Source organism: Mastacembelus armatus, chromosome 1 (assembly GCF_900324485.2).
Source record: "Mastacembelus armatus chromosome 1, fMasArm1.2, whole genome shotgun sequence".
Classification (NCBI taxonomy): domain Eukaryota; kingdom Metazoa; phylum Chordata; class Actinopteri; order Synbranchiformes; family Mastacembelidae; genus Mastacembelus; species Mastacembelus armatus.
In genome coordinates this window covers 12135776-12207864 of record NC_046633.1, presented here as the reverse complement: position 1 = coordinate 12207864, position 72089 = coordinate 12135776, and the positions used below count along the sequence as shown (strand labels likewise).

At 38.7% G+C, this 72089-nt stretch overlaps 1 protein-coding gene across 3 annotated transcripts; it reads right to left on the bottom strand.

The window, feature by feature from the left end:
- Positions 1–22930: 22930 nt before the first annotated feature.
- Positions 22931–69918, bottom strand: vegfc (vascular endothelial growth factor c). 3 transcript variants are annotated; one of them, XM_026302404.1, is made up of 7 exons: positions 69599–69918; positions 51411–51651; positions 50293–50483; positions 39108–39247; positions 33367–33509; positions 26289–26613; positions 22931–23479 (listed from the first exon to the last, which is right to left on the bottom strand). In XM_026302404.1, exons 1-7 carry the CDS (start codon positions 69713–69715, stop codon positions 23371–23373), a joined length of 1266 nt encoding a protein of 421 aa, XP_026158189.1. In that variant the 5' UTR covers positions 69716–69918; the 3' UTR covers positions 22931–23370. The 3 variants fall into 3 exon arrangements, with proteins under 3 accessions (XP_026158189.1, XP_026158190.1, XP_026158191.1); XM_026302405.1 differs by lacking the exons at positions 22931–23479; positions 26289–26613 and adding an exon at positions 27107–27753; XM_026302406.1 differs by lacking the exons at positions 22931–23479; positions 26289–26613 and adding an exon at positions 28399–28462.
- Positions 69919–72089: the final 2171 nt, after the last annotated feature.

Genomic DNA, 72089 nt, shown 5'->3' with positions numbered 1-72089 from the left:
CACAACACCTTGTAGGCCACCATTTTATAAACCCTCCTTTTGTTGCTTGTAATCATGTGATACCTATAGACCACCATCTTCGCTAACATTGTTGGCCTCACTTTGTTAGTTCACCTTTAGCTTAGCGCTCACACAGACACGCACGCACACACGCGCCTCTCAAACACACACCCATCTTGATTTACTTGTAGTAGTAGCTGGATTTTGAAAGCAGGTGGTCAGATTCAACCCTTCACTGCTCACTTAATTACACTGACTGTATTGAGACTGCATTTTTAGTTTGGTTACTGGTTCTGGTAACTAGGTGGTGTCTAATATTTAACAAAGTTTTATAACTATTAGTAATTACCTTCGATAGTCAATAATGATTAGTTAATCAAATGTGCCCCTACTTGTGCACCTTACTTCTTTTATTAACGTTTAACATTTGTATTCCAAGGAATAAATGAGAAACTCCACGGTTGGACAAAGAATGCCTATAGAAACACTGTAATCTAGAGAATGTTATTCAGTATAAAAAGAACAATACAGTGTGTGTGTGTGTGAATCTCCACATTCACAATGTGTGATTCCCTGTGTGTGGCCTGCTTTTTATTCACGGTGACATTTTAAGCCTGTTAACTGTCACTCAGCAGCGCAGTGCCATGGTGTTGATGACCATCCCCCGATGGGGGTTTTGGTACGACCCACTGGAGCTTTGCCTGTTAATAAGGGTCCTGCCATGTCCACTGGGTAGGGGGGGGTTGACAGGATAAGTGGCTATCCTAGCAGGAGTGACACAGCTGAATAAGTCAGGAGTCTCTGATGTGATGTCTAATAAGCAGTCTGGAGGCAGAATGCCAGTTAACTGCAAGGCATTTGAAGCTCCTTTCAAAGTTTTTTGTAGTGACACAGAATCAGTCACTCCTCAGAACTTCCTCAGCTTGAGAACAAGTTTAGTCTGTTTTGTGGGGAGCTGATGATGACAGATGAAAAAATACTACCGCTGTCTACAGTGCAAAGCAAAGGCCATTCAGAGTCTCAACTGAAGGTTCTCTATAATGTTCAACAAGAAAACAGATTTCAAGCCTGAAGACCCAAACAATTTCCCCCAAATGTTATTTTCTACATTATTGCTCACTTAGATTGATTGTACTCCTGCCAGATTACTCTACAGTGTGCCTTCTACCTCTGCCACAGAAATATAAAAAAACTGAAATCACCAGAATAATGTTATAATATCTATAAATGTCAATGTCTGTAAAACAAGCTAATCCATATTTTGTTTGTCATTGTTATACACACACAGTTAAGCATTATGATTATCCAAATCACTCTCTTTTTGGTCCTGAACCTGATGCAAGTCCTTTTAATATTGGATGTCTGCCAATCTGCCATGGTCAGGGGTCACAAAACAGAGCAGCTTTGCAGCAGTAGACAAATACAATACATTTAATGTGGATAATGTTGTCGGTAGCTGTTCTGAGCCTGTTTTATCACCTTCTCCTCTTTCTCCTCTTTTCCTGCTGATCTGAACAAACTCACGTCTGGACAGACACACACTGCTGATGCAGGACACATGTTGGTGTAGAGACAGGATGAAGGGAGAAATTGATCTAGTCTACACGTTTAAGTTATTAACAATTATTTATAGATAGACAGGTGCTTTTAAAATTGACCCACACATTAGTTGTCATTAATGCAACTTGGACAGCACTATTGATCATACTGAAGTATCCCAGGTAGTCCAGCCTACTATTAGTTATTACTGTCAGTTTGATATTAACCTTTTGCAAACCACCTTGTTTCCAAAAAACCTTCAATGTAACCTGATAATATAATTTTTGTGTTTGTTGCTTGTAGAATAGCAGGCGGATTATTCAACTTCAGGTTTACTTCACATCATATCATCAACTGTCACCACCTGTTACAGTCCCCTCATTAGTTCTTGCACTGTGACTTTAAATACACTACTTCAAAATACCAATTTATTATTGTATGGTATTATTATATTGTATTAGTATTTACATGTTACATTTGGAAGCTAATACCGAGACACATTCCCTTTATGCTTGCATACTTGGCTAATAAAACTGATTCAGATCCTAATTTTAAATACAATCCAAGCAAGCTGTTGTGTTTTAGCTTTTTATGCTTTGGTCCAGTGTGCCTTGACAACAGTAGTCTACTATAAATTAAAAAAAAAACTTGATTAAACCTCTTATTTAGAAAACATTGCTAAGAAAAACATGCGCACATTCACATCAATTTTATTGAAGCAGTTTTTAAATGGGAAAGTGGAGAGTTCAGCGATTGAACTACTAATGTTTTTCATTATTTTACTGATACCAGGTTTAGAAATTGAGCGAAAAAGATTCACTGGATGCTGTAACATGACAAATATAGATAAGTGTGTGCTTTTGGATGCAGTCACACACAAGTTATTGCTGTGTTGGCTGTGGTTATAGGAGTGGACAGCAAAGCAGTTTCTTAGCTTTGATCCCCAGGTTTCTATGTTTAATGCAGATAAACACTCTGATTTCTGTGTCAGTGAGGCTGTGTATGCGCTGCTGGCTGGATGGACATTTGTTTTTGTGCCTGGCAAGCTGTTTGTGTGACTGTCTGTGGGCTTGGCTAGATGACTGAGCAGCCTGCTGGATCACTGAAAAACCAGTCTGTTACTTTAATCCTTGACAAAATTCCAATGTGTCCTTGGTACCAAGACAGTTTAAACTCTGTCATGTACAAACATTTTCATTGACTCAAAGGGTCGAGACCGTGTTTGTTTATTAAAAAAAGTCATTATTTGAATGGTAATATATTGCAAAATATATTATATTCAGCCATCACTCAGCTGAAACTGATAAATACCAGAACAGCAATGACCTAGGTGTATATAGTAGTAATGAGCATTAACATTATATCTATAGTTCACTACAACAGAGGCACACACAAACATATACAACACAAAAACTCTCAAATATGAAATTTCTACAACTGTTCCAAGTCAAACCATACCACATCAGGACAGAGACAGACACTCAAATCATTCCAATTTCGCTTTGGAGGCAGACTTTGGTGGCCAAGTTGGTCCATGTGGTCAAGAAAAATAAATTTGACAGAGACTGAGGAGAATAAAAAAACAAGTGAAACAGGACACAACGAGGAGGGGGGGAAAGAAAAGATCTAGAAATATTCTATTCTAGAAACAGAAATATTACTGCTCAGTTTGTTCTATATAAGGGTTAGATCGGGCTAAAAAACAGTGCTGTTTTGCTAGTATTTTAGTAGATTGAGCCCCCAGGACTGTGGTCTTTTTAACATTTCAAAAAATGTATACAACCCATTTATTAAAGTATTGCATATCTTAATTATTGAAAAATCCATATTTACCATAGGCAGGTCAATAGCTTTCCATGTTAGTGCTAGAAAATTATACATTTGCAATTAATTTGCACAAGGGTGCAAAGTAGATGTACACATTGTAGATTTACCTTGTCTCCATATGTGAATCTACTGTTTGTGCCAAATCTTTTGATTTAAATCGGAAAATTTATATATAGAGAGCAGGACTGGGCTAAAGGTTCCCCATCATTTTGGCCCTTTAAAAAGCGTCTCAGGAGCTGTCCATGACATTTGTTGTAAATACCTTTCAACAACACCAAACACAGACCTCAGAGAAGCAGGATTTCATTTCTTGGCCTTAGAGTTAAAAGTGACAGATTAAGCAGTAGCAGCAATAACTACACAGTGCATGTGTTTTCTGAAGGAAGACATAAAAAGAGCCAGAACAGAAAGGAAGAGGATGCTATGGGGTTTCTTCTATACCTTTAGATGGGTAATAGTCTCTCGCCACACCAATCAGCACCAGCTAATTTGCTGGCTGAAGCAACTGATTCTTGTAAACATTGTCTTGGTGGCTGGCTGGCTACTTTACTGTCTGGCTGCATTACAACAACACAGTAGAAAGCTTGCTGCTGTTTTTTTTTTTTTTTTTTTTTTTTTTTTTTTGCAATGGCAATGTCATCGATAAACAGATTTTACTACTGTTTACTTATTAAAAATCTATTCTGTGATACAACATTTAATGCTGTGTCTCAAAGGAGAGTTTGAACGTTTGAAAGAGTAACCCTGAGGATATCATGAGAGTAATCTTGGGTTGGGCTTGGATATTAAGCTACTTATCTTAATATTCTGCTGGTAGCAGAATTCAGCATGTTCAAAGCTTAGTTGATAAAAGAAAGTAGAAGTTAGGATATCTTAGCCTCTGCTGCTTCAGGTTTTCTGCCATCAATTTCAAAATTACCTCATTTTTTAAAAATGGTGCATGTTCTCAGGTTAAACATCTGATATGTTTTCTATGTTCTATTGTGAATAAAATGTGAGCTTATGAGATATACAAATCACTGCATTCTGATTTTATGTAGATTTTAAACAGTGTCACAACTTTTTCTGGAATCGGGGTTGTATTAAAATCTGCCTTAACAGAGCCCTGTAATGGGAGTAAAGTGCAAAATCACTGGAGTGCCCATTTATGTGACTCATAATGTTATAATCATAACATTTTTAATCTCTTTTACTGGAATACCTTGATCACATTCACACAGTACTGTCCATAAAATACTGACGCAATAAAACAGATTTAAAAATAAAGATTTTGATAGATTTACATAATCAGAACAAGGGCCCCATTGGTCACACCAGCATCCATAATGGTGAAATTTCAAAGCAAAACAAATTGATGTCAGTGAGTGGATTGAAAATCAAACACAATCTGTGTAGTAAATTTCAACCCAGAGGATGAGGAGGATGAACTTGCTGAGTAAATGTTATTCAGCTTTTGAGGAAGTTCCCCTGGCCTGATGGCCTAATGATGCCATTACAGAGAAAAAGTCGGGAGGCTCACCAAAAGCACCAGGATCCATCCTCGGGGGAGTATCCTTATCCAAAGGGATTTCCCGTCTGGCCAGTTCCAGACATGTTGAAGGCCAGTCCCCGAAAAAATTAATTTGATGTATGTATTTGAACATGGTTTGCTGTATGTCAAATACAAGTGTTTTGAAGTATGTTTTCTTAAACATAAAGCAAATTGTTTATGTGATTATATTCTCTCAAATTATTCTGTGTCATAAGGGACCACCAGAGGGCACCAACACTCCAGGAATGTTCTGGATGCATTTGACAACACTGGCCACAGCATCTTATTACTGGAACATGTGATTGGGATTAGTATATAAATTAGTAATAAATTAGTATAAATCTGAGTCTATTGTCTGATGTCTATGAGAAGATCATTGGTGTCTTTAAATCTATAAATCTAAACATTTATCTCTGTGGGATCATTTACCCAAGCCAATACACACACCAACATCACTTAACAGTCAATATTTTTTAATTTTATATTTTATTTTGGTGATAACCAGTTTTTTTGGGCAGTTTTGGATATTTGAATAAATGGATGTAAAAATAAAGACTGATCATTGAGTGAAATCCAATTTAGAGTCACCAGTCAACCTAATTTGCATGTGTGCATGTTTGGACTGTGGGAGAAAGCCAGAGTACCCAGACAAAACCTTCTGTGAGGCAACAGCTATGAGGTAACACTGCATCACCATGCCACCCATGTATGTATATTTCAGGTAAAAGCAGGTCCTACTGTAACTACATGATATCACCATTCTTTAACTTAATATAATGGTTTTTTTTTAAAACTTGATTTTGCTTGATACTCACATATGGATGAGAAATGATATAACCAGTTACTTCTGAAATGTTAGAGTTCCATGTACTCTCAAAGTGGACTGAATTTAAAATACATGACATAGGCGCCTTCTTTCTTTTTAATTTTCAGACCTGGTCAAACTTTCCATCGCTGTTTCGTTACTTGGAGCCATGTTACATCAGCATACCATCATAATTTCAAAACATGATCAGGAGAATGGTGATGAAATTAAAAAAGAAAACTGCTTGTGTTCTTGTCAAAAACCTCACAAATTTGCCAAGAGAGACAAGAAATAAGAAGGATGGGAAAAAAGTAGACCAGTTTGAATGAGCGTCCCTCTGTGTGTGGTTGGTAATGTGGGGGAACTAAATATTCCTGTGGGTATTCTCCCGTGGGGAAAAGCAAGTCTACGAAGTGTGTAAGCTGCTCAGAGAACGTGTGTGCATATTTGTGTGTGTGTTTGGGTGGTGTTTGTGATTGACAGGCCGTGACGAAGTGCCTCTCATTCCCATCTGCACGCTGAGCTTCCAATCCGACAGCACTCCAGATCAATCAAAACTTTACAGGATGGAAATGGAAAGCAGGAAAACACGACTCGCTTCCCTGGTTTTACACAAACTCAGACAGACAGATAGACTGATCTTATCTCCATTGCTGCTTTAAGTAGAATCTGTCCAAATGAACTGCATCCTTGCTAAAACTGAAAATATTTAATTAAAGGATTTAATATTAATTTTAAAACTGTTCTTGCTAAAGACATCCAGAGCTTAAACAAGCTAATGAATAACTTTTTTTATTATTAATTGTTAATAATTATGAATAATATAATATTTTCCATTGAAGCGTACTAGTTAAAATGCAAGTTAGATTACTTGTTCAAAAAAGAATAAACTTCATAAGAGCTATGGCACAGAGTGTCATGAATCAGGCAGTCTGAGGTGGCTGTCCCTCTCTCCCTTTCCTCTATTTGTTTGTGTCTATGTTTGTGTATCTACACGTGCAAAGGAGGAGATCAGCGAGATGAGAGCACTTTATATACCAATGCTGAACAACACCAAGGCGCCAGTCTGTACTTCCGCATTCGCTGGTAGAAGACGTTCCAGCCAACAGCTCCTAAGTTTGTTTCTCAGCGAGTGAATATTATTTAACCTGTTTCTCTTGAATATCTTCCTTCCTAGTTTCTTGATCTCCTCCATAATTCCCAGACAACAGGGAACTTTGTAGTTCGGGTATCTGCAGTTTTATTTGTCCTTCCCGGTGTCGGATTCGTCTTGACAAACTCTGGTTCATTTTCCCTGGATTCCCAAGGATTCTGCACTCCTGATATTCCTCTCCAAGTTTCCCCTGAATTCCCAGCCACCTCTTTGCTTCTAAACTCAACCCGTCTCTGCTCACCTGCGGCAACTCTGTCTTCAGAGAATTCCAGTCAGTCAGACTTTCACAAAGACACCATGACTCTCCTGTAGTCAGGTGACTCACCTGATCCTACGGACTCTCTCTCTCCCCCCAAACCAAGTGGTTCCATTCACCAAAGTGAGCCATCATCTCACAAAGTCACCACTACTTACCTACAGCCCATCTCCCTCCTATTCTTCAAGCCTAGAAAAGCTTTTCCCCCAAGTCCAGTATCCACTCTACTACTCCTGTTCTCAAATAAATGTTCTTAATTATATGGGGTCCAACTGTAATTATTATACACAAACCATGACACAGGGAAAGAAGGGTTTGTTGTATTTGTATGTACAAAAGGTCCCTGTGGACAAACATCTTCACAAAAGCTATTGCCCGATGTAACAGTGACAGTTCATTCAGGTCTATCAATGCAGTCCTTAACACACTCTAATTTATGTGGTGTTTTTCATGTTTTTTTATAAACTGCAAACCACAACAAGGCTCAGTCCGTTCCATAAGTCTGGACCCCCCTCCACCCCTACACCTTTGATGGACACCGGCTGCAGATAGGGTCCGGGCTCCTGAAGGCCACCATAATGGTCTTTGTCTTAGTGATGTTGAGCTGGAGCTGGAGGTTTATGTCACATTGTGCTCAGACCAGTGAGACTGCACCATCACAGTCAGGTGACTGTAAACCAATCAGCAGCAAGGATGGAGCAACTCCTGGACCAACCACATCATGTCAAGCAGGATGACGGACCAAGCAGATGGATTCTCTGCCTAGGGTGGCAAGACACAAAAAGACACACAGACAGATACACGTTACACAAAAGACTCTGAAAGAACACAGTCGTTCTCACCCAGTGCCCGACAGACAGAGTGCACCGGCAGAAGAACAATAAAGTAGAAACTGTTTTTATTGCCCACATGGATGAGGAAATCCAAAGACAGTTGGCCACTAAGCTGCACCTTCCCCATGTGTGGCTGTGCTGTAGTAAATAGCTCACCTCAAGCTGACCATCTTGCATCAACAACACTCCACAGGACAACACGGCAGCATCCAGACAGAGAGCGACGAAAGGTGGTGACTCCAGACCTGCCACCGAAGACTCCAGGGAATGGCTACATCTCTCCTCGAAACATGCCAGGCAGACTGCAGTTGGACCAGACCACATCAGAACAGCCTGGTCAGATAAGTGACCAGTCCTTGGTGGTCACCTGACGGCAATGGTGCAGTTTTACTGGTCTGAGCGCCATGTGACACAGAAGGGTAGTTTCTGCTTGGAGTGGTGTTAATCTGACTTTTAAAACTAATTAATCTTAGGAATGTTTTCTAATGTTTTCCACCAAACAAGTTTCAAACACAAGTTTTTTAGTCACTTGATAGAGTTTTCATGACATACATAGCAAGTAATTAGAGTCAATAATCCAATAACGACATAAATGAAAGTCAATAAAATTGGTAGCAATGCTCTAAGTAGGTTGAGTCTGTTACAGATATACAGTGCACATATTTTCAGTAATTTTGTGGAGTGTCAAGGTACTCTGGCAAATTTCACAGTAGCCACATAAAGCATCTCTATTTACACTTTTATAACTGTGGGCTGATTAATATCTAAACCTTTTGAGGGTACTTTGTAACCACTTACAGCTTCATGCATATCAACATCATATGTCTTCTGAAACATTTTTGTTTAAGTAGCTGATTTCATTTATTGGATATCAGGTTTCCTAAATCCTGATTCCAGTTAGTGTTTGTTGATGTGATTAGCTTAGTGGTTCACATTTTTTAACAATTTTTAACAAGTGGTCACATAGCTGCTTAGCAAAAACTTTTTTAATGATTTTAGACATAAAAGGTAGGTTGGATATTGGTCTATAATTACCCTTGTCTCTTGAATCAAGATTTGGCTTTTTGAGTTGGGATTTGATTACTGCAGGCTTAACAGCCTGAGGCATGTACCCGTTTATTAGAGTTAAATTTACCAAGTCTAATAAAGATGATTCAATTAGTAGCATGACATCTTTGAGCAGTCTAGTTGAGATGGGGACTAAGAGACAAAAAATCTATGGATCTATGGGAGAGAAGCAGTCTAAACATAACTGAGGTCTTGCAGATGATTCAAGAGCTATTGTAGTAGAAGATTAATTTATTGCAGGTATAGGAAGCATCTGATGAATTTTATCTCTAATAGTTGTGATTTTATTTGTAAAGAAACTCATAAAGTCCTCTCTGCTGAGAGCTAAGGGAACACTGGACTCAACAGAGCTGTGACTTTTTGTCAGCCTGGCTACAGTGCTGAAAAGAAACCTGGGATTGTTCTTATTTTCCTCTATTAGTGATGGATAGTATGCAGTTCTGGCTTTACAGAGAACTTTTTTATTTGTTATTAGACTGTTTTTCCAGGCTAGATAAAATTCTTCTAAATTTGTGGAACGCCACTTCCTTTCCAGCCTTCATGATGCCTGCTTTAAGGTACGAATATGTAAACTGTACCCCATCAGTTTGGTAGGGAGTAGGATTGAGGCAGCTGCCCTCCACTGTGTTGGCACATGGCATATAAGTAAATAATGATGGAGTCTCCTCTATCCACTCACCCCAACCGGTCGAGGCAGATGGCTGCCCAAACTGAGCCTGGTTCTGCTGGAGGTTTCTTCTTCCTTTAAAGGGAGTTTTTCCACTCCACTGTCGCCAAGTGCTTGCTCATAAGGGATTTGTTGGGTTTTTTTGTTTTTTATAAAGTGCCTTGAGATGACTGTATTGTGATTTGGTGCTATACAAATAAAACTTAATTGAATTGAATGTCTTACTATTGAGCAACCCCAAGTTTTTCCCAGCAGCAGATCTGTATCTATAGCTAATTCTAGGGCCACATTCTTCCAAGATAGAGAAATTCAGCCTTCTTTCCCTGTGCAACAATGTCTTCAGCTGCTGGAGCCTTCACAGCCTAATTTATCCAAACATTCTTTGTGGTCCAGTGACCAAAAAGGAATATGGTGGACACAAGTGCTAAATCATTGGATGTGGCTGAGCCCAAGGTCACTTTTTAATGTAATTAATGGGTTTATTATAATGCATCAGACCCTGTCAGTGACGCCAGCATCTCATTTTCCTCCAGCAGAACATAAAATTAAAAAAAAGATATATATATATTCTGGCTCCATTATTTGCGATAAATTTTCCAAGTACTGCTGTCCAACTCTGGTTCAGCTGCTGCTGTCATGGTTGCTAGGTGACAGGAGTGGTGCTTCATCACTCAAAAGTAAGGACAGGGGCCGTTGATGCAAGTAGGTAGTCCTCCGTATACTAGGCCGTCTTATTTAGGTTCAGCCCATTGTTCAGCCTATGCTCTCTACATGCCTTTGTAGGCCACATCCTTCAAGGATGCGGACCCTGAATGGAGACATTCTCTATATTTAATTAGTAGTCAGTTAGATTAGAGACAATTAAAGGTAACAAATCAGATTTTTCAGGATTCTGCTGCAGAGATTAAGAAAAAAAATTATATCTTGTCTGATGTTTATTTTGTTCTTGGCCTATGGGATGGAGCATTTTGGTGTTTTACCAGCTGTATGGCTGTGGTTCTATGCCAAGTTAACAAAATGGAAAAGTAACACCCTTGTCTCAAATCAGAGACTAATGGTTTAACACATGTTCTGGTGTCGTACGGAGCTCCTGAAGACTCCAGGTCACCAGATTACACCATATCGATGACAGTACCAGTAGTCTATGTCTGTCTCATCAAAAATTTTGATGCATGTGTCAACCCACAGTAGATGGACAATGTGTAGCAAATGGAAAGAGGCCATATTTCATATAAATTATATGTTATTTTCATTAGGAATTTGGTTTTGGAGACATCTGTGTGCCTGCACCTATGCCAAGTAAAACCATGAAAATTGCCCTGTGAAAGAGGTGGTCTTACGCAGATTTTAACACAAGTGCAATTTCACGCAGTGGCACACACAAAACATAGACCTTGTGTTTGCCCTGACTCTTACAGACTGTTTTTCTTTTAAAGCTTAGAGATTTTATTTTGTGCTGGAGGCCCGAGTATAAACTTAAACGCATAACTGTTAGATACTCAAAAGTACGAGTAAAAAAGATTTCTTCATTGCAGAAGTAAAAGTCAATGCAATTTCTTGCTTCCTCTTTGGGCTTCTGGAACCAACTGAGGGCTTTTGTACCTTTCAGGAGGTGTTTTGTGAGAACTGGGGAGGTGATTAAAGATTGTTTTCTGACCTGACCATCCATTTCAGTAATGCCTTCTATCACTGTTAATCATTCCCCCAGCAAAACACTCAGGACAAAGTATTTGGACTGACCTTGTTGTCAGTGCTCTAAGCTCTCTTTATCTAACATAGAGGAAAAGCAGACATAGAACAGATGCTGTTTAGACCGTTCTAGTAAAGTGTTTGGTAGTTATTTCTGTGTGACTGCCAATGTAGCCAACATCATGAATTTAGCTGCTTCAGTAATCCCCTCTCATGTGGCACTTACTGCTCGTAGCTTAAAACAAAGTAAAAGAAAGAAAGAAAAAAGGATTTGGAGTTACTAATTAACCCAGCAGGTCAGAGGAAAAAGTGGCAGCCATAGAAGTGAATACCACCTGCTGCTTAAGTGGCATCCCACAGAGTGGTAACTTTCAACAGTCTACTGTAGAAGAGGTTAATGACAAGAGTTGGACGGATCACTCAATAGTTTGAATTTAAAAGCTGTTTGTCAGATCAATCAGTCTTCCAGAACTCATACTGTATGGAGAGTAGGTTTCAAAAAGTCCTGCAGACTATGTCAGTGGTTGCATACAGGAACTGAACAGCACAATGCATTCTAAGTCAAGCAATGGATTACCAATTCAGCATGGTAGGTATCTGACGTTTAATAATAACAAAAAAAAAAAAATGTCAGTAATATGGCATGGTAAAGCCCAACAAAAAGTGAAACTGTAACTGCGCTGAGTGATACTTTTACCCAAACAGAGGTGAAAATCTAGTTTCAGTGTATTTTGCCTTAATGTTGACATTATCCTGCAGCATCAGTAGAGTAGGACCCCCTAGCAAATTACTTCATCCTCATTACAAATTGCAGCTCAACATTCCTTTAATTATCCTGGAGCTGCACATGAGGTAAATCTTTGATTATAGAGGAATTATGAACAAAAACAATTTTATGAACTGTAGCTGCCTATACATGACACCTGTGGATCAAAAAAGAATTTAAAATTGATATAAATGCCTCCTATAAGTGAATTTCTGTTCTATTGCAATTTGTAATAATACCACAAGATGGTAGCATTTTGCTGTTTTTAACAGAAGGGTGATTTGTGCACAAGGATACTGACCCTTTGAATGGGCTCTGACTTGAAATCACATGTAGATAAGGAAACCTCACCTACTAGCACAGACGTTAAATCTCTGATAGTACTTGTTCAGGCCAACAGGTGGCAGTATTTAGCCACATGTGAATGGACCGACATCAAGGGTTACTGACCGCTGAACTGTTCATATTAAATGCAACATCCATGGGATAAAAGATAAAAGAACAAGGTCTGACCTTTAACTGTTGAAATGTTTCAAATTAATGTTGGAATTGTCATCATATGGGTCTTAGCACAAAGCTTTACTATAACATTTGAGCCACTGATGGTCAGAAGGCTTACATTCTTTGGGGGGACTAGTCAAACCATAGAGTTGTGACACTGGGATGTCTAGAAGCTTTAAGTGCCTCAGCCTTTGCTTCCTAGTCTCATTGCTTAGCATTGTAAGCTACAATACAGCTTGCTGGCTGGTACATCAACTGATCAACCATGCTCTCAGGAAAGTCAGGTTCTGGGAGCTATCAAAGTTAACACTGGTTATCAGACAGCCTTAAAACCAATGCGTAATTTGCAGCTCCACCAGATGTTTCAACAGCAACATAACAGCTATGTGCTCTATACAAATAAACTTTGTGAGTACAATTTTATTACCACCAACTGGCAACTTGTGTGTCATAGATATTCAAGATAAGACTCAAACAATAATAATACAGAATATTAATAGCTGACTTAAGATACAACAAATACATCTTCTCCTTTCTTTTGGAAACAACTAACAAACTAGGTCATTGTAACAGGCCTTGTCGTAGGGCACTACAGTGTTGTAAATTACTATCATTGCTCAATGCGGTTTACATCTCTGGGAGAATCATCCCATTAGCAATAGTAAAAAAGGTGGGATAATCTGAAGATACATATGTTCAGGCCGAAAAGTGCAAAACAATATATTTAAAAAAAACGTCCCTGCTAGATACATGGTTTTGGACCACTACTCCACCATTTTAAATGCATAAATAAACATTAAGGTTAGTGCCTTGTGCATTTCTTTATTGTCTTGTTCTGCCTGTGTGCTTATGCATATTTTCTTAACATTGTTGAAAACTATACTGCTCCACTACACACTCAGTATTTTAATAAAGTGAAACAAGATGTCAACTATTTGATACGACAACCTCCCTGAACCTGGACATCCCCCCGGACTCCAGGAGACCCCACTAAAAACAATCGGAGAGTGATGTGAGAGGTGATCTGCCATAAATAAAGGTTCATGTTCATGAAATATTTTATGTCCCATGTGATTGACTAGTTCATTGCCATGTTTAGAAGTTAAAATAAATGACCTTATATAGAATGATGCGTGTTTTTCAGGGTTTTAATATTAGCTAGACCAAGTGTCTGCCAGTGTTGGCGGTTGCTGTGTTTTCATAACCAGAGGAGAGGAGCAGTAACTCTGCCTGTTTCTGTCTCTCTTTAACTGACACACACACACATGCACACACATACACTGCACACACTGTAGTCAGTGAGTGCTTCAAAGATGTTACATAAAATATTTTGGCTGCCAGGCATCCCATGTGACAGGCGTGTTCAGGGTCAGTGGAAGGTCAGATGGTGTAGAGGTTTCAGAGGTACTGCATGGTTGGATACATAGATAATGACATTTTATTCAAACTTGTTTTAATCAAATGCACTCTTTAAATATGTCTAACAAAAAATGTTTTCAATCCGTTTTCATTTCCAAGATTTTATTGCATATCATCCCATCTATATGTGGTAATACCAGATGACATACATGTAGATATAAAACTAAATGATGCTTTTGTGTGTTAACACCATGACCTGAAGGATCCTTCAGATTTTTTATTTTTTAACCAGTCACAAGCTTACCAAAACAAAACAAAACTAGTAGCCAAATCTCTTTATCTTCTAAACATGACACCCTGTTTTTAGTACTTTCATAAGGACGGTGTACATGTCTCTGACTATTCTGGATTTTAGTTTATTCCTTTCTTTATTCCTTCAGTACAAGTGACTTGTTGCAAAAGTGGCATTAAAAGATTAAAAGTATCATTTTTTTTTATGTGTCAAGAAACAATGTAAACAGCCACTTGAATCAGATTCAATTTAAGGTCATGTGTTTATACATAGATATTCATTAGGAGTATTTACTGGGCCTTACAGTTCATCTAAGAATTTTAATGCAGCTTCAAATACTTTACAGCTTCAACAGAAAAAATTATGAATATACATATGACAAAATAACCAAGCTGAATCTCCATTTGATTGTCTTTGGTACACGACTGTAATGGTTAGACTTTAGCATGAATTAAAAAAGAATCTAAACAGGTTTTCAAGACCCTAGGTAAACTTAAAAAAATAGCAAAAAGCAGATAAACAGACCTGACTCAGCAGGTTAAGTCGTCATGGTGCAATAGAAAGAGAAATTAGTGTTTTGTAGAAGGCATTTGAACAGCAAACTAAAAATTTTGTTTTATAATGTGTGATTCACTTTGTGGCTGTTCACATCATCAGTTATTGTTGTATCTCTAAAGTCTTGCTGTCTGACTCTGTTAGGTTGTTATACATTTAGGTACAGTGATTTTATAGATGGATTTTATGGTTTTACGATATAAAATTGAGACTAGTATTAAGACACATAGAAGCACACACACACCTAGATGGTCCATGCAGCTGTTTTTAATTTCTGCTGCTTTCATTCACGATTATTCACAGCTAGTAGACAGTTTGAATATTACTGACCAAGAGGACACACACACACACACACACACACACACACACACACACACACACACACAAGTTAAATAAAAACCTTATGTGTGGCCACTTTTATGTAAATAAGTAACAATACAACAGAAATTGGGTTTTTCACAGTTAGCAGGAGCTTGTTAGGGCAGACTAGGGCAAACGACTTGAATTTACCTGGATGATTGCAATGTAAGGATTTTAATAATAAATTACAATAATTGGCTGTTATGTAAGAAGGAAAGACTACCTGTTTTCAGGTGAAAGAGAGCAGCTGAAAACAGACTTACACATTACTATAAATCATTATTAATATAAAACTGCAGCCGAGACATTCCTGGACAAGAACTGAGAACAGGGAAGTGTTGGCATGTTACTACACAAGCAACCCCAGTGAGTGAGGTTACGTGCAGAGGATGTTGCAATCTTCTACACCCTACATCTTCACTTAACATCGAAACAAGTAGTTCAGTGGTCTAACATCCACAAGAAGCACCTACTATCACAACTAGAGACTGACGAGGTACATCACAATTGCGACAGCAAGGGGAAGCCAAGATGAGATTCAGGTCAGGGGGGGGATGTGATCATCACCCCCACACTCTGAGATTGGGTACCATGCCCCATTAGTAACCTGCAAGGTCAGCACAAAAGCAGCTGACCAGAGATTAAAGTACAGGGCAAAAACGGATAATGAGAACCTCTGGTGACAGTTATCAAGACCAAATGAAGCTAATTTCGAATGTCTGCTAGGAGATGTGAATGCAGCACTACTAACAATCCTGATGGCCAACAAGCTGCACTACACTGGACTACACTACATCAACAGTAATCCTTGAGATGCTTGGCTTAAATACAAACAAGATGAACCATAAGAAGCAGTGTCCTCCATGGAGGAAGGAGTTGGAAAACAAGATAAAGGCACCTGAAGAGAATTTAGCCAGCTGTCAAAAATACAGAAAGGTGTGGTGAAGAAAGGCTTAGCTAAGATGTACAACAAGCTGTCCATACACAAGCTAACCTCACTCCATGAAAGCCTACATGCATAAATGAACCAGTTACTAGTGAATGATTAACTGAAGGCAGGACAGTCCTAATCCTCAACGATGCCCAGAATGGAACAGTCCCATCCAAATACCATTTAGTAACAGGCCTCTGCACAACATGGAAACTCCTGTCAGGCAACATAGCAGATAAGATGAACACCATCTCTTGTTCACAAATAAAGCCAGCCCTCCACCTTTTGTCTTGCCACTTGCCTGAGCATCTCAGTCTGCATATACCAGAGTGAAGTCAAGCGCATCCACACACAAGCATCAGAAAATGCTCTCTGGGTCTTAACCAGTGCCTCCAGCACCTCACTTTTGTTCAGTAGTTGACATTCCCCATGGTGATGGATGGTATGAAAGGTTTGTATCTCCATCTCCTAGCCTTTATTTTGGCACCAGATCAGCATCCACGAAGAGAAAGAGGGTGATATACTCCACTTTTGCTGTTATAGCAAAAGAAGGTCATCTTTTATGTAGATTCATAAAATATTAAGTGAAATATATCAAAAAAAGAGGGAAAATTTACTTTCCTCCCACAGTCCAAACACATGTATGTCAGGTTGATTGGTGACTCTAAATTGCCCATAGGAGTGAGTGTGAGTGTGTGAGGTTGTCTGTCTATATGTGGCCCTGTGATGGACTGGTGACCTGTCCAGGGTGTACCCCTGCCTTTCACCCAAAGAGAGCTGGGCCAGACACTGATCACAGCTATAATGAGGTGAGACAGGAGAAACCGTACCGCTCCTTATTTTCATACGGATTACTTAAAAAGAGATGATTTGTTTTCAACTTGAATTGTTTCATTTAAAAGAAGATATTTCAAGCTTTCTAGCCATATATTTCTCATGTGTTTGAGGCAAGTATTCACTGAGATTCTGGTTGTTTTATTTACGTGTCTGTGAAGAGAGGTGACAGAGACAGAGAAGACAGAGAGTGCACACGGTCTGCTCTGCTTATTTTACAAAAGCACAGCGTTTTGTTGTTATTATGAGTCTTTACAAATAGAAGTAGATCCTGTACAGATTGAAATGATATATTGCTCTTATCTGTACAATCAAAACTGACGGAGTATCAGGAGAAGATGCCACAAAATATGTCGGCACGTTCGTTGCCCCCTCAGGGTTAAATTCAGTCTGCAGTTTGACATAAATAACATTTAAATAAGAGGTGATTTTTATTTCAGGTCAAAATCACTTATCTAATAGAATTTATACTGATAAACAGAAATGTGCAAAAAAAACCAAAAAACATATAGTCAGACAATGTGTTGGCAGGTCTACTATAAATGCTGGTGACAAAAAGTTTGATTTTTTATTGGCTTAAAAAGTGAATAAATATTACAACCCCAATTCCAAAAAAGTTGGGACACTTTGTGAAATGTACATTAAAACAGAATGCAATGATTTGCAAATCTCCATCCATCCATTTTCTATACCCGCTTATTCCTTAACCAGGGTCACGGGGAATCTGCTGGTGCCTATCCCAGCTCTCTTTGGGTGGAAGGCAGGGGTACACCCTGGACAGGTCACCAGTCCATCACAGGGCCACATAGAGACACACAAAGACAAACAACCTCACACACTCACACTCACTCCTATGGGCAATTTAGAGTCACCAGTCAACCTAACATGCACGTTTTTGGACTGTGAGAGGAAACCAGAGTACCCAGAGTAAACCCACGCAGGCATGGGGAGAACAAACTCCACACAGAAAGGCTGGGTTGCAATACCAGGACCTTCTTGCTGTGAGGCAACAGTGCTAACCACTCATCCACCGTGCTGCCCCTTTGCAAATCTCATAAACCCATATTTTATTCACAATAGAACACAGAAAATATATCAAATGTTGCAACTGAGAGAATATACCATTTTAAGAAAAAAATAAGTTAATTTTAAAATTGATGTCAGCAACGTGTCTCAAAAAGGTTGGGACAGGCCCATGTTTACCACGGTGTAACATCACCCATCTTCTTTTAACAACAGTCTGTAAACATCTGGTAACGGACTCTTCTACTAGGAAGCCATGTTGTTGTCATAGATGCAGTCTGCGGTTTAGCATTGTCCTGCTAAAATATGGAAGGCCTTTCTTGAAAAAGACATTGTCTGGGTGGGGGCATATGCTGCTCTAAAACATGGATATATCTTTCAGCATTGATGGTGCCTTTCCAGATGTGCAAGCTGGTCATTCCACAGGCACTAATGCACCTCCATACCATCAGAGATGGAGGCGTTTGAACTGAGCGCTGATAACAAATTGTTCTTTACCCTTTAGTCATGGTTGCCACAGATCATTTTACATGAGCTTTGGCCCAGAGAAGACGGCAGCGTTTCTGGATCATCTTCATATATGTCTTCTTTGCATGATAGAGGTTTAAATTGCATGTTTGGATGGTATGGCAAACTGTGTTTACAGACAGTGATTTTTGGTTATATTCCTGACTCCATGCAGTGAGGTCCATCACAGAATCATGCATGTTTTTAATGTATTGCCGTCACGGGCATTCAGTATTGCGTTTTGGCCTTGTCCTTTGTACACAGAGATTTCCCCAGATTCTCAGAATCGTTTGATGATATTATGTACTGTAGATGATGATATAAATAATTTGCACTTTTACATTGAGGAACATTATTTTGAAATAGTTTAACGATTTGTAGATTTGCAGATTTTGCCATCAATTTCAATTGTTTTTTTCGTAGAATGGTACATTTTCTCAGTGTAAATATTTGATATTTTTTCTTAGTTCTATTGTGAATAAGACATGGGTTTATGAGATTTGCAAATTACTGCATTCTGTTTTATGTAAATTTTACACAGCGTTCTATAAAAAAAAAAAAAAAAAAGAACCTCTAGCAGTGTTTGAACTTTTTTGAAGTCAGGAACTTAAAGTATTGTGAGCATTCCAGTTCACATTCCTAATAAGCCTTTCCCTGTCTAATGCATTAAAGACATTATGTGCACACATACACACACACTAACATCTCATTCTATTGTGTTATCTAAGCCGCTGACACACCCAATACACCCATTTCCCTCCTATAATGTTGTACTCTCTCACCCTCTCCCTCAATCTCCGTCTCTCCTTCTTGGCTAGACATCCACACACCTGCACATACACACAGGTCATAAGTCAAAAAGGGTTTGAATGCCAGGAAGGGAGTGGGAGTGTTAACACTGGATTGTACTCTAATATATGGTGTGAACTGCTTTCTGTGCCACCAGGCTTTATCTTCACATCTCTCTCTCTCTCTCTCTCTCTCACACACACACACGTTTGTTTTCATTACTCTTGAAGACGTTACATTGAGTTTACATTAACATTCGCTTTTGGAGACTACCCTGACCTTAATCCTAACCCACTACTTGTCTCACCCTAATCCTTATCCTTAGTCAAACCTCCCCTAACCTTATAATTCAGTGCTTTCCCTAATGAAGAGCAGCATGTGGCCCCCACATGGAAGCTTGAGTCACCACAATGTGAATATGTAAGCAGGTTTTGGGCTCCATAGCGTCATTAATACCAGTCATAACTGCACAGACACAATCACTTTATATGTGCCAACATCTTATCAGCAGACCTGGGTAGCTCACTTGGTTCCTTCCTCATTATGGAGGTGTGTGTTTGTGTGTGAGGTGAGGCAAACGAAAATAATTCGGGCACGTGGCATTTTGTTTCACTCCATGCAAAGTCAGTAAGAACGTCAAAAAATGCACTAATGTTACAATCTCAGTCTTGTGTTGCTGGACTGTCCAAACACCTGTGTGCATACTTTGTAAGAACCATTTACTTTTTAAAGTTTAGGATAAGAAAAATTTAGGGAGAAAATGTGTTTATCTTTTATCTTAGGGTCTTGGATGTCTGCAGGAAGATGCTGCAAATGTTTTTATCAGACTCTGGTGGTAAGTGTGCTGTTTTATAAGTAACTAGGAGGCAAAACTCCTATGGGCCAAAACTGATTGACCCAGGACAAAGAAAATGACATCCAACTCATATCAATTCAGCAGTTTAAAATTACACACAGTAAACATCAGAGACGTCATGCACACACATCAATGTTGTGCACCAGTAGATTTCTTCTGAACAGCTTTGTTTGGAGCCGACAACATTGAACAGTTCTTTGAAATCCGGCCATAAATAGGGAATGTCTTGAATCCTCTGCATCGCCAGCGGACTCGCCAATACTCTATGGATCGCTTTCTTCCTCCATGTTGCACTGCAAGTTTTCTCTCTATCATAACCTGTACATTCACCCGATTTCCCTCTCTAATTAATTGCGTCTTTTATGCTGTGTTGTCATCTGCGGAGGCTGAAAAAGTAACAAGTCTTTTATATCAATCCCAACACACCAAGACCATTTTTGTGGTGTTCAGCTTTTTTATTGCCATGCATTTTGCAAGGTAAGAGAACCAGCCCTCCACTGAAACATTATGTGATGAAGACTCTGCTGCCTCTGGTGGCTTGGGGGAGTCATTACACCTAAAACCTGTTTTCCCTGTATTTTGAAGGTAGAGACTTAGATTTATTAGGTATCCATGGGAAAAGCATTATAATATGTCAGGATTACAACATATCAAAAATATGTGGTATAATGGGAGTCAATTGGACCAAATCAGTCCTGAGGGTAAAGAGTCTAGACATATATACAAATCTCCTATTTTATACACCTTGCAATAGAGGGAGTAATGGAATTGTAAAAATAGTAATAATAACAAATCCTGGCCACGTTTCATGCAATTTGAGCAGACCGATATATTGAGAATCAAAAAAAGCAAAAAAGCAAAATGTACACATTTGGTCCCCAAGGTGGCTTGAGGGTTAACGCTGAAACATAGTAATTCCCAAAATGTAAATTTGCACTGCAGCAAGGTTCACGTTTATTTCATGCTGCAGTTTATGTCTGTAGCATAAGTCTGAACTCTCAGAGTTGTAAGAACCAGCCAAAATGTCCTCATTCTCCATTCATGGCATGAAACTCAAAGTGCACCTCAAAACAGCTATTCAAGTACACATCGAGCTGATCAGTGTAGCATAACATTCATTCAGGCAATGTACATTGCATGTGTATGTATATGTTTCTACTTTCTTGCTCTGAGCGAATGTGGTGCTCCATAGGGTGAAGTACTTCATAACTGACTACGTGTTGAATATGAGTTATTTAACCATTACTTACAGGTATTTACTAAAGATGCATGCAAAACCATTTTTTAATGTTAATACTACACATTCAAGGCGTTCTGCTGGCAAACCATTGGGGTATTGTTAATGTGAAAATGGTGTAGGAAATGCAGTATCTTTGCACTAAATAAATGAAGTTGAATTTGTGCTGCTATTCTTCAGTAAAAATAAAATGAATCAGCTCACAGCCCTGACATTCATCGAGTTTATTAGGTTTTTTTTTTAAGTTTTAATTCTACAGTTTTCTCAGGAAGCGCTCCAGAAACTTGATGGCACATGCAAACACACGAGATCACAATGTTTAGGTAACAAAAAAGCTTTGTCTATTTAATAAAAGTTTACTTACCATTTGATTCAGTGTTTAATTTATGAAAAACATCTCTGCTTTGAAAACAATTTTCCACGCTGCCTTTAGAACATGCTAACACACAACCAGACCATGGAAATTTAAAAAAAGGGCACCGATCTCTTTCATTATAAGACAATAAAAAATTTAATAAAAACCATGCTTACCGTTTGAACTTAGATCATGGATTGCTTCCTGGCTTTGTTCAGATCTGTCTAGACATAGTGTGTGCGTGTGTCATGATTAGGACATGATTAGGACATTACTTTTGAAAAGGCTGAAACTAAATTAAATAATAATAACACTTATTTTATAAAGCATACTGGCCAACCCCTTCTGAACCAAATGTGGGAAAATCCCCTTATAATACATCAAAGATCACCTGCAGGATGCAGAATAAACCAAAACCTCTTTATAAGTCAACACCAAATCTCTCTTTAGAAGTCAACTTAACTCTGATAAAATCAAGATGAACATTAGTCTGAATGAAAAATGAAATCAAATTGAATATTTATTTTTAATATTATCCTACTTTCTGACCCAACTGTAGCAAGGACATGGGGGGACACTCGCAGACATAAGGTCCCCAGCAGGAAAAACCTCTCTTTATAAACCAACTAAACTTTGATAAAACAGAACAAAACAAAAATAATAAGGTTGAATGAAGGCAGCACGGTGTATGAGTGGTTAGCACCATTGCCTCACAGCAAGAAGGTCGGCCTTTCACCAAAAAGAGAGCTGAGATAGGTTCCAGCAGATCTCTGTGATCCTGGTTAAAGAATAAGATGGTATAGATAATGGATGGATAAGTTTGAATGAGCAGTAGCCAATTGTAAAAGCTTTGAAAATTTATCTTAATAATTGCAGAATACGGATAGCACGAATGTTATTCCAAACACAAATAAAATCCAGCACATTCCCCAAACACCACACATGACCAATAGGTGCCAGCCACACCCAGGGCACCACCCAGGCAACAGGATCCAATCACAATGCACATAGAGCCCCAGATACACACGCACAAGCACACAGGCACACCACACACAAGTCATCTGCACACGCATTTTCCACACCTTACACCAGTCATACTACAACTGTTAATAAACTAACTTAACAATTTTCAACATCCAGTATAGTTTATTTTACACATATACATGATACAAAAATATTGATCACAGTGTATTTTCATGGAAAAGATTGAAATTGCAAGAAACAAATTCAAAAATAACATTTAATAAATTATATAATTAATATCTGACATACGAATACAGAGACATTATTAATACAAACCCCCCCAAATATTTTAAAACAAATTATTTAGACAATATGTTGAGTGTTGATTCTCTCATTCAGTCCTTCTATTCATTCCTGGACTCCAACTCATAGCTCTCTCATTAACACATCTTTGTAGTCAGTGCATTTCCCACGTTCAAATGTCCAGAGTTTCCGTATCTGCACTCCAATCACTAACGTTTCCCCACATTCAACAGGGTCTGCATACTTAGCTGCCATCAAGGCTGATGGGGATACTCATGACCAGCAGATCTACAAATGGATGGGTGATGAATTCTACTAGGTAATTTTTTTTTACCTGCCCATTAGCATTGTATTAACTCGTTAGTTGCCTGTTAGTCCAGCCGTCTCCAGTGGGACGGTACACAGCGACACACTTCCTCGCTGAAAGAGAAACCTGGTTCACACCTTCGCCTCCTGACTTCACAGGGAGGCCTGAGACAACTGTAATGAAAAACAAACACAAAAACAAAATGTCATTTTAAAAACTGATTACATAACAGAAATATTTCTATAGTAGGTCAGGACAGGTCAACCTATTTGAGTGCTGAAAAAATTCGTTTTTTCATACCCGAATGATGATTTTTGTTGTTTGCCACCAAAATTATTATTACCATGACTTTGCTATGTATAGATGATCTTTCTGCAGGATTAGAAATATAGGTGGATTTATCCCCTTTAAAACATGAACCTACTCAATACATATTTTGTTTGCAATGCTGACATAAACTATTAACCTAAAGTTAGTACTAAAGGAAGAACTAAGGGAAAACACGTCATTTTCTGAGGGACATGAATCCATCTAATGGTTATTGAGATTCCTCTCGATTCCAAAAATGTTGAGTGATCAACCAACACTGGCATCAGTAGGGCCGTGCTGATAACATGGTTAAAAATATCAGCTTTAGTCCTACCTATTAGAGGACTTTGAATATTATTATGAAACTGGCAATCTGACCATCAGTTATCTATAGACTTTTTAAACGGATCAGATTATTGTGAATGTGAAAGAATGAATATGGGATGAATGAAAGCCAACATTTTAAAATATAGATCTGTTAATCTTAAAGTAACTAAAGTTAATCTGACTGGCCTGTACTGGAACAGGAATAGAAAAAGTCCAGTCTCCACAATTTGAACCTGAGAAGACTCTTCAGAAAACAGATGGAATGATGGATAGTCAATCTGTCAACCCATTCTGAAATGATATGTTTCAGTCCTGTGGGATGATTTTGGTGGTGATGCTAGCCCTTTATTAGATTTACATCACAAATTAGATCTTGTGACAGCAGGGAATGCAGTCCCTGATCCTTTTATCAAAATCCACCATATGACACACCTATCATATCATGGCCTTTGTTAGTTAGAGTTCACATTTTTGGAGAAATATCAACTGCTATTGTATGTCTAGAAACTGCGTTTTTTAATTAAGGTATAGTCTATGCATGTCTTCTATTTCCAAGGAGCCTGCAGGTTTTCGCTACAAACGATCGAGAACCTCTGCTGCTTCACAAAGACAAACAGTAACTTCTTTCTTGTGGGTTCTAAGGGTTAAAGGTTAGAACATCGGTTTAGATTTCATAACAGTAAAAACTACAACCTTAAGAACTACTATGTGATTTACAGCCCATGTCTGAACAGACAGATCTTTCACCAGGACAAGACGTAAAATCTGAACTAATTCTTTATATTTTCCCTTCTGATGCAAATATCTCTTCTGGCATCCTGAGACTGTGTTGACTAAATCTTGTTTCTTACGTTTTTTTAACGTAATGAGAATGAAGTTTATTCAAGTAACTGTGATGACTTAGACATGGACATTTTCAAATAACCATGTAATTCAGTATTATAAACCCATAACACATAAGTCCAAAAACATTAGTAACAGCTCAAAAGCTCACAACCAGTCTTTAAATGAATACTCAAGAAATGGATCCATGGAATTCCAAACAATAAATGAGGTACTGGAGCAGCAAATCCTTCTTACACAGCTATGCATTTCATTAACACAACAAATATTCTGGGACCAGCGTGTAATTGCCACTGTTTTTCCTGCAGCACGAAGCTGTCACATTGTGGTTGACAGAATAATTAGACATGGTTTCTTAAAGAGACCTATGAACCCATGACGAAATACACAGAAGAGTTCAAATAGACACATGGTCTCTTTCAAACACACAGACTAACACAAGTGTCACATACCAGACACTAGGTTCCTACTGCTCTGTGCACTCATAAATCACTCTTAAACAGGGTCACAAAGGGTCAAGACTGGAAGGGATGGATGGATGTGTGTGTACATGTGTATGTTTCCTCCTGCGCAGGGAGAGGAAATGGTTAAGTGACAGCTAGGATAAGTCATTAGCATACACTGAGGTCTTGTATTACATGCTGGGTTCACTACAATATCCACCTACCACTGCTGCACCAGTGCCGTCCTCCAGCTACACACAGCTCCTACTACAGTACACACAGTGTGTGTGTGTGTGTGTGCGCGCGCGCGCGCGCGTGTGTGCGTGCGTGCGTGTGTGTGTGTGTGTGTGTGTAAGGGTGATGTAACCATCTAACACAACAAAAAACTTAGCTCCTCACCATAATGATTCATTTGTTCATTAAACTAACTGGGGAAAACATGGTGGTCAGCACTGTCAGCCAGATTATGTGTGGAGTTTGCTTGTTCGCCCCATGTTTGTGTTGGTTTTCTCCAGGTACTCCAGCTTCTTCCCACAGTCCAAGCACATGCAGGTTAGGTTGACTGGTGACTCCAAATTGCTCGTAGGTGGGAATGTGAATATGAATAGTTGTCTGTCTCTATGTGTCAGTCCAGTGACAGTATGATCACAGAAATACAATACTGAAGACTCGACCTGTCTTTTGCCAGTTATTCTTTCATTAGAAGTTGTGCTAGAAAATAAATGGATGGATGGTTGACTACACAGGAAAAAAGCATATTTTAGAAACCGAGCAGGTTTAGATTTGTTACTGCACTTGTAGCCACAGCATAGTAATGTTATAATGGATTTGTTTGTGAGGTAGTAAATTGTAGAGCATAAAGACATAGGTCTTCTTGTGCCATATTATCCATACATCGATCCATCCATATTTGAGATTCTCTTACTGTTTAGAGTGAAACATTTTTCTTTCTTCAGTAGACATTTACCCTCAAAAACAATATACTCAGTGAGCTCTCACCATAAAAGTATCATTCAGTCAGCATACATCATATAGTACTGAATCCACTGAAATATCTTACCTGCAGGTAGCTTGATGGAACCGCCGTCCTTTTAGGAAACACTTATTGGGTGACTCATTACATTCACAGGAGCACTTTGTTTTATTCAATGGCTGGTGCCTTGGACATGTCTTAATACATGTGCACTGACAGGTCTCCTTGTTGAAGACATGGTTGAGCGGGCAGGAGGGAGTAGGCAGCAGGTTGCAAGCACACTGACAGGTGTTGTGGTCGAGATGTTGGTTAGGGCCACATTCTTGAGCTTGATCCCTAAGCCGGCACACACACTGACATGATTCCACATCCAGTTCCTTATCTGGGCCGCACAGATCTGCTGAGTATATGTCTGTAGAGATGGATTGAGAGAGACATACAGTGGCTTTGAAAGTATTCAGACCCCTTCACCTTTTGCACGTTATTTTTGTTGTAAATTCAGTTTATTAAAAATCAAAAACTGAAATCTCTCATTTACATAGGTCCTCATTGGGTTCCCATCAACAAATGAAATATCACCAAATAGGCATAACGCTGATTACTTACACATTATGTCAGAAAAGAAAAAACATATGGCAGTATAAATTTCCTATATATATATATATATAATAAGCTAACATCCCTTCAAGAAACTGTTGTAATTCAAACACATGTTGAATGACTTTTCTGATACGTAACCAAAGTGTTAGTGATAACACAAAATTCATAACTTGACATTTTTAAGAAATGTGACAGTGTTTTGCAATCAGTGCACTCTATAATCATGCTGTATAAATATACTGTATTCAGTACTAACTAAAAATATATTAGTTGGAATTGTATGAGTCTTTTAATATGTAGGACGTATTGTTGTAAATATTAGTAAATATTAGCATACGGTTTAAAGACTATGTATGTAACAGCTATTCGACCACACTAATAAACTATGAAATTGAGACACTGCTGAAATGGACGACCAATGTTCCGAACTACCGGAGAGACAACACAGATGGTTCTCTTTTAATACTGGCAATTCATCTTCGAGCTGAAAAACACAAGGGGAGGTCAAGAAAGAGCAATGGAAGGTCTGACAAATGGATGTTCGGACTGTTAAAAACACACACTATTTCTGTGTGCGAGAGGGTTTGTGTGTCTACGGATGACATGTCTTAATGCATTAATGTTAATAATTTACTGTACAACACCCCATCACATTTGGTGTGATGTACCATTCCCAACAAGCACTGGGACTACTGAAAGTGGAGTCTGGTTTAACAAATTAAACCCTTATATTTATAACCACATTTATTACCAGGAAATGTTGAATATGACTATGATGCGGTTTGTGGATTGTTGCAAGACTTGAATGGCATGTCATATTTTATACAACTTTGTTCAAAAGAAACATAAACAGGCTGGAATTATGCAGGCACACAGAGTGCTGATGTGATGTGGGTTAGTTGACAATCTTGGTTTTGATTCACTGTGACAGTCACCGTCAGAGGTCGGTGCTCTGTAATCACACACACATAAACAGACATTCAAACACTAGTCACTTTTGAAGAAAGTGTTATTTCAGTGGAAACTGAAAAACAAATGTGAGTTTACTTTATCCCAAATGACTTCTGCCTAGAATATAGAATATAAGGCCAGGGAATAGTTCTTAATTTGTGTCAAGGTGATTTTCTTGTCATTTTTTTACCGATTTTTTTAAAGGTTCCACAAATCTTTGTCTGAATTTGTATTTGTAATAACCTTTGAAAAAAGCAAAGCAAGTGCTTGTGATATATGATTAAGAAACCATTGTAAATCAGATTCCACCCCACACCCCTGACAAAATGTATTCCCTATAGTAACTATGTGGCTATATCTTTAAAAACATTGACACACATCAACTGGACTCCATCAGAATAAAAACACCAAAACCCTGACATTAGTGTCTCCACTGGGGAAAAATATTTACAGTTATAACCAAATAAACACATGTGCTGCAGTTAAAAGCCATAGAGTACTGTGCAGTTTTTTTTTTTGTTCTGTGCAGAAACAGCTTTGCTGAGACATCTCTTTATTTTACAGGGGACTCATTCCAGATGTTTATTGATCTGATTTTTCCACAGTCTCACCTCTTGTCTATCGATCCCCTTGTATGAGTAATGTCCTTGTATCTGTGTGAATGGTGCCTGAGCCTCTCTCCCTCTGCGGCAGTGTTCTGCCTCACCATTCTGTATAAGCAATAAAGTACCAGTATGGGTGTGTCAATATTTTTTGCAAAGTCAAGCCCACCCCATCTCTTATATAGACCATACTATATATAGACCAGAGTAAGGTGGACTGAGGAAGTTGGAGATAGATGGAGGAGGATATTTATTATCTATTTTTTTGATGACGATCTGTTTTTCACATCATAATACAAGTCATGCCTCTAGTATTGGGATCCCAGCAGCTGTGTAAAATGAACACAAAGACGGCAGTTTAGCAGACTTTTTGATTTTAGTTTAAATGAAAAACTGCCTTGAGGAAGGCTCAAACCAATTGCAGTTCTCAATATAAAAAACATATGTCTCTCTTCCTGTGTGTAATTTGTGTTTATGTCTGGCTGAACTTGGCTTTATGTTCTATAGAGTTCTGTGTATTTAATATGACCTATATGATCATCTTCATCTTTACCCCTTTACTCCTCATTCAAATACCATTTCATCCTCCTCACTCTGGATGTCAATAATACTTCTAGCCTTTTCATAAATATCAACACACATTTTAGAGTGACCTGCCACAAAGAATTAAATGTGTTTTCTAATGTTAGGGTTTGTTCTGCTGGCTGAATGCCCTGGTTTGTCAGATCGACTTTCTGGACTTCTGTTTTATATCCCTTGTTTAATGGGGTGATTTTGTAGTCTCTCTATCATGCGAACCTGCTGCTCCTTACAATTATAATGCGGCAAATTAGGGCAGCGAGTCCACAGGTGAATCAAATAACACACATTACGATAACAGTCCTTGTTACAATGCATAGCAACATAGAACTTACAATATTTCTGTAATTAATTCCCATGATTGAGGGAAAGGGCAGCACAGTGGAATAGTGGTTAGCACTGTTGCCTCATAGCAAGAAGGTTCCTGGTTCGAAACCTGGCAGGAGGTCATTCTTTGTGGAGTTTGCATGTTCTCCCTGTGTTTGCATGGGTTTTCTCCAGGTACTCTGGTTCCCTCCCATAGTCCAAAAACCTGTATGTCAGGTTGATTGGTGACTCTAAATTGCCCATAGGAGTGAGTGTGAGTGTGTGAGTGTGTGACTGTATGTGGCCCTGAGACTGTGCCCCTACCTTTCACCCAAAGAGAGCTGGGATAGACTCCAGCAGATCCACATGACCTTAAATAGTAATAAGCGGGTATAGATAATGGATGGATTGAGGGAAATATGCTATTCAACATCGCCGGATAAAACTGGAAGTAAAGGCTGTAGAGGTTGGGGCATATATATGGACAGATACATTAACCTTCAGCTGGAGCAACAGGTGGAATATTTAAAGTGACAGTACAAGTTTATCTTGACCAAATCTAAATATATAGCTACTTAGCCATCACATTACAATTTCTTGATTCCTGCAATTACAGTATGACATAATCCTTTGGCCAAGTAGATAATTATGGACTAGTATGTTTTCTGATTTTTAAAAAGGCTGAAAATGCTTAATAAAAATGTCAAGGCCTGATTTACTAAAGGTTTGGAGGCGATGTAGAAATGGCAGAGGCAGAACATCTGAAGAACATACTGCACATAAAATAAAATGTTTTGTTGTTTGACAACTGTGTTCATGTTTGCCACTGATGGCATATTTATTTTTGATTCTTAATAAATATTTTCAGTCAAAAAAAACGTTTAGCTTTTTGAAGGTGCAACTTGTTCTGCAGTTCCTTACAAGGAGATGTACCCAGGTATTCCTGTCTACCTATCAGTCAGAGCAATCTGCACCCGCTGCTCAATGCTGCTTAAGGGCATTTCCTCCCACGCCCTCCCTCCCGTTTTGTTTGCCGATGCTTTGTTACAAGCCAATTTTTCTTTTGTTCTTTTCTTTAAATCTTGCTATCTTTTCTTGATTTCATCTGTTGTTTTCTCAGTGGCATTAACGCTTGAGCAGATATCATCCCATATAGTGTTTTTTTGAGAAACTGTATAATTTATTTATTTAATTTTTGTGCTGTAATGTGCCAATATGTTTATTTGACTCTTCCATTAACACCTATAATTCAAAAGGTTCAAACTTACTTTTCCTATTGCACTCCAAACTCTCCATGGTGGAAAACGTTAAAACATGCAAAAAACTCATTTACAGTGGGTACGGAAAGTATTCAGACCCCTTCAAATTTTTCACTCTTTGTGTCATTGCAGCCATTTGCCAAAATCAAAAAAGTTCATTTTATTTCTCATTAATGTACACTCAGCACCCCATCTTGACAGAAAAAAACAGAAATGTAGAAATTTTTGCAAATTTATTAAAAAAGAAAAACTGAAATATCACATGGTCATAAGTATTCAGACCCTGTGCTCAGTATTGAGTAGAAGCACCCTTTTGAGCTAGTACAGCCATGAGTCTTCTTGGGAATGATGCAACAAGTTTTTCACACCTGGATTTGGGGATCCTCCGCCATTCTTCCTTGCAGATCCTCTCCAATTCTGTCAGGTTGGATGGTGAACGTTGGTGGACAGCCATTTTCAGGTCTCTCCAGAGATGCTCAATAGGGTTTAGGTCAGGGCTCTGGCTGGGTCAGTCAAGAACGGTCACAGAGTTGTTCCGAAGCCACTCCTTTGTTATTTTAGCTGTGTGCTTAGGGTCATTGTCCTGTTGAAAGGTGAACCTTCGGCCCAGTCTGAGGTCCTGAGCACTCTGGAAGAGGTTTTCTTCCAGGATATCTCTGTACTTGGCCACATTCATCTTTCCTTCAATTGCAACCAGTCGTCCTGTCCCTGCAGTTGAAAAACACCCCCACAACATGATGCTCCCACCACCATGTTTCACTGTAGGGATTGTATTGGGCAGGTGATGAGCAGTGCCTGGTTTTCTCCACACATACCGCTTAGAATTAACGCCAAAAAGTTCAATCTTGGTCTCATCAGACCAGAGAATCTTATTTCTCATAGTCTGGGAGTCCTTCATGTGTTTTTTGGCAAACTCTATGCAGGCTTTCATGTGTCTTGCACTGAGGAGAGGCTTCCGACGGGCCACTCTGCCATAAAGCCCCGACTGGTGGAGTGCCTGCAGTGATAGTTGACTTTGTGGAACTTTCTCCCATCTCCCTACTGCATCTCTGGAGCTCAGCCACAGTGATCTTTGGGTTCTTCTTTACCTCTCTCACCAAGGCTCTTCTCCCACGATTGCTCAGTTTGGCTGGACGGCCAGGTCCAGGAAGAGTTCTGGTCGTCCCAAACTTTTTCCCTTTGAGGATTATGGAGGCCACTGTGCTCTTAGGAACCTTGAGTGCTGCAGAAATTCTTTCGTAACCTTGGCCAGATCTGTGCCTTGCCACAATTCTGTCTCTGAGCTCCTTGGGCAGTTCCTTCGACCTCATGATTCTCATTTGCTCTGACATGCACTGTGAGCTGTAAGGTCTTATGTAGACAGGTGTGTGCCTTTCCTAATCAAGTCCAATCAGTTTAATTAAACACAGCTGGACTCCAATGAAGGAGCAGAACCATCTCAAGGAGGATCAGAAGAAATGGACAGCATGTGAGTTAAATATGAGTGTCACTGCAAAGGGTCTGAATACTTATGACGATGTGATATTTCAGTGTTTCTTTTTTAATAAATTTGCAAAAATTTCTACATTTCTGTTTTTTTCTGTCAAGATGGGGTGCTGAGTGTACATTAATGAGAAATAAAATGAACTTTTTTGATTTTGGCAAATGGCTGCAATGACACAAAGAGTGAAAAGTTTAAAGGGGTCTGAATACTTTCCGTACCCACTGTAAATAGGGCAGTCTGCTCAAGGTTGGCACGTGTTGTCATTTGCTCAAGTAATTTTAATTGATCACCCCCAAGATGCTCACCAACTAAACACACAATCTACTAGTGTGCACACGCAATTTAGTACTTGTTATTTGGGATCTTAGTAAATCTTAGTAAATCAGGCCCTTAGTGGGGTATGTTATTAAAGTTACTAGAAATCTGCTCTGTCTAATATAAGGTTTTATCTGATAGTGAACATGAATGTATAGTCTGGTCATTAGATTTTGAAATGACTTTTGTGCATGGTGCAGACTTACACCAAATGGCCATCAAAATATTGGGAATCAGCTTTGTCTGGTGATCATGACTGCACTGAATAATTCATCAAACAATCATTATTTCAGTCACACACTCAGGGCTATGTGTTAGAATTTAGTGTTGAAAATAGAGTTTATCACTAAAACTGTTTTGGCTGTTTCATACACACTGCAACAACTTGTATATAAGCCTTAGTGGAATTTGTCACTCTAGGTTCCCCGCATTCTTCTATTTGTCATTTGTTTACACTTAATCCAAAGAGTGTTATCTTAGCCAAGCACACACAGAAAGAAGCTCACAAACATACACATCACAGCCATAAATACTCCCAGTGAACACTTGAACATTCTTCTGTCACAAACACCAACATTAAGAAAGATGGCTGTACTAACAGTTTGTGTTTGTTTCAGTGTGGTTCACAACAGCCCTTGGGGACACATCACTATGCAACAACAACATACAATATGAACTGCCACTAGTTATAGTGCAGTGATCCAAAAAGTTGGGTTCAAGGAATAAAGCCTGTGCTATGCAAAAAGCAGCTCATGCCATCATATTGTTTTCATACCAAGTGCTGTTTTACTCTGTCCCTCAGGAAATACATCTATTCAGGTTTCACATTAAATAAAAACATATTTACACAGCCACACACAGCTTCCAATAGTTCTCACATTTCATTTGCTTAATACTACAGTCTTGGCAGTGGTGGATAATTTCCCTATGTATTCATATCAGCAGCTTTTTTCATCTTCTTTCCTTTATTGAAATTAATTCTGGGGGAAAAAAGCAAACACAACTTCCTCTACAGAAAATATGACGATAAACCTCTTTATGTGTACATGTGCAAATGCACAAACACTCACCAAGATGCTGTTGGGAGAGCATTGGAGGGGACAGTGGTGGCAGAGGAGAGTTGTGGTGCCCATTGGTGGCCATGCTGATACACCGACACAGACTGTTACTCCAAGGCTGACCAGAAGGACACGTTCTGTTGGCTGTTGGGCACCTGCAACAGACAGAAAGAAAAAAAAATTGTGATAGGCACATGAGATGTTGTTGCTAGTTACTCCTAACAAGCAGGTGGTTTTCTGACTGTATGCAATGGAAAATGATGTATCAGTCAGACTAGATTATTAGATATTGCAGGGGTCAAAGCTGCGGTGAGGCAAAAGTTTTTGTTGTGATATGTCTAACCAGCATCACCACAGCACTGTATCTAACCTTTATTTAGCTGCTCAAAAATCACAGAAAAAAGATCCTTCTTATAACTCTACAATATGCCTGAGAATTTTTAAGTTTCCTTCAATATCAAAGTAATCCAGTGATAATTGGGAACCCATGGGTACAGTACATTGAAAGATGGAACCACTGATGGTTTAGCATATGTTTAATGGTGCCAATTAGGGAAGATGTATATAAATATAATGTATATGTAATATAGAATAAACTAGAATTACCACAATGTGGTTGTATGCCTTGGCCAACCAGCCAAGTTACTGTGCACTTCACGTATTAGACTGTAAGACACCACTGACTACGAGATGCCCTCATAGCATTCCTTACATATCACATTTACAAGAATTGGCTGAACGTGAGGTCATTGTGACCTTGACCTTTGACCACTTAAATCTAATCAGTTCATCTCTGAGTTCAACTGAACAAGCTCAAGTGGTGGCCCACAGTTAACTCACTGACATGGAAAAGTCTGATAAATATTTCCTCAGTGGGGACCTATAGTACAGTGTCACACCTTTAAAACTGCTGTGCAGATGGTAGAGTCACTTAGGCCTTTATCAGGCTACTGAGAGGAAACAGTACCACTGTACCCTGCAGTGTCTATTTGTTGTTTATTGTTGCTGTTCTTTTCTCTCTCCTCTATCCACTCACCCCAGATGGCCGCCCAAACTGAGCCTGGTTCTGCTGGAGGTTTCTTCTGTTAAAGGGAGTTTTTCCTCTCCACTGTCACCAAGTGCTTGCTTATAAGGTTTTTTTGTTTTTTGTCAAGTGCCTTGAGATGATTGTATTGTGATTTGGCGCTATAGCTATAGCAAAAGCGGTAGAATATATTAGACAGCAAGTGAGCAGGCAGGTCTTGAAATTGATGTGTTGGAAGCAGAAAAATGGGCAACCATAAGAATATGCACAACTCTGACAAGGTCAAATTGTAGTAGCTAGAGGACTGGTTCACAGCAGCTCCAAAATGGTGGTCCAAAGAGGGAAACTGGTGAACTGGCAACCTACAGTCTTGGGCGCCTTGTACTCATAAATGTGTACGGGGAGTGAAGGTTAGCTCACCTGGTCTGATCCCACAGAGAAGCTACTGTAGCACAAACTGCTGGAAAATGTAACACTGCCACTGACAGACTGTGGCAGAATGCACAGTGCATTGCAGCTTGTTGCATATGGGGGGCTATAGGTGGTTAGAGTGCCCTGACCCTTGTGCACTGCAAAATGCACCTACATGGGAATAAGAGTCAGAAATAGACCATGGAGCAATGGAATAAGGTGGTCTTTTCTGAAGAATCACATTTTCCTTTACATGATGTGGACCAATCCAGTCAAATGTCATCTAAAATATTCATTTGACATGATCATCCAAAACAAAAACAAAAAAAATCCCATGGCTGGGACAGAAAAGGGTACTTAATTGGTTCAAGAAATGAAATTCCTCAGATGCATATGCATGTGAAAGGGCAATTCATTCACTCTTAGCTCACTGCCCATGATAAGCAAATTGTCAACAAATTAACAGCTTATCAAAGGAGGATTTCTTGGGTCAGCTTCAATCAAGTGGCCAAGAGGGAGGAGGAAGTATCAGGGGATTATGTCTAACGAGATGGGATTCCAAATTAAAAACAAAAAATATACCTGAATGTCTGGAATCTGAACTCCTTCATGTCATTCTTTTGGAATAAGAAATGGTTACGTACAATAGCAGGTTTTCCATGGGGTCAGGAGGGGGGCTGAATGATTTATTCAGTTTTATAAACAAGCAACTTGGTTTTATAAACAAGCGGTATTTTCCTCTACATTATTAATATTTTCATTGGAATCTCCCATTGACTTAGAAAAAGCCTGAAACACGGCCCCCAAACATAACAAAGTGAAAATACAGCCACTTTAATTTTGAGTACAGAGCTGTTAGAAGACAAGTCCACGTAACACTTACAATATCAGTTTGGTTTCACATGTATAAAAAGAATAATAAAAAATGAAAAAAATGATATTTTTGCCAGATCAATGTATAATTAAGATCTTGGACCTTGATCGAAAAGCAAAGGATAAAGATTGAAGACATAAATTCACTCTTTACTAAAATAAAGGTTGTATCTTTGTCTGATACTGTAGTTTCATCTGATAATGCCAACAAACCTAAAATCTGAACTTACCAAAATAAAGGATGATGTGTGCAGCCACCCCCCTCCCCATCTAAACAATTTTCATACAGCCACAGACTGGTGATATCTGTTGATGAAGAAGAACAATCTACATATAACCCAGAAGTCTTTATAAGCCACTATCTCCAAAGTCACTAAATGTTGTTGTTAATTAATATCAACTTTACAAATATTTTAAAAAACATTGTGATTATCCATTTTACTGAAAACAAACTCCAGCCTGATGCTGGATTGCTCTGGAAACCAAATACCTTGTTTGGATTTCTACAAAATGCCAAGAAAAATATACTTCCTCTGAAAATACTGTACACGCATGCACACACATACACACACAAAGTCAATTATATAAAAGATTTAGGGACTATGACAGAGACAGGCAGCAGCTGGTGTGTTTGCAGACAGACAAATTGTTTGAAGTTGTGAAAGAGTCTGGCGATGAAAAGAGACAGTGTGGTTTTAATTAGAGCTGCAGTGGCACGGTCATATAAACAGACATACATACTGATGGGAGACTAAGAGGGAAAGGAGGAAAGTGAAAGAAAAGAGACAGTTGCGAGAAAAGGCTGGTGTGAGTCTAGAGTGTTTTCTCACTTCCCCTAATGTGAAACATACGTGTTCTTCATGCTTATGTTTGCATGCTTTCTTATATGTTGGATGATTTGTAGGTGTGGAAATCTTTAAAATGCACTTTCCATTCCAGCCATGCTGACACACTATGTTCAACACCATACACACAGACACAACTTGCATTTCATCTGCACCATAACGTGACGCCTGCTTTTATAGGTTTCGGTACATTGTGTCTGCCTGAAGATATTTTTTTCACACACACTGTCCAACAACAGCATAGTACAGATATATCAGCACTGGCATATACAGTATGTGAACTGATAATTAAAGAAAAATGCCAAAGATATATTGGAGGTAATTTATTAAAACAGTGTTCAGAAATATTCAATTATGTCATACGTCAATTTCAAAATCCACCTTAGAAATCCAGGTTCAGTCAAGTAGTATAGTTCATTTTTTTTCAATTCAATTTCAATTTATTTTTATAGTCCCAAACCACGATACAATCATCTCAAGGCACTTTACAAAAAAAAAACCAAACAAACAAACCAACAGAAACCCAACAAATCCCTTATGACCAAGCACTTGGCGACAGTGGAGAGGAAAAACTCCCTTTAACAGAAGAAAAAACCTCCAGCAGAACCAGGCTCAGTTTGGGTGGCCATCTGCCTCGACCAGTTGGGGTGAGTGGATAGAGGAGAGAGAAAAGAACAGCAACAATAAACGACAAATAGACACTGAAGGTTGGTGGGGCCAGTAACTGCACATCAGCAATATACAGCTCCAGGATTGCAAGCGGTGTATAGTGCATATATACTAAGTACATAACTATTTAAAGTCACTATGTGTTTCATTTTTATGTATTATTTGAAAGCTTGTGATGTTTGTATTGCTGTTAAAGACAGAATTAACATTGGGCATGAGGGAATTAAATATGCATTGTGAAGTTCTGTAATTTAACTTACTGGCTTTTATTAACTTGTAAAAAGCTTTTGCTATTGTGAAACATGCAATCTTAAAGCGAATGTTGCTTAATTTAGTGCTGTCTGACCAAGAAGGCTGGTTTTGTAATTATTTCTCATTACAAACTCATTGTGTAAAGGTTAATGTGCTCAGTTCAAACTGGCTTCTTGTTGTTAATGCAGTACCTTTTGACTCTGTAGGTGGCCCCTTTTTATTATCTCTTTATATAATTAATATAGGTGTGGATACAGATTGATAGCTGTACACCCTTGCTCACAGGTCTTTCATAAACTTCACTTTGTATTTAATATTGTACAGTCTCAGCTTATTCCATTCGAATTAGTACTGAATGCTGGCAAAAATAAAATAATATTATTTCTAGACATTCAGACTAGAGCTGTGACGGTCGCCATGACAACCGCGTTTATTGCCACCGGTGCACGTGACGTCACATGCTCTAGTCCCCACCACTTTTTTAAAAAGTAATTAAAAGGATGCATTAAAGGAAAAGCATGATCTTCATCATTCTTCATAATCTAATCCATACATGCAACAAACTTATTTTGCGCCGTCCAGAACATAAGCTCTAAAACGTATACAGTCTCACACGTTCAGTGAAACAATAACAGCACTTCATATTCTGTCACAGATTATTTTACGCCACTATTGAATGCTTCAGTCTTGATCATTTTGATATTATGTTCTAGTGACCACCACCTGTCTTTGTCCCCAGCACTTTTCAAAGCAAAGTTACGCCACTGGGTGGGGAATTTAGGATCTTCAGACTTGCTTTTCTTTAGTGGTCAGGAAAAGCCTGTTGCTGCTAGGTTTTTTTCCAATATTTGACTATGGTGCATTCACATATGAATTCACCAGTACAGTATCTTAGCAGACTGGACACTAACACCGTCACATTCATTCCAAACTTAAAATCATTATCCTTTCACTGTGTTGTGTACTTCAGAGTTGGCCCATCAACATTTTCCCTGTGTAATTCTGCATTTAACAATGGAAAAAGAAAGGATCTGTTCTGTAATAGATATACAAATTCAGCAGGACAAAGCCAAAAGCCTCCCCAGGGAGTATGTGAGAGTTGAAGGGGATGCAATGATACTTTCAGTTCAGTCAGACTCATAATTTTTCTCAGAGTTATAACTCACTTGAACTGTCTGTCACCAAACACATCCTTAAATCGACTTCAAATTTACTGAAAAAAATGGACCATGAACCACTTCCATGTAGGGTTCCTGACTGTCACTGTGTATTGGAAAGGTCATAAAGCACAGCATGCTTCATGTAGGTATGTAGAAACAAATACATTTTTAATGTAACTGGGAAGTTAATCAAGAGAAAAGTGTTTCCTAAAGTAACACCCCTGTACACCCACAGCACAGTAAGTAACCGCCATAACAATAGACCCTGTTGTGGTCTGACTAGTGTGTGTGTGTGTGTGTGTGTGTGTGTGTGTGTGTGTGTGTGTTGCTATAAAAACAACAACTTTGTTGGAAAAGGAAGACAGTTCCTTTTCTAAAATACACACACACACACACGCATGCAAGCACACACACACACACACACACGCACACACAGGAAGAAAGGACCCAGAATATCTGAATACTGTAAAACTGATAGAACTGTCTAGGTTTTGTGATGCCATGAGGATGAGTGCTTACTCAGGAAGGGCTCTTCTGATGATGCTGTGAACTTGCTTGTAGATGTCCAGTTTGGACAGACAACTGCACTGGGTGTGGTTGGCCATACTAATGGTTACTGGCTTGGTGCCTTGGGTGATTGGCACAGTGATCTCAAACAGCTGCAGAAACAGTAAAAGAATAAAGAGTCAGAGAAAGGCAAGATTAATCAAGACAAGGTGCAAATGTGCATCCTTGGTCAAAACATGACACAATGTATGTTTTGATCATAAAATAAAAATACTGTATGTCATTTGTTTCTGCCCAAAATCTGTTTTTGCAATACAATATAGCTGTTTGGGTTTTAAATAGATGGACACCTGTTGGCCTTGGCTCAGAAGGTAGAGCAGGCCATCCACTAATAAAAGAGTCTGTGGTTCGATTCCTGGCTTCTCTAGTTTATGCATCAAAGTGTCCATGGTCTACATTAAATCCTAACTTGCTCCCGTTGTGGTAGTTCCATCCGTCTATGAGCATGTGAATAACTGTGGCACCAGATGACCAGGACTGTGTGAATGAATGGGTGAATGGACAAATAGTGTAAAACACTTGAGTGTAGAAAATTGCTATATACAGTGCTGTGAAAAAGTAATTTCCGGCCCCTAAATCATGAATGTGATTTGGAAAGCTTAGTTAAATTTCACTTGCCACACCCAGACCTGATTACTGCCAGATCTGTTGAATCATAAAATCACGTAATTGAACCTGTCTGACAAAATGAAGCACACTAAAAGATCTCAAAAAGCAGCATTTCATGCCACAATCTATCAATCTAAATTTAAGAACAGATGAAAAACTAAATAATTGACACGCATCAGTCTGGAAAGGCTTTCCAAGCCATTCTAAGAGCCATTATCCACAAATGGAGAAAACTTGGAACAGTGACAAACCTTCCCAGGAGTGGCTGGCCTACCACAATTACTCCAAGAGCACAATGACGACTCACTGAGGAGCTCATAAAAGAGCCCAGAACAACATTTAAAGAACTGTAGGCATCACTTGCCTCAGTTACGGGCAGTATTTATGATTCAACAATAAGAAACAGACTGGGCATAATGGTATCCATGAGTGAGTGGACTGATGAGACAAAAGTTGAACTTTTTGAAGAGTGTGTGTCCCATTACATCTGGCATAAACCCAACACAGCATTTCATAAAAAGAACATCATAACAGCAGTCAAACCTGGTGGTGGTAGTATGATGGTCTAGGGCTGCTTTGCAGCTTCAGGACCTAGACGATTTAACATGACTGATGAAACCATCAATTAAGTACTCTACCAGAAAATCCTGTAGGACAATGTCCAGCCATCAGCTCGTGACCTCAAGCTCAAGTGCACTTGCACTTGACAATGGTCTGTAGCACACCAACAAGTCTACCTCTGAATGGCTCAAAAAACACAAAATTAAGGTTTTGGAGTGGCCTACTCAAAGTCTGGACTTAAATTTGATTGAGATGCTGTGGCATGACATTAAACAGACTGTTCAAGCTCGAAAACCCTCCAATGTGGCTGAATTTGCATAGTTCTGCAAAAAGTGGGCCAAAATTCCTCCAGAGCGTTGTGAAAGACTTGCCAGTTATTGCAAATACTTGCTACCAAGGCTGGCACAACTAGTTATGAGATTAGATTGGGCAATTACATTTTCCCATAATGCCAAGCAGGTTTGGACAGATGTTTTCCCTTAATAAATGAAATCATAATTTCAAAACTGCATATTGAAATTTGCTTTATGATCTGAATCATTAACCCTCTGCGGTCTAAGGGTGTTTTGGGGCCCTGGACAGGTTTTGACATGCCCTGACATTTGAGCTTTTTTCAGTTGCTTTTAAACATATTAATGGCTAAAGTCTGATAACACTGTAATCAGCACAAACTGGGCTACAATAATATGTGAGCAGCAAGTTTATACATGATTGTGTTTTTGAGAAAACAGCGTTTATGCATGGTTAGTGAAAAACTACAATTTTTAAGTCACTGCAATAAGGCTATAAAACACAAACAGAACATTGGTTCACAAGACTTTGGAGAACTGCATCTTGTAGCCAAAAGTGTTTGCTTCAAAATGATGTGAAAGTCATCTTGTTCACTAATTCACAGAAGAAAATACACTGATTAAAATTTTCTAAGACAGTTTTTGTTTAGAACTGACATATGCAGGAAGGTGTGTCTGATCATGAATAATCATGTGATTCACCTGAGAAGACCAAGACCCACATAATGAGCCTTTCAGTCAGGAATGTGGCTGAGTGGGAAATAGTGCAATAGAATGCAGATGCAAACGTTCGTCATGTGAGTCGTGTTTTTCCTCTGAGGACAAAGTAAACTCTTCGTCGCTGTCTGGAACATACAAAGTGCTTTTTCACCCACGTAGCGTGCCATCATTCAAACATCATTTGATGTTTTATGCCATTTCTTGGGGGCATGTACATAATTACCTGGCCCACCTCAGATTATTTCCATATGAACAGTTCGCTCAGTGCGAGGCGGGATCACATTAGCTATAATGAGGTGAGACAGGAGAAAACGTACCTCTCCTTACGTTCATACAGATTAAATAAAAAGAGATAATTCGTTTTCGACTTGAATTGTTTCATTTAAAAGAAGACATTTCAAGCTTTCTTGCCATATATTTCTTATTTTTATGAGGCAAGTATTTTCTGAGATTGTGGTTTGGTCTGCTTTCTTTATTTTACAAAAGCACAGCGTTTTGTTATTATAATAAGTGTATACAAATAAAACTAGGGCAGCATGGTGGATGAGTGGTTGGCACTGTTGCCTCACAGCAAGAAGGCCGGGGGTTCACAACCTCTGTGTTCACACCTCTATGTGGAGTTTGCATGTTCTCCCCGTGCTTGCGTGGGTTTACTCCGATTTCCTCCCACAGTCCAGGGTTAATTGGTGACTCTAAATTGCCCATAGGAGTGAGTGTGAGTGTGTGTGTGGTTGTTTGTCTATGTGTGTCTATATGTGGCCATGTGATGGACTGGTGACCTGTCCAGGGTGTCCCCCTCCATGAGATCCCTGTGACCCTGGTTAAAGGAATAAATGGGTATACAAAATGAATGGATGGATGGACAAATAAAACCTTCATTTTATTTGTTAACTTAACACTAACTTCCATGAATAAGGTACAACTGTATTGCTCAAATATTAATACATGCTATAAAAATGTATTTTGTAGGTTATAGCTAAAGAAACACACATTTGACCTTCAATATTTTAATGTTTAAATTATTTTCAGATGGCAAAGGCTTTCATGAAAGTACCAGAGTGGGATTATTTTACTGATGTATCACCAGGGAAAGCACAGTGTAATATCTGTTACAAAATAATCAGCATGGGGGCATCATCTACAAGTAAAAATACTATAAACGTGGTCTCATATAAAGCATGTGTGAAGTCAGTGAAGAAGCTAAGAAACAAAGGGACAAGAAAGATCTTTCTCAGCCATGTGTCTCAATTTTTTGAAAGCAAGACAGGATGGAAGGACACAGATCCAAGGTCTCTCAAAATTGATGCAGCTATCATTGAAATGATTGCCACTGACAACCAACCAAGTGGTTTTAGATGTTGGATTTAAGAGACTCATGTCCCTTATGGAACCCAAAAGGGACCAAATTAAAAATGAGAAGTTCTACAGAACAAAGATGCTGGATGAAACCTACTGCAGGGTCTTGAAAAAAATCAAAACTGAAGTGACGAACTGCTCCACTGCTCCGGGTGAGTATTCACGGTGTGTGTGTTCACTGCTGTGTGCACTTCGGGTGGGTTAAATGGGTCACCATACTTGACAATAGTAGTCACTTTCAACTAAATACTCCCTATACAGACTAAATACTCACTCCCTATACATACTAAATATTCAATCCCTATGCCAACTAACTATTCACTGCCTATACAAGCTAAATACTGACTCCCTACACAAACTAACTAAATAGTGATTCCCTATACAAACTACTTGAACAGGCATTCTCTATGCAAACTAACTAAATATGCACTCCCTATACAAAGTGAAAAAAAGTGCTGCTGTTTTTCTGTTAACTGGACAAAAGGGAAAAATCTACAGGAAACTGACAAGTGGATATATGTACATGACAAAACATATTTTCATAAGTCTGGCAACAAGAAGAAAATATTATCACTTGGCACTGACCTAAAAACACAGAATAGCTAACATTGGCCACAAGTTCTCATTTACATGCCACCATATGTCCTCTCTTTAATATATCTGGGAAAGACTCTTTCTGCAGTCTTCTGCAGATATGTCTAGACATCCAGAATTCATTATATCCAAAAGGGACAAACTGATCATGTGGCTGCTGTCCATAAACTGTCCACCTGCATGAGGAAATGAGTTCCTCTGTGGGGTTGAAAAATGAAGAGATTGAAGGAAAAGAAGTGATTCTCATGCACAGGAGAGAGGGGAACATTATTAGTCTTAGCACAATATAACAGCAGCAGCCACAACAGTACAGTTATTTTTACCACTACCATCATTGAACAGAAAGGAAATAAAGCTAGACTGGGTCCCAGAGCAGTAGGCAGCTATTGGCCAGTTCCCAATAGCTGTTAAGTACAATTTTAGCAATATGTAGCAAAGCTCAATAAAAAGAACTAAGTCTGTAGTTAATCTTATACAAATATGTGTGAATTTATGTCATCTGTGGTTGGATTTGTAAGGTAAATAATACATAAATAGTGCTAACAATACAAGAACAGACTCAGCAATTTTTTATTGGTTGTGTGGTAGTGTGGATTGTAATCTTCATTTGTGTGTGTGTGTGTGCTATAATTTATTAGATTTATGTTTTGTTTATACATAGAAAAAAAAACCGATATCTTGTCCTGGAAAACCAAATCACTTTGTCCCTGTTTCTATTGGAACAAAATAAATAGATGTTATAGAGCATACAGCGTTAAGATTTAAGCATATTGTTTTAAATATTAATGCTTTTCTTTGACTCTGTAAAGCACTTTGAAGAATGCAGAAAATAAATCTATCTTGCCTTGCCTAAGATGTAGCACAGCCAACAATGTCAAAACCAGAACACATTGGACACAATACAGAGTGAAAGAGTGAAAAAAAGATTAAATATGGGTGTTTTGCCACACAAACATCTGCAGCCCAATCCATGACAGCAGGTATTGAGCTAAACCCTTATGGATAAAACCACCAGACAGACATAAATGCTTCAGAATACTTACAGTCAGTCAAACAGTAAATTATACAGTTTAGCACAACTTGTATTACCTGCTAAGTGCTGAAACCTCTCAACGCCTGCCAGATACTTCAAGGCACTGCCAAAGCAAATCAGCACAATGAAAATTTCAGAATGACGAAACTAACCACAGAGCGCTGTTAAAAGAAACAGTTGCAACTGACTCACCTTTCCATAGGTCCATTTTCAGACAAATTATTTTCAGTCACATTCATAAAGCCATTTGAATTCACTTGAAGTGTAAATTATCTATCTAGTTTGAGTTTGAATGATGTGCTATGTAGCCTATGTAAATCTCCAATCTTCAGCCAGTAGTCTGAGACTGCAGCCAAAAACAGCAGTTAGGAAAAACTATCGGAGTGAGAGAATGTCTTGTGAAACCTCAATAAGACTGTGGCTAAGCACCCACAGCCTTGTCACCTTAACCCGTATTTTTTCTTACCTCAACTAAAGGATGGCATGCTTTGTGATGTTTTTTTTTTTTTTACTTTGTAGTCAACCATTCAAACACTGTTGTCCAGTTCTCAAAATACCCAAGGCTACCTTTATAGTCTGTTTTAGAATGACTTTCTGAAGATATTTTCTTTACCAATGTGGAGCCAGTACAAAAGCATTTTCAAACACCAGTGTAGTCAAACATCTGGACCATCTAACAGTATATTTATGTGGCTATTGTGTGTGTGTGTGTGTGTGTGTGTGTGTGTGTGTGTGTGCGTGCGTGTGTGTGTGCGTGTGTGTGTGTGTGTGTGTGTATGTTTATACAGTACATGTTACTATCACATAACAGTGAGTAGGCCTATTTACACTAGTAATATAGCACTTTTTAATTTAACATGGGATGTGTCTGTTAGTACAGCTTATTTATAATATAAATATGTTAGTATATATCAATGGTTACAACTGAACTACAGGTTCACTAAGAGAGCTTAGTGAACTAGAGTCAAATTCTTGTTTGTGTGCACAAACTTGCCAATAAAGATGATACTCATTTAAAAATGAGTTGACCTGTAAAGCTGCATCACTCAATTTCTAGCCACCAATAGGGAGAAAATCATTAAGATAAGACAACATGAACCCAGCCAAGAGACCATCATCTCCCTACAAGGGGGGCCAAAAATCAAGTGAGTCTATGCTATTATCAGCTATTGATTAGACGCAAGTTTGTATTGTGCCTATATCACTCAGTGCAGTGCATACTAATGCATTAGCATGGCCTCTCTTCTCCCTCTTACTTTCCTTTAGTTCCCTGGTTGTCCAGTCTTAACACCTCAAAACTCAAATGTATACACACAGTTATTGGTCATACAATATAATATGAAGTAACACATTTAGGTCTACAAACTACATACTACATACTGCATTCACATACAGACACACTGGCTATAACACACTTCCAGCTCTGGTTACATCAGATATAACTACTCATTTAGCAAAAGAGCCAAGACTGCCACTGCCAGCTCATTATATTCACACTTAGGAAGTGAATGAAGTAGCTGAGCTTAAACAACAAGCTATCAAACACTGCATCAGCTAGTCTATTAACAACAGCCAGGCTGTTTGAAAATGAACTTACCATATTCTAGTTTAATACTTAGTTACTGCATATTGCATTTTAAATCATTATTGACTGTCCTTTTAAAAGAATCAGAATTTTTTAAAATTCAGCCTGCCTTTTTTATAGATTATGCCATCATATACCATATCCCTCCAACTCTCATCATGAAAGCTGAGTGAATTAATGTGCATTTGTGCCTCAAGTTTGGACCTAAAAACATCTGAAGCCTAAACTAGTAAATTCCTGCTATAATATTCAGTTCACAGCACCATGTGTAATAAAAAAGATAATAATCACTATGCAGACAGGGTAAGGGTTAGAACTGTATTTGAGATGAGGTCCTATAAATGTCAAATTACAAATAGTTCTTTGACAGGATCAGCCCTTTGCAAACAGTTATTTTTGTTGTACAACTACTGTTACATTATAACCCATCTTAAATTATGCATCTTCTTCATGCACATACCCATTTGGAAAGATTCTCTGTAATGTTATTGACCCATGTCCTTGCTATGAGCTACTCATCCAAGGCGTCATACTGGGTGATCTTTATCAGGAAATGTTTATAGAAGACATGTGCTGCCAACAACATTCAAGGATGAAAAAAGCACTGCTCAGGGTCAACAGCACACAGCAGCACTTACGGTACACCAAAGTAAACATTAGCATTTCATCCAAGAGTTATTTCAGGCAACACGTCATCAACTTTTATTTCAGCTTTATGCTTTACTGAGTGATTTATTGTTTTTTTAACAGTGTGGTTGAATCATGAAGCAAATCCTGTGTTTATGTGCCCTGGGTGGCAGGTCTGAGCTGCTTACTTGTTGCTCCCAAATAAAGGCTCCAGTTCATATATTTCTTTACTAGCTAGGCAGCTAGCCATCCTGGGAGTGCCTGATCTTGTCAGATCTCGGAAGCTAAGTTGGTTAGCACTTGGATGAGAGACCGCCATGGAAGGCCAGGGGCCGAGAAATTCAGCCACCGAGGATACACAGGCCAGTGCTGGTCCCAAGTAAAATGAGAGGGTTATGTCAGAAAGGGCATCCGGCATAAGACTTGTGCCAAATCAGTCATGTGGATCAATTGGTTTTCTTTACTAGCTAGACAGAGACCAGAGTACAGTTAAGTGGAATTCAAGTTATATCCCTGGGGGCGTATTACATTAAATTTTTGGAAGAAATTGATGAATGGGGAAAAAAACTGATAATTTAATTGCAGTTATTTTATAGATAATTTCTGTCCCCTGAGCAAGCTTACATTTTGTTACCTTGATGATTAATGACTAAAAAACTTAATCTTTCATTTCATCCTGTGATTAAATGCCCCAAAACATATGTTTTACTAGGAATATGTTAAGTGAACATCCTTCTTTGAAGACAGTGTTTACATATCGTACAATCGTCTGACTCAAAAGCAGTTACTGGGAATCCGACCAAAAACACTTTGATTTAACAGCCTCTTGTAATAGTGTACTGCCTGAGCAATGCTTTGGCTGGTTCCAGTATGTACAATATATTTCTTTAGTTATTGTATCTTAATACTGTATGTGTTCAAGAAAAAAAAAACATTTCATCACCATACAGCTTTGATTACATACAATAAATCACCCTTAGCTTCTAGGTTCAAGCTCATAGTCGACCCAGGACCTTTCTGTGTGGAATCTGCATGATCTCTCCATGTCTGCATGGGTTTTCTCCAAATATTCTGGCTTCCTCCCACAGTTAAAATATATACAGGTTATGTTGATGGATGACTTTCAACTGCCCATGGGTGCTCATAGTTGTGCAGATGAGTGTTTGCCTCCAGTGACTGCTGATGTGGGATTGGCTCCTGACTTTCTGTCATCATATCAAATTTTGTGATGTAATACCTGCAGAATATGTTACAGTTCCATCAGCCACTTATATAAAATTTTAATCAACAAATGTAAGCATGCTAACATGCTAAACTAAGATAGGGGCCATGGTTGATATTACTGCTGGAATTACTGCAAGCATATTAGTGAGTGTTTTGTTGTTGTTGTTATTAGTGTTGCTTTCTGTCAAATCCCAGGATCACACATCAACAATCTCATGACTATATATCGACATCCAACAGTTCAAAGCTGAGCTCAAGGAAAAAGTCCCATCTGGAGAAGCTGTCAATCAATCACAGTGAATCATTCAATGTACAGTCAATCACAAAAGCAACCAATAGCATTTACCAATAGAACCGTCAGTGAGCCCACCCTCGAACTGTCAAAACCACACTTAATGTCAGGTCGTGCACAAATATATCAATCAACCACAGAGGTCAAGGGAAAATCCTCTTGGCGTGCGAGGAAAACTACCAAATGGAGAGCAGTCTCTCTCTGTTACCATCACCAGTGTGGACACAGGTTGAAAATATGGTTTGTTCCTACAAAAATCAACCACCATCTTATCTTTTCATCTTATCATCCTTGGTTTTTGAGGTGTTCAGCTGCAGATGATTGGACCCACACCACCTCACCAAGTCAAGATTCCTGTACGCTCTCTCCTGTCCATCTCTGACACAGCCAACCATTAAGTATCCAAGTATTTCTGCATGTGGCAAAGCTCAGAGTTATACTGGAAGTCAGATGTATACTGGGTGAACAACACAGGAGAAACCACCTTCCCCTGTGGCGCTCTGGTGTTTTTGACCACAGTGTCTGAATTCAGCCTGACATACTGTGGCCTGTCAGTGAGGTAGTCTGCGATCCATCACACCACGCTTAGGTCCACACTTATTCCTGCCAACTCATCTCTTAGTAGGTGGGGGTGAATGGTGTTAAAGACATTGGAGAAATCAAAAAACAAGATTCTCACTACATCTCTTCCCTAGTCCAAATAAGAGTAATCCCTGTGTAGCAGATAGAGAAAAACTGCAGTGGATTTTGAGTATGGCTGACCTGCGGTCTGAGAAGATGGATAAGCTGCCTTTCAAAATACATCATGACATATGAGGTCAGGGCAACTGGCCTATAGTCACCTGGTTCCCTGGAGTGAGTCTTGGGGACCAAAGCAGTGAGCTAATGCTGAATATTTACACATCAGTAATGACGCCCTTAGCATGATTATTTTTATGGCACTCGTTTTGCATTTCTGTCTAGAACACCTTGACTCAATCAGTCTGTTCCTTGTCACGAATCAAGTCTGCTTCTGGCAGCTTCTGTATTCATCCTCATAATATTGTTTTAATTGAGTGCTGTCTGTTTACATCCTTGTTGGATTTTTTTAAATTTGAGTACTGAGACTTGTTTGATTGTTGACACAAAAAGCCGCTGTGAGAGCTAGATTAAGCTTGGCAAATCATTTGTCAGCATTGATGGTTCCACACTGAACAGAGCACCTTCAAGAAGAACCCATAACAGGGAGAGTGGATAAGCTATAAAACTCAATCTGACCAGAAACACACACACACACACACACACACACACACACACACACAAACACAGAGTACTCTTCAGGTCAGACTACATAACAAGCCAATTAACAAAGGCACACCTCAGGCTAGTAACCAAGTTTCTCTTACCACAGTTGTACTCTGGAGACCAGCCTTAACTCCCTCCCTCTGCAGTTTAGCCCAAATGTCATGGTTAAACACGCACACACATACACACCATGGCAGTCTATTCCAGAGCTCCTGCAGCTGCTGAGGCAACCAGTTAACATGGATGTTTCCCTTGTGTAATGATATGTCTTTCCATTATCATGGGTTTTATTTTCCCTATCAACAGTCTTATGTCATGTACATGCATGTTTCTAAAAAGCCCAGCAGACACATTGTGCCTAGAGTATAACATTGTTAACTTCAATAATGGAATCTGCGATGAAATGGTATCAATGGTCTTTTTCATGAGGTGAGACAAAATAATATAATGAATAAAAATAGACTAAAATGTTCTTTAAAAATGTAAAATGTTTAAACTATTTAATGGACGCTGAAATTAAAAACCTTTTGTTCAAACAATGACATCACCTTCTTTCATTGCTTTCCATTGTTCATTGTTTTAGCCTCTTTCAAGACTGGATGTGTTACTTAAACGAGACACCCTCTCTGCAAAAACTGCATTCTTAGTTGGACAAAATCCATACAGAAATGATCGTTTCTTGATCACGACTAAAAAAGACTAAAATGGTAACAACTCCACATTGTAGTCAAGTAATCTTCTGATGGCAGAACAAAGCATATAGTTATTACAAATGGTAATGTTCATATGCAAAGCGAAAATCTCCGGACCATTTATTTCTAAATCAAAAGATGGAAAGAAAGCTACAGCTTCACCTTTGAATCCTACCTTAAACCTTTTTATATGGAGTAGCAAATATTCCAAGATGAATGATTTAAATCCATATTAGTAATAACAAGGGACGATAAAGGTATATTTCTTACAGTTTTGCTGAGGTACCCAGTGGAGATATTCCTGCATTGTTTGTCCTCAGAGTGGCAGCATCCTCCACATCTGTAGACGGACACACAAGGCGGTTTATAGAAGATGTTTGTGGGTGCTCCGAACTCCCTGCCCACGTCGACACACACTTCTCTGGGCATGCATTGAGTCTTCCTCCACTCCAGCTCTATACCTGATCACACACAAACAATCACACACACACACAGAAAGTCAGACCACAGAGTCGGAGTTTTTTTTAATCTGCTGCCATACCCGTGGGTGCAACAAACAAAGACACTCATTATATATTAAATTCTCAAAAACAAAAACAGTTTCTAATTATGCATAGTTCAATGTTGGCAATGGATTTCAAATTTTAACCTGTAAATGAACAATTTGGATCTTGCCTCAGGCTATTACCAATCTAAACTACATCTAAGTGGTGGCAGTGTGACTAGCCATAATTATAACAGTAGGATCATAATGAATTCTTTCTAATCATCCCAGCGTGTTTCTATGTAATAACCTGTAGTAATAGCAGAAAAATTCCAAAAATAGCTGCCAGTCAGGGGCCTCTTCATGAATGAAGCTGGAGAGATGTGTTGTGACATAGAAGCAAGCCTAAAAGTTGTCATCAGGGCATGAGCTCTCTAAGGTCAAGGTCTTTAACACCACCAGTATAGCTAAATCTAAACTTATTATCCTCACTGCTTTGTAAAGTGATTTCGCTGTAAGTAATTACACAGAAAAAATGTTTACACAGTTTCCATCGATTAAAACACATGACCACTGAGATAATTCAATCCAAATTTTACAATCACTCCGACACTAAAGAAAAAGTCAGTTAAAGTAATTTAATGCAAATTTGAGAGGGCAACCTAGATATTGTGCCATATTATGGGGAGAAATAAACATTTTGTGAAAATAAACCAAATCTCAACCAATCTCTCCACTCTTTCTTAATTCTATGAAGGGACCTCCAAAGCACAGGAACAGTCCTGAATGTAGTGTTTAGCAAAACTGTCCATAAGCACAAGGCATTTAGAGTGCTGCTGGGGTCATCCAATTTCTGGTTTCACAAGTTTTTTAAAAAATACATTACAACGAAGTTCAAACATACTTTTTAGGACATCCAAGTTGAGGTAGGCAGCAGCAAATGTTGTCTCTGTGTCAGCCTGTGGCCTGAGTTGTCGATGCTGTGGCTGCTGAGAGAGCTTGGAGGCCATGGAGGCAGCAGCAGCAGAAAGTTTGGATCTGCACTTCAGAGCAGCCCAGTATGAAGGATAGATCAGACTCATCAGTTCATCAACACTGGAAGCTGCACGCAACTTCTGCTCCATGTCTGACTTTGGTGGAGAGTCCTGAAAGAGACAAGACACCTGTTAGTTTATGTTATTCCACAACTTGAATACTCAGCTCTGACCAAGATACACACTCTGGGTCCTATTGTGTCACTCCAACTGTTTTAATTTGTTTTGCCCATCTGTGTCGTGTGAAGTAATGGAAAATTTCAAATTTCTACCCAGCCCAGTCTATACTCCCTACTTTACCTGCTCCAGCAGCCCCACCCACAGTCCCCTATTCCTCATTCTGTGCAATCACCACTCTGCAGCTCTTTGCCAGAGCATTTCTGACTGTTGCTGACCTGTTTGTGCTGAACAAGTCTCCTGTTTACTCCCTGTCTGTCAGTACTCTGATGACCTGATCGTTGACTTAGCATGGGATTATCGGGCCCCCCTCATCTCCCATAGGGTCCAGGTTCTTCTTTGTAGAAAAGAAGGACCAGACCCTACACCTTTGCATCAATTACCATGGGATTAATGTCATAACTGTTCACAACAAGTACCCGCTTCCTCTTCTTATGTGAGCCTTCGAGCTACTAAAGGGGGCTACAATTTTCACTAAACTCGACCTATGTATCATTTTAATTCGGATCCGGGAGGGTGACGAGTGGAAGATGGCCTTTAAAACACCACTCAGACACTTCGAATATTTGCCCCCACCGTCTTCCAGGCGTTCATAAATGACGTCCTCCGAGATTTTTTCTGTATTGCTTACAGGTGCACCGCAGGAGAGTGGTGGTTGCTGATGAGCCTCACCTGCCACCAATTACTCTTCTGTTGACATAAAAGTTCCGGTCTTCTTCTCCAACTTTGCTAGTTCGTCTCTCTAACTCCCGCGGTAGTGTCACCCCAGAGTTAGAGCTTACTACTAGCCTGAAACCTGTTATTTACCAGTGGTTTTTTTTAAGATGTACCTGTAGGAGTTCACACGGGCTGAGGGTCGAACTGCCTGAAGAAGTACCCTGGAGTTTTTTGTTCATTCCTTTCATCTCCAGTGACCCTTTGTTCAGAAATAAACTGTTACCTGTTTTCTAAGTCCGCACTTGGGTCCCCTCCTCACTCCGCCATAACAATAAATATTAACCCTCCAACAGAGAACAAAAAAAAATGAGAAAGTATATCTACAGTGACAACAAAAAATTAATCGAACACAGGTGAAACTAATTCAGATAATAAACATAAAATTACCTAGAACTTCACTAGGTGAAACAGGAGCCCTGAAACCAAAATAACAGTCCCACGGGAAGTCCCAAAACACCAGACCATGACAGATAGATACCATAGAATCCCGTTTGTGTTTTTATTGTGAAGGTAATGAAATATTCCTCTGTTGTCTGAGGTTCTACAGTACCAATCAAAGTTTGTGCCAGAAGCTCTTGCAGTAGAACAGTGTTTATTGTACTCTGCATGGCCAGAGCAAGTTCAAGTGAAAATAAGAGTGTATTTATTTTGGTTAATGAGAGTACAGAGCATGACAGTTTGGTTAAATATTAAAAAAATGTTTTAAACTAATTACAGCCTGAAATCTAGGTTTTGAATAGAGCATATTACTACAGGAGACAATTACAGTTGCATCCTCTCCAAAACAGTTGTGTCCAAAGCAACATAATCAACTTTCTTAAGCAATGATAGCGTACTGAGTAGTTGTACAGAGATAGGTTAAGTGAAAGTCCCTGCAGATCTCCATGACCCTAGTTAGGAATAAGCAGGTATAGATAATGGATGGATGGATAATAAGTGCACTCAATGTCTGCAGACGCATGAAACTAAGATGATGAACATGACTGTATCTGCATCTTAAAGGACCAACCTGATAGATTTTGTGTAGGCACAAAAATCTGACACCCAAACCTGACTGGCTTATATGAAAAAACCAACATGTTTGTTTGCTTACAAGTATTTCCCCATTTACTGCTGTTCGCTAAATCCATGAGCTGATTGTAAACTGTCATGGAATTAATTTTGAAATCAGCAACTATATGCGCATCAGTACAAGTGTGCAGTTTGCTCTCACCAACCAGAGAGTCGGGTTATAACTCCATTACGTTGGGCTGGTGTCTCACTTTGTGAGCTCTTCTTGCCAACAGAGAACATAAATACACATATTAAGAGCATTAAAGTACCTGAACTCTCTATCAGTCAGCAGAATTAGTTTCCCCCATGTGGGTTCTGATTTGAGGTAATGTATCAATATCACAGTTACCAAATGTGTCCAATGAATAAGTTAAAAGGCAGCAATGTTTATTGCCTTGGTCCAGAGTGACCAAATCAAACTACAGGTATGAAGGTGTTATATGTCACCCTTTATGAGATAAGATATACAAAACAGGCCCACTGTACTAGGCTGTCTACTTGTGTGTATATTTACACTTAAAGATCCATGTAAATAAATAGAGAGTAATAATTAACTTGACAGATGGAGGACATCTGCTTGCTGCACTACTGTGCAATGGTAAGACTGAGCTCACAATGAAACTAACTGTTCTTTTTTGGCAAATGTGTAGTGTATCTGAATGTTATCTGATTTCCTGTCCTGCAATACAATTAAATATATGCCATTGTACTATTTATAGTAAACAAACAATTTAACATCCACACAATTGGTCTGGCAGGAACATCATGTTTGCTGAAAGCAAGGCCATTAGTCACACACACACACACACACACGCACACTGATTGGCCTTTGAAGCAGTCCATTTTTTTAATGCCTCTGTAATTGTCTTTACAGCCATTGCATTGATCCACTCAATTTCCTATTAGCTATATTTTATTTAAGAGTGCTCCTATATGCATGTTTTGTGTTTCCACAGATTTATTACATGTATATGTCCTGTCTGGGTTTCCCCCATCTCTCTCTCTCTTCCTCTCTCCCTCTCTCTCTCTTTCTCTCTCAGTTTCCCCTAATTCTGTGTTTCTCCTTGTGTGCTTGGGTAGTGTTTGCTCATGTATGCACACACACTGCCCCTGCACATGGAAAACAGGTTTTTGTCTGCCATCACATTGGCTCAAATAGGCTAAAACAAACAAGTGAGTTCTAAATAAGACTTTTCTGTCACCTGAAGAAGGAACTACAGATTCTTGGCAAACTTGGTATTACAACTGGAGAGTCAATGGACTGACATTTAAAGGTTTGAAACAGTTTTGGAATGTCAATACTGCTGAAACCTCCACACTAACCAAAACATTCTAATACGGTTGGAGGTATTTTAAAGCCAACTTTAGATGCTTTAGCCTGTTAACATCAAACTGTGCATGTGCTAAATTGCTCCAGTCTTCAAAAGCATAGTGAGTTGTCAGATTGATGTCCAAACTCAGAGGCAGTCATTCACAGCTCATTTCAGTAAATCATGTAAATCAGTGTTCCAGAGGCTTGAACCTTAAGGTCAATCATTCACCACGGCAAACAACTCACAACACATCAACCTGTGTTATATTACAGTTGTGGGATGTTTTAGCTGTGATCAGGAATTATTTTCACAGCACAGAACTAGCAGTGTACTCAGACAGTGCTAAGGATTGGTATTGGGACCAGTCCAGGCATAGTTTCATGGATTAGTAGTGGCTAATATTTATTACTTACTTTTCTCCATTTACTATACTGTACTGTTTTTTGCCCACCTTAGCCAGATTTTGTAGCACTGCTCTGATTCACAAGAGCCAGGCTTTTACATTGCAGCACTGCCCTGCATATATCTAAGGGAAAATTGTGTAAATGTAAAACGTTATTTGGCTGCATTGAGTTTTAACAACAAAGTTGGAAACATACATGAGTTCTAAACTCTGACAATTATTAATGTGTTATTACTCCCCCTGCTTTTTATTTGGAGTAGGTTTACATACAAAACTTGACAAATGTTACTGGCAGCTGACTGTCAACAAATTCTAAGTAATGTTTTTAACTAATTTGGTGAGTGGATTTGTGAGCTCTCTGCAAGTGTGTCTGTACTCACTGAAGCTCATTTGTAATGGAAGAATCTTGTGTAACAGTCAGTGTTTTGTGGTTTGTGCATAACAAATAGTTGAAAATTAGATGAACCAAATACCTTTGGCTACAGTAGATATTTCATATGACATATGCAACATATGTTTGTAATTAAAGAATAAGGGTGAATAAAAGTCAAACTAAACAACAACCCAATGACATTAAAAAGACTGAAGCCAACCCACCACAGAAAAATTGTACAAAGATTGGCTGGAGTGTGGATGACAGAAAAATGTGCACTAAGAAAAAATCATTAACATTGTTGAAATGTAAAGTTTATCAAATTCGTGAGGTCAGTTGGCTAAAAATGCAAAACCCTTAAATGATATGCTACTTAATTATAGGCAGGGTTTATACAAAACTAATGTCAATATACAGCACTTCTGTCTGAATACAGTACTCTTTACATCCACTAGTACTACTTTATTTTTGCTTTCAGAATACAAAAAAATACTGCCCATCCTGAACTGAAGCTTGAGTAATCAAAGAGATGGGAATCTCTTTTCCTTTTAAAAACTACTTTCTGCTTCAAATACAGGGCTCACTTTTAACATTTGTGTAATTTTATCCCCGAATGTTTGGAACAAAATTAGTGGAAGAATATCACTAGTGTTAGGGCAGCAATTGTTGCCTCATAACGAAAAGGTTCCTGGTTCAAAACCCAGCAGGGTTACTGTGGTTTCCTCCCACAGTCCAAAAAGATTGATATTAGATTGATATAGTGAAGATTGATATTAGGTGATTCTAAATTGTCCATAGGAGTGACTGTAAGCGTGTGTGGTTGTTTGTCTCTATGTGAAGCCCTGTGATGGTCTGGCGACTGGTCCAGGTTGTACTCCTGCCTTTCACCCAAAGAAAGCTGGGATAGGCTCCAGCAGACGCCTGTGACCCTAGTTAGGAATAAGTGGGTATAGATAATGGATGGGAGTTTTATTGAGTTTCATTTATGTTGTTGTTGAACTACTGACTGATTACTTGCTATATTTGTCATGTATACGAAATAGGCATAGATAATGAATGAGTATCACTAATGTATCACTAATGTTATTGTCTTGCCAGAGACTCACTGAAGTTGCTGACGTTTCACCTTTAGGGACCTAAAATTGAGATAATTCATTTGCAGCACAAATGGTAAGATCATGGTGGCACTAAACAAAATATCAAGAAATATCTAAAGCTAGTCGGATTCACCTTCTAGAGACCCTGAAGATTCGCGCAAAATGTCATTGCAATCCATCTATTGGTTGTTGAGATATTTCAATCTGGACCAAAAAAATATGATGCACCAGCTAACTCAGCAAACAACCCAACTGACATGACAGACCACAAATGAAACTGAGAGGGACAATGTGAGATGTGACCCGGTGTGAGTGTGGCACTTCTTTCGTAGAGAAGTATGGTGGATAAAATACATGAAAATATGATGAGTAGAAGAAATACATTTGATATAATACAAAATTATTTGTTCCTGAGTACTCTGTCTTTCTCCTTTCTCTGTGTGTGTGCCTGGAATCTTCTTCAATACAGATCAGCTTGTCTTGGATTTTATCTACACTCATCAAGAATATAAAGAATAGGAGCAGCAGGAGGGAGAAAAGTACAAACAATCCAGCTTATGATTTGGATCAGACTTACATACACAACTACTGATATGACTACAACACAAATCTTTGCTCTAAGACCCAAGATTAAATTTAAACATATCAACTTTACGTCCAGTGCAAATCTGTGTAGGTTATAATTAGTTTTTAACAATATATATTTTAGCATCTGCATTATACTTCCTGTTTGGGACTTTTGTTTTGTAGGTGTTTCCTGTGTTCTCGGTTTTGGTTTCCCATGGCTTTATGTTTTTGCTTACATTGATTGCTTTCACCTGTGTCTGATGAATTCCATGTGTAGTTCAGGCTTTGTTTCCTAGTTCCTGGTTTCCCCTCCCATGTCTCTCTTTCCTTATGTGTGTGTATGTGTCCTGCTGAGGCAACAAGGTATTGAGGCGCACCTGACACTCATCTGACCATTAGAGGGATCTCTATTAAGCACTCTACAACACCTCAGCACCAGATCGTGCTACCTGTGATGGTAGCAGTCGTCTAGCCAATGCTCCTCACAGTTTTTAAAATTAAAGTTTTTACTCTTGAAGTAATATAACTTTCTTGTTCTCCTGTGTAGTTCCCTCATCTGGCAACTCACCTCGGCCTCACCAGTTGCTTCTTCTGGTTCCTGTTCCTGTGTTTCCTGGATTCCAGTTTTCCAGTGTATGTAACTCACCTGCTTCTCCATGTATCCTGGAATCCTGTTTCCCAGTGTATGTAACTCACCTGCTTCCCGTGTGTCTTCTGGATCATTGTGCCTCAAGAACAATACTCGCCTGGTTCCCTCCTGTGTCTGGTCCCTCGTCCCCATTACCTGTGTTTCCTTTGAGACTGAGAATCCTTTGTTCTAGTTTTCCTATTAATGTTATCCTACTCTATTGTACTGTAAATAAAGACACTTTTATTTGAAAATTTGGGCCTAGCGAGCTGTCTTGCCAAAGGAAAACACATCTATACAGTATTTTGTGCACGCACACACGGTTTACAATTTGTCCCCAAAAACCAAATACGGATGGGACTACAGTACCTCATAACAAAGAGATGCATGCATTGTGACATGTAGACTGATAAGTAATTCATTCATTCCCTAGTTTTAGTGATCATCCCGCGTCATCATAAATCCATATAGAAAAGGACCGATACACCTGCCTCTCATTCCCTCATTTAATTCCCTCTTTCTATACTAGTCAGTTTCCCTGACTCTCTGCCAAATCACCTTGTGAGCCCTCTGTAGTCTAAGAATTCCAGCCACTTGGATCTTTCCTGGATAATTAGACTTTGTTTCTTGTCTGTTTGTCCCTAGACTCATTCTGTAGTCTGGACTTTACCACCGGTTCTCCCTGCTAGGATTTCCTTTGCTCAGATTTCCTGTAAGCCTTGTTCCTTGGAAGTTAGATTTATTCTAAGCTAAAAGCTTACATAGCCTCTGTTCTGTCAGGTTTGCTATTTTACTTTTATATCCCTAGAAACATGACTATGCAAAATCCACGCAAAGCACCCAGGCCATATCACTGGTTGGGTGTTCAAAGTTGGCAGGTGTCATATCGGACATTTTTAATATGTCACCACCTGCTTTAGACCCCATCCAGTTCACATATAAACCAAATTTCTGGTAATTCAATAAGAACACACACATCAAACTACTGCTTTTTAACTTTCAACAACACACACAGCAACTGCATTGTGATTTTTTTTACAGGTAGTAAAAACACATATATACACATAAAACAAAAAGAAAGAGACAAAAATTACATCTGCAACTCTTTACTGAAGTAGAACAAAATGTTTTGTACTTAATATGGAAGAGAGCAAAGTGCAGATTAAGAAAGACCAAGAGAGTCTGTGGTAACTGAAAAGATGGGAGAAAGATGACGTGATAAGATTAAATTAGATGCCTTTACATTACTTTTAGAGGTCACATATTAGTCCATAGGAGTATTTGAGCCCAGTTATGCTGAGGGTTTCTCGGGGAGTTTGGGAGTTTGGGAGTTTTTCCTCTCTACTGTCACCAAGTGCTTGCTCATAAGGGGTTTGTTGTTTTTTTTTGTTTTTTGTAAAGTGCCTTGAGATGATTGTATTGTGATTTGGCGCTATACAAATAAACTGAATTGAACTAAATTGAACTGAAGTGTTACTGGTTGCACCTGTGATTTTCCTGAAATTACAAGGGAAAATTGTATCCATGTGAAAGGTCTATTAGGACATTTTTTTCACATTGTGGCAATTCTGAACATTAAAACTTCCATCATAGTCCTCTATCTCTATTGCTAAATCACAACAGAGAAAAGCATCAGTGAACAAAAGAAAAATAGACTCGTCACGAATTTTAAAAAATCTGTTGAACGCTGCTTTTGTCCAGTTTAACATGAACCCCCTAACAAAACCCTTAACAACATACATAACTCCATAAGTTATGCCTACTGAATCAAAATATGTAACCAAGTTCATAATTTTAAACCCCTATGTAATAGTTATTTTGGATGCCCCCTGCCTCCTTATAAAACCCGTAGCAGGAGTGGGATGGGGAGGGTACATTATTCATGGTGGGTAATCTGGCATCAAGGTTGGTGTAGCAGATAGGCAGCAGGCTGTGGAACTCTTGGGTTGTTTTAGCCATTCAGAATGAGTACCGACCGACTGCAGCACAAAATTCAGGGTGATTAAATTAGTGTCAGATGACATTCTTGGGCTATATTTGTGCTGAAGTGCAATTACTGTAGCATGAAATCCAAGCAGCCATATACAGAAAGAAAATCAAAAAGGACAAAGTTCTGGAAGTTGTTACATTCCTATTCACAAACTGATTGCAGTTGCTGGTTGACTAGTTTTTGACATCTCTACACTGATACAAGGGTCATTCTGCCCCTATTACAAAAACACTGCTTTAAACACTCAATTAGTGAGATTTACCTATACTTTTTAGTTTTATAAGCTGATTCTCCAAGTAGCATCTAAGGATTGAAAAAACAAGATTTGAATTTACTCCCCACACCGTTATTTCAGTGGGAGTTCAGTGTTATTCTACTGTTATTCACAACTGTAAAACCTTTTTGGTTTCATGATCTTAAGTAATTATAGATATTAATTCTTCCTTTATCCCAAAATATTCTCAACTAGTTTTTTTTAACTGAGGGATGATAATAGAGACATCAGAGGACAACACCACAGAGTTAGTACTTACTCTGTAAACTTCCTGACTTTATATTAACTACTGTTACACACCTTGCTAAAACTAGTATAGTTTGTGATGCTGTTGAACAAAACACAGAATGGTTTTCACCCATCATAATTACAGCTGACAGACCAACTTAAATCTGTTGATAATGAGTTGCGTGTTTCATTTCATAAGCTTGTTTTTTGATTGAAATAAAGTATGCACAGTCATGTAACAATAATTTTGATTTCCATAGGTGTGAGAAATGAATTATTGATAATGACTGATAATACTATTTCCTACATGTCCTACACATAGATACATGACTTAACTAAAAGCACTCATGACTCTTCCAGTGATCTCACTTCCTGTCCTATCAGTCATATTTACGTCATATTTTAGTTTTAGTTTAGGTTGCTTGGAACCTCTGCTGAGAAGGTACTAAAAAAGTGCCTGCTAACAGGTACTATCCCCTAATGGAAAACCAAAAAAAAAAAAAAAAAAAAAAAAAAAAAAGAGTCGAATCAACACAAGCCAGTGGAAAAGCCCCATTAGTTGTGGTAAACTGACTTCATTATGCATTCTGTCCTCCTATATGCTCGCCTCCCATCCCCCATACAACCACCTTTCACCTCCCATTCAGACCCTAAAACACAGCATGTCAACTGGTGAGGCCTGCAGGTCATTTTAACACCAAGTTGTCAAAACGCTGAATAACTCCTCACATACTTGGAGCTGAGAGAGCATCGAGAGTTGAAATGTCCTGCAGTAAACACCTTTAGAACAATCACCCTACAGGATACTATTTTAGATGTGAAATCCCCAAGTCTCCCAATTCAGTTTATTCTTCTAAACAAAAGCAAATTTTCATTTGCATAATCAACAAACATGACACCATGGCTCCACAGTGTTGTTCACAAAACAGGCTAAACTAAAGGCCTGACAGTCTCTTTTATATGCCCAAAACATTTTCTTATTCTAATAAAGAATGTCATATCTTTTTATGAAGATGAGGCTTGTGCCCGGTCTGTGGGGCGCTGTGCTCTTAACAGCCGTCCAAATGAGATGCGGATTCAGGGTGTGAATTGCAAACTGTGGGCCCATGAAGAGTACACCACAGGCCAGAACTACATCTGATTAGTCAGACAGACAAGAGTCAAAACCAAATAGATGTAGGAGCAATTTGAATATTCTGAAAGTTAGTTTAAACTGATATTCCAATTGGTGTAGTTGGACCAAGTTTAAAGTTTGAAGCAAAGTATTTAATGATTTAGAAGAATTTAGAAAAGTAGAATTTTAAAGTTTGCTTGAAAGCGCATGTGTTGCATTTGGGAGTATTTTAATGAAAAACCTTAGAACCTCAAATGGTTTTGCTATCACTGGATTTCTTGCAATGCCCATCCTGACACCTTATCGTTCATAGTGTAACTTACCCACTAATGGGGCGAAGTGCACACTAACTCCTGAACTGCACATAATTCTGTTCTTAAGTAAGATATTAAAATGTGATGAATACAAAATATATAGCTGACACATTTAGCGGCTGTATAAAAAAAGACTGAAAAGTGTGACTTGATGCCCTACCTGGGTGCAGTAAAGATGATGAACTGCTGATCTTGGCAGGAAGTTGGCAAATTTTAGCCACATGCTGTTAATTCTGGCCATTTCATGATTGGGTTTAGGGTTAGGGATTTTGGTTGTGGTTATGGTTATGGATTACATGCCTGAAGTGAAACATTGTTTAAGAGAGCATCAGGTCTCTGACCTGAGCATAGTTGGACCCAAACCAAAATCAGACTGATCCTAACAGTCCCAAGTGGAGAACACAGCATTGGCAGCAGGATGATACACCAGTGAGAAACCTACTATTGGTGCAGTTCAATTCAACAGTTCTACTATAGATCCTTGTTTCACAAAACTTGTTTTGTTGACACTGACAAGTACACAACTGTACTTACTGAGGTTGTAGTGTTGCACTGAAGTGCATTATATTGAAATGTGTTTGCCTTTGCATTTATGTTAATGGCATGGACAAAATATGAAATTTCTAAGCTTTGTAAAAGTAGAATTCGTAGAATTTTTTTGTATTGGACAGGATTACAAATGTACCTAATACAGTGTGTGTATTAGAGGTTGATTCTGGGAGTTTTTTGTTTTTATTCATTTTCTGGCAAGTAGATGTCATCCTAATGGTCTTACACTATAAGAATTCTTCTCTTCCACTGTTTTTGTTAAGATAAGAAGATAAGATAAGGAAACCTTTATTTGTCCTTCAATGGGGAAATTGCATTGTTGCAACAGCAAAATACAAGTACACATCAGAGTGCCAAAAGTAACAAAGATGTGAGATAAATAAGAAATAAAAAATACTAAGTGGAATAAAACTATACAGGTACAAAAGCTATAAGTGTGTACAATATGTGCCTATAGGCACGTATAGTACTGTTGAAACTACCACTGTCTGATTGCTTCACAATATATGAAACTAGTTGTTGAGAGACCCTTGTTGTTTTTGGCCCAGGGGAAAGAAAGACAGAGGGATGGATAAAGTTAGGATAAAAAAGTTTATTTTTCTATAGGGGAGTGTGGACTGCTTAGAAATGAAGATAAACGGAAAGGGATGACTGAGAGTCAAGTGCATAGAACTGACTGGGTGGATGTGTGTGGGTTGTTGAAATAACCAACACACGTGTGAGTAATCTCACCCACCTGGTTTCCATCTGCAAAGATTAGAGATGAACACACACACACACACACACATTGATTTGAGGGCGTCAGTGAAACAGGGCAGATTATTCTTTTTACCTGAAGGTAATTATTCTGGTCAGGCCATGTTTTCATAAGAACAATGCTGTATGACAAATGTAATTTCACTGTAGATGCCAAGATGCATGTCAAACTTGAGACATGTATCAGGAGTACAACTTTTGTTTTTTTTCTCCGTTTGGTGTGATGTTTATTTCTTTCTCTTACATTCTTCATATCTCTCTGAATTCCTTAAACCATTGCAAAATCCTGACACCATCCATGTACATCTGTTTTAACATTTTTAATAAGATGTATTTGGAACCACCAAAGTTACAAGAAAGCCAAACAGATGTGCGATAAGGCTCTCGCTGTGTACTACTGCAGGATTATTTTACATTACAGTGATATTTATAGATATCACAGCTGTGATGGATACAAACCTCTACACTTGACACTGAGCTGAACTGTCCACTGAGAAATCACAAAAAATTCTATCGCTAATTATACAGCATTTTTGTGCAGACTCCAGGGAGTTGTGAAATATGTGCAAGAGATAAAGACCGACAGAGAGAGAGCGAGAGAGCGAGGCATAGGTGAAGCAATTGGAAAGAGAACAAATAAAAACTAAGAGATGAAAGAGACTCTGGGTCAGGATAAAGGCTAAAGTACGAGCACTGATATTGTTCTATTCTTAGTCAGCTTCACTATAATGAGCTAAGTATGATGTTGCAACTTAAGCCCTGAGAGCAAAAGTGAGGCATTAAGACAGAGAGAGAAAGATGCTAGTGTTGCATCAAATATTTCACCACATTCATCTATCTACTTCAGAGTTCACGGATATCTATAGACTGCACTAGTGCTCTGCTAGAGACCACCACCATCAGAATAAGAATCAGGTTTATTGCCAAGTATGTTGGACACACAAGGAATTTGACTCCAGTACAGTTGCCCTCAGTGTGCTTGTCACAATAGATGAATTTAATATAAGTGGGCGAAATAGAACAGAATACAAATAGAAATAGAATTAGGAGTAGGTCACGTAGAAGAGTTTCTGAGTGATTATGAACATTTATAATATTTACAGTTGTTAGTCATTGCACCAATTTCAGTTATTGCACTCGGTACTGTATTGCACTGGGGGTTGTTCACAGTGTCCTGTTGTCAGACAACATGGAATAGTGTTCATCAGTATGTATCAGAGATAATAGCAATATTTTTTCATCCTTGCATTACCCACAGTTTCTACTGAGGTTTCCTGGAGGCAAAGCCAGAAAGAAAAATTCATCCCTGAAACAGAAATGTGAACTGAGATGGAAGATCTAGCACTCAAGTACTGTCTGAATATCTGTATTCAACTAGCAACATGACCATAACGACAGCATGAAGTTCATCCTAAATCTGTTACCACTTTATGACCTAAGACACTGGCCTGTTAACATAGACAACCTCAGCTTCTATCTGGATAAAACCTACAGGGAAAACAGAGAACATGCAAACTCCACTAAGAAAGGCCCTGGGTTCAAATGGATTTGAACCTTCTTGCTGTGAGGTCACAATGCTGTCCACTTCTCCACCATGTCAGCCCATGTGAGTTCCACAACATGAATAATAGTGATCTAAACAGGCAGTGACTGTGTTTATGATTTGCGCTGCCACATATTAGCAAATGAAAATATACATGGTGTTAGCTTATGTCATTTTCATTCTCTCTGCTGTTTCATAATTGAGGTACATGCATGAACATACAGCAGGGTGTACCTAATGGAACTATTGTCAACATAGTCTATGGTCATGCTGAATATGTGAAGCTCTTTGACTCACTGATCTGTACTAGCACCAGGTCAGCACTCATTCATCTTCTCCAGAAAAGTGGCCATATTTTGACAATGTGATGCGCAAGTAAGCAAGTACAGAAGTGTGTATATCAATAGTATATATTTCTTCCTTCAGCTCTAGATCTGTGTACATTTACAGGTTCAGATTGAGAAATCTTGCAAGGATGACCATACAGCTTAGTTTAACACATCAGTGCTGCAGATAGTGCATGAATGAGAAATGAGTGCAGAGTAAAAATATTTACGAAAAATTACTGCTCTAAATTCAACAAAACTCAAGCTTACGCTAAAAGTGTCTCCATAAACCACAATGAGACCTGAACTTTTCAAACAGTAATTTCACGATCCTGGCATCAATCACAATGGAAATGATTCACATGTAATCTGCCAGTAAGCTGCCAATAATAACAAATATGAACAAATTAACATTTCAGTGCTTGGCTATGTTTGTTGAAACTTTTTGGCACTCACTTCATTGCCATGTGTGGTAAAATCCCTTTCATCTGGTTTCCAGGTTGTGGTTTCTGTAAAGTACTATTATTATCACCATGTTATTTTCAAATACTATTTACTGCAAGACTCATAGGTTGATAGAGCTTGCCTTTAGAAAGCCCGAAAGCAATGAAGCAAAAAATGTTCAGATCTTGCAGGTCGAAAGGAAAACTAGATATAGAAAGCCAATAAAAACACAGAGAAGAGGTAAAATACAAAGAGCTGCTAGGAAAGTCACGAAGACAAATGGCACACAACAGGGTTCACTGGAGAGGCTGACTGGGGATTTTTCCTCTACAACAAGCCAAATGTAGTAAGTCAAGTGAGTCAGTGAAGATCTAGGCTGAACCATGTTACGGCTTTGCGCATGTTGATTTGTTATATATAGTACTATCAGAACTCAAACATCAGTTCTTCCAGGCCACAATTTGATATTTTTTGGAGTGAAACATGGTTTACTCAGGTTTATGAAGAGCACAGACACCCAGTATAGCACTCATTCATTTTGTAATAAATATCCACGTACATTTGTCACAACGCTGTAAAGCCCCAGGAGCAGCTCAAGAGACTTCGGTGGTTTTCAAAAAAATACAAACATTTAGGAAGGCTGTTAGTTTCTGATGCAGAGGTGACATTTTGTCCTCCACAACAAGCCAAATATAGTAATGTAGAGAGGGGTTCCTGTACAGTATGACAACATAAAGCCTTCATTGCATGGTTTCAAATATAAGTTGGGAATTTTGCCCAAGAAGTGACACTTAATCTTCTTCTTTTCCTTTCGGCTGCTCCCTTCAGGGGTCGCCACAGCGAATCATCTGCCTCCATTCAACCCTATCCTCTGTATCCTCCTCACCCACACCAACTATCCTCATGTCCTCCTTCACTACATCCAAGAACCTCCTCTTTGGTCTTCCTCTAGGCCTCCTTCCTGGCAGCTCTAACCTCAGCATCCTTTTACCAATGTATTCACTGTCCCTCTGATGTCCTCATTCCTGATCATATCCATAAGTAGTGACACTTAATGATTGTTAGAAATAATCCTGTGAAGATCATGAGATATATATATGATTATATATTATTTTTCATCACTATCTCCTAAATTTTACTCTGTAAACTATACAAGCTCCATGTACAATCTGAACCTTCTTGCTGTGTGGCATATTACCTATCAGTATTTGTATACTGATCATTACACCAAAGTGCTGCATTCTCTCTATTCAGCCCAAATGAGGATGTTGGTGAGTGATTATCAATTAATTATTTAATCATTTAATTTAATTTTTTTTTTTTTAAATTAGAGGTGCAGTGTGTACATTGAATTTAGCAGCACATGGTGAGATTGCAGAATCTAACCCCAGGGAAAAGAAGGCCACATTTGAAGGAGTCTTGTCACCTTGTTGTGATGCTGTGATGCAATCAGCCTTCAAACGCAGCCATTCACAATGCACAACACAATGCAGATGATGAGGACCTAAGGTGTTAAATATCAAAAAATGGACTGCAGTTTTGTGTAGTACCCAGGTACACCAGAAACATCCATGAGCCCACCCTCAAACTGTCAAAACCCCTCATGTTATATCCTGCACAAAAATGTCAATCGAGCACAGAGAGGGTGGGAAATCCACTTGGCGCACGAGGAAATCTATCGAATGGAGAGGGGGAAAAGCATTTGAGGAGGGAAAAAACACAGTTTGAGCGTCACATTATGATACATACATGCAGCTCTTCTTTCTGTGCGCGCAAATTTCACGTTTGTGCTCGCAATTGGGATATTTGCATCCACGAGCTTAAAATGTGCAAGTCTATATTATTCACCCTGTGTTTTCAGCCTCTAGTTTTGACATTGATGGTAATGCCATACAAACTCTCTGAAAACCTGTTAAATGAAAATATAAACTAAGCTAATAATAGGCTCAGACATTACACACTGGATCTCTAAGTTTAAGTAGCACAGTGAAGATATTTAACCTGCAATAAAATGGCTATTTACTGTATACCATTTTAATCAGAAAAGGAGGACTGTGGAAAAGCTTAAGGGGTCTTTAAATTAACATTTTTGTCACAGAAGGCTGAATGAAATAAAATAAGTAAGAGAGCAAAATACATGGGTGTTTGAAAACCTCACTCCTATCCCATTCAAGTGGCTGAAATCAAAGTGGAAAAGTTTTTTAATCCTTCGATACTTAACAGAGATGAACTGCTATCAGGTGAATAACTGAATAACTGTGAGGTTTTAAAGGCTGAAGATGACAGCTAAGAGAGAAGCTCATCATCTCAATTAAGTTTTCTCTGATCAAACAGCTGCATGCTACTACTTAGCACTTATCCTCCCTTGCCCTGGATCTGTCTGCGGAAGCCACACCACACACACACGCGCACACACACACACACACACACACACACACACACACATACACACACTTGACCCCTATGACACCTGCATTCACTGACTCTTTTCTCTCGCTAATCCTCCCCCTTGGAAAACTGCTCTCTCCCTCGCTGTTTCCCTTCCTTTCTCATCTAGTTTCTCTCATAATTCAGTTCAATTCAAATCTGCTGTGTTGGCATAACAATAAAGAAAAGTATGTTTCAATGGTTTATCAGTCCAACTAATAAAAAACCTGAGCCTGGCCTAAACCTGAAATGATATCCTTCACACCAGAACAGATGATTACAATTGGTTAACAAAAATAGACCCAAAGAGATCTGGCTTTGGCTTCTCCTTTTGAGTCCTGATTGTTACCAATGAGCTTTTTCCCTTTGTCCAAAGCCACACACCCACCAGGGGAAGTGAAGACTGATATGTGGTAAAACTGAATAAGAGGGGGAAAGCGCAAGCATCACAGGTGGGATTTTTTTATTTTAAATTCATTTATTTATTTTCTACATGTGAGAACAGTTTAATTACATTTAGTTACTGTACAGTTCCAAAGGATATGGGCACTTTTTCTAGATGTTTTGGGGTTTATGTGCATTATACAGGAAAACAGGCACCTTTTAGAGGGGAAAATGAAGTCGATTTCTGGAAGTTCTGGACATGGTGTTTAGATATTTTAATAACCCAGAATATGGCACAATAATGTTAAAATCTAATTTATGTAACATCCTGTAGATGCATAAAAATGCAGTTCCAGAGTTGATGCAGTCATGCCCCACATTTTTGTCTATGTAATACTTTCTATATTTAACCATATTAAAGAGGGAATATCCGTGATTTAATATTCCACTTCCATAAAGTTGGAAGACTTAACAGATGAAAAAAAGTTGCAGCTGCAGCAAAGATATCCTACTTTTAGTTCCTTGTGCAGGTCAAACATGAAAACCAAGTCAGTAGCATCTTTCCCAAGACATGCCTGCTTTCTGCCACACCTCCAGGTTGTAATGCACTCTTTTCTCAGAATCTGAGGTGAGAAAACCCTGATGACATTGTTTCCCAAAGCACTCATCAAACTGAAAATAGCACTGAATTACCCATTGTGTTCAAACCATGTGAATGGTGTAATACCAAGGTTTTTAAATGAACATTATAGTCTTATTATCGTAACAACATTATATGTTTTGGCTGTCCTGTCATAGGACTATGTCCATACATAGACCCAACTTAAATATTTTGTATCATAATACACACTATGAAATGACATCATTAGGATTTATGCCAGCCGCAGCAGGTGGGTTCCCAGAGTTAGTTGGCTCTCCACTACATATGTCTCCACAAATTCATCTTAATGTATAATCTCTAAATTAACATTATTAAACTCTAACATGTACATTATTATACATATATTTTAGATTATACATATTAGTTTAAAGGGTAGAGTAAGATGAGGGTGATATCAAACTGCTGCTCATGTAATGTGGAGTTGATCGATGGAGTTGTGTAATAATAGAAAAACAGAAATATTAAAATGACACATACTCCATCCTGGTCGCTGCTTTTCAGGTGGTATTTCCCACTAAAATGAGCCTAAAGAATTAAACGAACTACATTTTGTGCCCCCTGGAACCACATGACGGGCTCTGTCCATCTCCACCCTCACTGGCCAGGATCAGGTGAAACATTAAGGCGAATATAGGCTGGTGTTATGAGCATACACCCACACAAACACTTCCAAGTGTGCTTCTAACAAATTCTAGTCTTTTTTGTGTTGTTCAAACTTACCGCCTCGTCCGTCTGCTCCTGCTCGTAATATTCATAATAGTCGCTGTGGCTGAAGTCGCTGGCAAGGTTGGTGTAGACAAGATAAGCGAATAAAAGAGATATTCCCAGTAGGTGCATGGTTAGAAAGTCCTCAGAAAGTGTTTATGATATGAGAACCATGAAAATGGATATTTTAAAAAATCCTCCCCAGTGTCTGCGTTGCCCTCTCCTGCCGCAGAAAGCACTCTTTCATTAGGTCTCTCGCTCTCTCTCTCTTTCTGTCACGGTCCGGTACAGCTTCCACACGGAGACTGCAGCATGTGTTTGGGCCCCGCTGTGAAAGCCCGGTCATATGGAAACAGATAAATCCGGTCAAAACGTCTGTGGCGTCGGTTAATCCGAAAAATGACAGGAAAAGCGTCTGCCTTCAAAATAAAAGCGCACAGCTGTCCTCGTGTGTGGACAAGCGATAAAAAGTGTAGAAATCGGTATTTTCTATTGCATTAAAGAGCCCCAGTAACTATTTCCTCGCTCACACGCTAAATTTTCATAATATATAATAAAGGGGATGTCTACATCGGAGCAGCTATGAAATGCCCAAAGGACCAGGTATTTTGTCAAGATATTGTAGTTTCATCTTTGTGAGACAACCTATTTGGCCTTGTAAAATAGAGTATACAAGTATACAAACATGTGTTTAAAGACATCACGACCAAATTCACATGTATAGATCATTAAGTATGGAAATATGGGCTGAAGACATAAAAATGGTCTATTTTATGTATTTTGCCTATCTTCAATTCTGAACAAGCTCATTTTCAAGCTCTTGCAGTTGTTTAATAATATACATTTCACATAAGCAACTACAGATATTTCACATTAGATATAATGTTTTATATATCATCTGTCTTGTCCTAATGAACACTCTCACTTTATTGAGAAATGTCTGGAGGAAGTCATGTATTTTGCATGATTTTAGCTTCATACATATTAGTAGGAGAATTAAGTTGAGAAAACAAGAGTAGCTGTCTATGGCAGGCCATTAGACAATAAATCGATTTAACTTGAATATCCATAATATTTCAGACATACAGTATTGAGGATCTGGATGCTTTTTTGAGCCAACACAGTTGCTTTCCTAAGAGGTGTTGAACCAACTCTTCTTGTTGAATAGATCTTGTTTATTTTAATGATGCCAGCTACAGGACAGGTCAGGGGGCAGGGGGGACAGAAGGGATGGGGATAGAGATAGAGAGACAGACAATAGAAAACAACAACTTCAGTGATGCTTATACAATATAAACAATAACAATGCTTATACTATGTTATCAATACAATGTTAAGACATTACTAGTCAGTGCAATACAATATTGTTAAAATAATAATAATAACTATATGTTAATAATACAATTTACAGTGTCAGCAATGATACACAGAGATGAAAACTACCACAAAACATGTGAATGTGAGTATGTGAGTGTATGCACAAGTATATGTGTGAGTGTAGGTCTGAATTTCTGAGCATCCTTAGTCCTGTGTAGTGCATTCTGTGGAAGATTTTGTTCTGAATGAGCTATAAATTTTGATTTTTAATCATTTTAAAGGTCTGTAAACATATCCAGTTCCAGAAAATTGATCTGGACTAATGGATAAACCTGCCTCCGATTTTGAGGGTGGGAGAGAAATCACACCATCAGTTGTAGATATTAAAACAGAAATTTTAAATAGTAGTTTAGGGCTTAACAGGGTGATGAATTTGCTTATCATAAGTCAAGTTGGCTACATTTGAATTTAGCTTGAATAATGGATTTCAGTTGTTGGTATTCAAGGAATTTATTACTACTAATCCCATGCTGTGTCACAAATTCCTGGATCCTGGGATAAAGGTTCGAGATTTAGAAAATATCTTAAAGATATCTTGTAGGGAACATAAATATATATGTATAGAACATTAATGGGTTTATGAATTATTAATATCATAAACCATCTTCATAATTTTGGGGCACCAGATCCTTTGAGGTCAGGACCAGTCAAATGATGAACAATGCAGGATATCAGCATCTACTCTGAGTGATAGTGCTCTGATTCAGTAACAAGTTTACTGTGTGAAATAACATCAATGATGCCAGTCATAGATGCCTTGTAAAGATTTATTCAACTATACATGGTAGGAGAAACAGGGAAAGTCAAACAGCGTATATGAATTAACTAATTAAACAGCATAACAGCGTAGGTGTTTTGCAGTGGTGGGAAAGAAATTTTAAAATCAATTTATGTCCTGGGTTTGAGTCTGAAGTCTAAACACCAGTTTAGGAGGAAGCTCTAGGTAACTATAGAGACCAACTGATATCAATGGGAGACAACCAGCACAGCCACAGGTTACTTGTCTGACCTCAGGTTTACTGAGGCTCTGTCCATTCCGCTATGGGCTGGTTTGACTGCAGTCTGCCGGTTTTTAGGAGAGATGTAGGCATACCCCTGAAAGTCTTTGGCTGCAGTCCTGGAGTCCATT

Excerpts from the sequence above, each read along its gene's own strand:
- vegfc (XM_026302404.1), bottom strand. The coding sequence starts at position 69,715 with ATGCACCTACTGGGAATATCTCTTTTATTCGCTTATCTTGTCTACACC. Across the intron at positions 39,248-50,292 it reads CTGGGTACCTCAGCAAAACT|CTGTTTGAGATCACTGTGCC; the intron begins GTAAGAAATATA and ends CTGTTTCTGCAG. Across the intron at positions 23,480-26,288 it reads TTCCATCAAGCTACCTGCAG|TTGTCTCAGGCCTCCCTGTG; the intron begins GTAAGATATTTC and ends TTTTCATTACAG.